This window comes from Balearica regulorum, chromosome 2 (assembly GCF_011004875.1).
Source record: "Balearica regulorum gibbericeps isolate bBalReg1 chromosome 2, bBalReg1.pri, whole genome shotgun sequence".
Taxonomy (NCBI): domain Eukaryota; kingdom Metazoa; phylum Chordata; class Aves; order Gruiformes; family Gruidae; genus Balearica; species Balearica regulorum.
In genome coordinates, this window is record NC_046185.1 from 97547377 (window position 1) to 97608324 (window position 60948).

The following is a 60948-nucleotide window of genomic DNA, read 5'->3' on the forward strand; positions in this document are numbered from 1 at the left end:
TTGAATTGCTTGGCTTGTATGGGTATATGAAGAAAAAAAAAAAGGCCAAGAGCTCAAGACCATGAGCATGCACAGTCTGGGGATGGATTGGAGGGTCATAACATTTATTGCTAGTCCATAGTGAAAAAGAGCCCTGCAAAAAGCGTGCTTGCTGTTAGTGCTGGGTGCTCCTTTCTATGGCAGTGAATATTCTGTGAAACCTCCCCAGCGCCTGCATAGCCTCTGCCTTTGTATAAACACCACAGGGAGTGATAGCGTGTCCTAAAAGACCCACCCAAGTTTAGGTGTGAACAGCTTTAAGGCTAGCTTGCTTCTCAATGCTTCCAATCCACTAGTAGCTGCTACTCTATTGCCTTCTCCTTCACCAGTTCTTGATGTGGTTTTTGCAGCAGCGCTCTTCTGAAGGGCTGTTACCTACCTGCACCCGTCCCTGCTCCCTTCTGCTTCCCCTGGCCTCCTGTAACTCGCTCCCACCGCGAGCATGAGATTAAGTAAAAATATGGGATGTCTTTTTTCATTACTGTAGTCAGCTGAGGTATTTTGATACAAAGCAAAAATCCTCTACGTATGGTGCGTCTCATGTAAACGTATATTAGGATAATGTAAGCTGGAGTAAAGGAATAATTCCTGGCGTGTACCAGTCCTGCAACACACCCAATGCTATCTGAATGCTCTTAATTGGTTTTTAAGATTTTCTCAATTTCAGTTGTCTGCCAGGTCATATTTGTGCTGCGTGTTTGCTGGCACCTATACTGACTAGATGCCTCAATTTCAGTGAGGATAACTTTCTTTCAAATAGCTTTTAATTCCTGCTGGAGGTTTTTCTCTGACTTCCCATTTTTTAATTAAGATGACACTTTTTTTTAATGGTTTGATTTATGTTCTGATATGAAATTACAGCTGCTTTTGCATATCTCTGCTTCTTCCCCCCTCACCCCCAGTTCCAATAGGGCTTGCCTCAAAATATCCGAAATTATTTGTCTTGAACTGCCTGGGACAGTTGCTATTACATATATGATGTTATGCATAAGCTCTGTCAAATATTCCTCTTATCCAAGATTCACTTTTGGTTGCACCTTATTGATTAGATTCTTTAAATGGGCTATGGAAAAGAGAATTTTTCCTTCACGCAGCTTGAGACAGAAATTAAGCAGCCTAAAAAATACTTTTTAAAACAAACAAACAAACGAGATACTCATGCAATTTCAAAACTTTTCAATGATCCAGGATGTATCTTGAAATATACTGATGATTTCATCCTTTGCAGATGACTGTTCATATTGCAAATGCCACCAGAACAAGCGATTAGTATGTTCTGAAAGATGACACGTATTGAACGGGCTCGGCAGTAGAACGATTTTCTTCCTCTAAGCCTTCATCATCTCCCCGGGGCAGTGGTATCATGAGAGAAGGGCTGAAGGGGTAGGGAAGGAGAATATGAAGACATTCTATTGCTATTTTCTGTAGCATCTGTGATTTATGGGTAGAGAGAGTGTTCCCTGTCTCAGTACCAAATAGTATTTGTAAGGTCTTCAGGAGAATTACTGTTATTTTAATCATTCTCTGATCTATTTTCATACGAAAAGCTTTGGATAGATGTTTCATGCCACTGACTTTTGTAAGTAAGCATTCCATGTTTTACTTAAAGAAGCAGTAAAAGCAAACTATACATTAGTAAATGCATTTCACCCATAATTCTTTGCTGCTGCACATGGGTGCATTGATCAAGTGTCAAAAGAAGGGGTCAATTCAATTTTAAATCCTTACTCTCGTGATAGCTGTTCAGGCTCTGATGAAGGGTAAACCATACCATGTGCAATGGCAACGTAAACAAATTGCATGTGGGCAGGCACAATATCAAACACCTCAAAAAATCAGAAAGGTTTGCAAGGTAAGGTGTGTAGGGCCTGGCTTTCTATGGATGTTTTCCATAATATGAAATCCAGGTGAAAAAAGTAATTAATTCTGAAGTAAGAGGGCCCACATACACAGTTAGGTGGGAGTAGTTAACCTAGATTATGTGTAGACAAGTGTTGCTAAAACCAGCCTCTAAAATTGATGTGTTAAAGGTCAGCATGTGGAAGACTGAATTGATGGATCGTACATGGTGCTGACAGAAATATCTAAAGACCCAGATGACTTCCAAGAAGTGTTTGATCACACTAATTACTGGCTAAAGCAGTGACAACAAAGTCCTAAAACTTTTCACCTTTTTATTTTTTTAACCCCGCAATCACAATATTTAAAGAATCCAGTGAAAATGATTAGTAGTTGCTCAGCATCCTACCTACCTGTGCCTGCAGCGTGGTGGCACGTTGCGCACCCCTACTCCCCTCTGCCTGCGTGAAGCAGCACCTTCTATTCCTCCAGAAGTGACTTCTGCCGTCAACAGTAGTGTGCTATGTCGATATCTGGAGAGAAAAAAGCTCAGTGCATCCATTAGGATATGTTTTCTTATGGGCAAATGAACAACTGGTGAGAGAAAACGTCCGGTGGAAAAAGTTGTTGAGTGATGTAGGACGGTGAAAGGAAGCAAACGAGCAGTTGGTGATTTGGAGAGAGAGCAAGAAAGATGTTACAGGTTAGTTCTGGCAGTGAGAAACAAGGTATTTTGAGTTAATTAGCTGGGGGAAAAAAAAAATCAGGCATGTTTTAATTTCCTGAACAATTAGGACAAATAGAAATGTCTTCTGCTTTCTTTGGAAAACATTTTTTAAAGCACATCATGTTAGGAAAAGAATTAAGGATCTGCAATAACAGAAATGGGAAGTCTAATAATCAGCTAATTAAACCTAGACAATAGCTCCAGCCCTCATAAATAAAATGACCATCTGTCTTCTGGTTGGCACTGAATGAAATCAAACCTTTTGCAAAACATGTTTTGAATGAAGGCTAGTTCACTTCCACATAGTGGCCGCTTATTTTCTGGGGAAAAAAAAAAAAAAATAAAGCATCAAGGCGTTGATTTTGTAAGGTGCAAAGGGAAGAGCAAAATTTCAACAGTGAAATTTTTACAGAGTGCCAATGAGCTTTGGGGGAGCAGATCTCCAGTTAGTAGAAATAATCAGAGCTTCATTATTCAGCTTCGTTTTGTAGGTGGCTTTACAGAAGCTGTAGGTTGCCCCTGGGCAGCCTAGCTGCCTAGTCAAATTGTTTCACAAATTGTACAAATGGAGAAATTCTCACCGCTGTGCGGTGAGGCTATGTGGGAGGGAAGCATCGCTTCTGTTCATGATCGAGTGGCTCACCCCCCTTTTTATTCTCGCACCCCACAGCGTCCTCGTGGCAACCTCATTATTACTTGCCTGGAAGTTAATCGTAAGTGTAAGTGCATATTTTTAACTTTGTTGAACGTGATCAGCATTCTGTACTTGCAGGACGGTGGGCTCTATCGCTGTAGAGCAAGCGGACAGAAGGGCGATGCCGTGTCAGACCTTCCAGCCCTGGGCTGCTTCACTCTTCTGTAAATTAAGCATTTTAGGTTAAGGCTTGTCAGAGTGAGTTCCCAGGATAAATATTGTGTTTCACCTTTGAACAATAACAGAACTGGCGCACTACCAGGAAGGGCAGTAGCTGGGGAGCGTAGGAAGGAAAGAATCATATAGGAAATAATTGTGTAGGAGATTTTTAAGTATGAGGAAGTAAAAACTAAGAGTTAGGTCTGTAACAGGTTTCAGCTATAAGCGGTATCTGCATAGAAAACTGATCTCTTTTTTGTTTGCAGGCTTTGTATCACCATTCTAACGTGCTATTGTTGTTTTTCCCAAATGTATCAATCTCTGCTGGTGCATCTGAACTGGAAAATTAAATCTGAGCATCTCTGAATGCTGGGGAAAATCCAGGCTGCAAATCCAAATACAGAATTCATACTCATCTCCAGTGCCCGTGACGCTCCGGGAGACACAATCACCTGGAGACTTGAGCTTTAGTGGAAAACGGTCCGACTGTCCGGGAGTTGTGGGGTGGGCACAGGGTGGAGGAAAGGCGACCCGTGATTCTGGCACAGCTCAGGTACTCGCAAGGACTGCGTTTGCTCGAGTAACAGAAAAAACAAAATGTCCTGAGTTCCCAAACCCTGTAGCGCTCATAACTGTCCTTTGGACGTGTGTGGAAGTAAATGACTCGTATTGCAACTTTTCTTTATTTCTGTGGCTCTGCATTTCTTCAGAAGCACGGATGGGGGGGCAGAGGAGAAGCGGAAAGCTTTGTAAGTAAGTGTATTACCAGTGAAGCGAAGGGCTGATTGTCTTAAATGCACTTCTGAAAACAGAAAGTAAAATTAATGGCAACCTTTGAGGTTTTTCTTCAGGAGACAGGCAGGCAAATTGCGGTTGTTAAATAGCTTTTTAGCACTTTCTCTGATCAGGTTGACGCTTTCTGTATTCTTAATTAGAAGCTGCTGGACTGCTTGAGGATAATTTTCAATCTTTGAAAGATGAGAAGGGCTTGTAACTTGTTCATCTTTATTTAATTTTTGAAATACGGTGGTCTAAACAGTGCCCTCTGAGGTCTGTGAGAGGTTGCCATGCAACTGGAGTTGGAAGCAAAGCACTGCACAAACAGCAGTACTGACAGTCAGGCAAAAAGGTGCCTCAAGGAATGGTGCCAGAAATTGAAGTTATTGTACGGGTCACATATCTGTATTTGATGGTTTTCTGGTCATACGGTGTTACACCCTTGCACAGCAGATCCTTTTCTAGACATTCTCTTGGTAGCTTTCTGCTGTGGATGTGTGTTTCGTACTCGGCCGTGCATAAATTCTGGATGCCTTGGAGAAATAAGGAGGCAGTGCCTCCCTTAGCCTTAACAGCTCCACTAATTCTCAGGGGTCCCTGGGAAAAACGCAGCCTCGAGACAGATAGCTCAGCTGTTGTTTTGGTAGCGTTCTCAGCACTTTCTTTTTTTGGTATACTGCTTTCCTACCTGGAATGGAATAATTTGGGTGCTTTTTTCCAAACTGTTTTTTTCTGCTCTTATGCTCTGCTTTATTTGTTGTTGTTTTGTTTGCTACAACTCAGCTAATCATCTCCAGCTTTAGGCTTTGGCACGAAGGTCTTTATCCCGTTGTCGAAGTGGTGTGTTGTGAGGTGCACTGTGATACTCTGCTAGCGAGAAGCGATCTTTGATGATATCAAAGAGTTTTTACAAAACACCACCACAAAGATCTGTGGTGTTTGCACTGCTATTGGCAGGAATATCTGGAACAAAGAAGCAAATGAGCTCTTGGGTGCTTCAGATCTGAAAGAGCAGCAGCAAACCTCAAGGTTGAAAGCAGGGTGAGGTGGTAAGCCTGATCTGATTTGCAAAAGTGCAGTGTAGTTACTTTCTGAATTCTGGGGCACTCTTGATCTTTCCTTCCTCAGTTCTCACAAGGGCACCGTGAGTTATGCTTCTCCTGTGAAATCTCATGCTGCATCACAAATTCCATACATGTGTGGCAGAATTTCGTCTGTCACCTTAGCCAAGGGTGTTTTGTTTGGTCTCCCATTCCTTCCCCACCTCTCCTGCAGCCTATGGGACCTGGCCGGTCAGCCAGCATCGATAATTAACAGCGAATAACAAATACCTGCTCCAGTCATTTCACGGTCTCTTTGTTTGCGCAGACTAGTCACTGAACAATGGCAAATAATAGAAGAACGAGTATCTTGGACGGTTTATGCTCAATTTATGAGCAGTAATGAAGTGACTACTTATCTATCAAAGTCGTAGAATGCCTAAATGAAAAGGGTAAGAAAGCCAATTTAAAGAAATGGGCGTAATCTTCCTGACTGATGGTTAACGCTACGTTCAGATAAGTAGTTAGTTGTAATATGCAATGGCAATATCAGCTTACTATCTCCTTATTGTGGCACTTTATTTTCAATAGATTGTGGGTGCACAAGCATATTTAATTTTTTAACCTGTTAAAGGTTCTTACCACTACTTTCTGCTGTCATTTACTTAGGGGTTTTGAAAAGGACTAACCCTAAACTGTTCTGTTTTGCTTTCAGGAAACAGCCAGAAGCGACAAAACTGGCCAAATCTTTTCGTTTCCTTGAAAGCGCAGATGTCTAAGGGAGCGCTGCTTTGCAAGGACTTCTGCAACCTTTGTTTTTTGACTCCTCTGGAATGTGACACATTGTTATCGCAGTTGCCCAAGAAGGCTTTAGTTGCAGGTTTATCATATACTCCAGGCTCATGAGCTATTTCCCCGGGGACCACGCTGCATTCTTGATTTGCATGGCGTCTCGCGGCCAGCCAGCACCATTCAATTCCCGTCCTCTTGGCATCCTGTCTTAGAAAATGACCTTCTATTCTCCCTCAGTAACTCCAAGGTGCTATTGAAAAAGTGCCTGCTGTTCAGGAAGACCCGCAGGGGTGTCTGGCAAGAGAAAACAGCACTTGAGTCTAGGAAGTTTCAGTGATGCAAGTGTACGCACACACACAGAGACAGTCATCTCAGGAAAAGCAGAGATGTTTATGTTCCTGCCTTTGAAATGATAAAGAATACAGAAAAATTCCAAATATGTACAGTATGAAACAGGTGTAGAAGAGCCCAGCGGCACACAAAGGGCGACGTGTAAAACCCCAGCTTCCAAAACACGGGCTGAAAGTGCGAATTCATAATTTATTTCCAGCATACAGTTGGACAGATGCCAGGTGGGGGTTTTTTGCGTGCCTTTTTATTTTAGTTTATTAAAGAACACAGTTTCGAGAGGAAGAAAATAAATCATGCCTCTTGAAGAATTCATTGCCAAACTGTCAAGGCGTCTTGCAGTTCTTGAATCATAATGCTGTAGACATTAAGACATTTGTAGGCTTGGCAAGATCCCTATAAAACAACATTTTTAATCCAATATGCACTGAATTGTCTTAATTGAGGACACAAGTAAAGCCATGTTATGCTTTTGGGAACAGGCGCCCGCTATCTCTTTTACATAGAGGAATGACCCTCTCAAAATCACATTCTGCTGATAGGAAAACCTCTTATTCCCTTAACCATCTCAGACAAAATGTCAATTGTAATTTTTTTTAATCCATGAAAATTTTCATAATGGCACAGAAAAATAGTTCCTTCATCTTAAGTTCATTAAACTGTCACTCCAAACTTTATGCATTCCCAGTTGAGAAAGTGGAACAATAAGTTCCCGATTTATTTTGCAGCGGTTCCTTGCAAATCTTACACTTCCCAATTTAGCAAGATGCCTAAATGCATATATTCATCTGCACACATGGCGTTTTCAGTGAGTTAAAGGTGGGGTACATACTTAAATTGCTTGCTGATACGTGTCCATCTCGAGCAATCTTATCAGTTTGATATTTTTAAGAAACACAGTCTAACTCCATTTTAGAAGAGCTGGGATGCCCTGCCTGCATTCAGCTGCAAATACGTATCTCCCCCAAGTGTGGTTCAGGCTTATTAAGGAGTGTTGCACTGTAGCTAACAGTATATGTTGCTTCTTTTTAATTAAAAAAAAAAAAAAAAAAAAAAGGGTAAGTTAACAAACAGTTATTTTTGAAGTGTTTTCCAGAATGTTGAAAAAAACCAGCTAAGAACAGTGCCCTAGGAAACCTTGGCTCGCTACCCAAGCATTTTTCACTCATGTTTCGGTTTCAAAAATAGCTCTTGTTGTTAAGGCTAATCTCAAGACAATAACAAAGTAATGATGATGATAAAAAATCTCAGCCTCCCTGAGAGATTGGGTAGAAGTTCATATCCTGATCTTTCTTCCAAATGTAGCCTTTCCCCATCATAGATTTTAAGGCAATTTGAATGTTATCAGTGACTTAAAAAGTCATATCACTATAGAGCACCAAGCAGAAGTTGCTGGGTTTGTTTTGGTTTGTTTTTTCCCTTAATGTTTTAACACAAGAAAAATCCCACACTGTAAATTTTGTTCTCTTCAGATATTTATCTTCAGCACTGACAAAGCCGATACTAAGAGCCAGAGGCTTACGTCCCCAGGTATGTGCTCTTCTAGTCCTCTCAGGCTCAGCACGTTTTAGGTCTGAATGCCACCTTGATGGTGGCGGGCAGGTTTTGGGGTGGGAAAGACCTTAAAACTACAAAACCTTTCCCTGATTTCCGAATTAGAGGGCATCCTGCTGCTGCTCCGTGTCTAGCTGAGGCCAGGGAGGCCTCCTCCACCTTTCTCAGTAACTCTCGATATTATTCCCAGGTCTTTCTCTTGGGGACGAAACCCCAGCGATGTAGTATGCCTACAGTCTGACGTCGTCATATGCTCCCGTGCTGATTTTTATGTTAATCCTTTGATTTGGTTTAACCACGTAGTTTTACATTGATTATACAATAAGCTCTTCAGGTAGCACCGCCGAATCTAATTGCAATTAACTGTCACCACTTTAGTACTTAATAATGTTTGTTCTGACAATTCCTCAGAACTTGCTATTGAAACAAAGCACTTGTGCTTTCCCTTTATGAAAAATAAAACAATAAAAATGTCAGTAATTCCTTTTCCCTCTCAGGAAATGTTTAATGGATGTGGTTTGAAGTTTGTTGTTGTTTTTTAAATCTCCTATGACATTTTTATGTGCCTGTTGAATAGAAAGCTGTAAACAAAAAACTTAAATATAATGTTGCTGAAAACCTTTGCTAACATTTTTGTATTTTTAAAATTCTTTATTTTTTGAAAACTAAGCAAAAACAGAAATATTTTTTCCCAAAGCTTTTTTGCAGCTAAAAACTTTCCAGCAGACAGCATATAAATATTTATAATGCCACTTGATTTTTTTTTTTTTTTTAAGTACTGTTAACAATAGGAGTTCAATCAGCCCTAATTATTCCTACAGACATTGATTTTTGGAGGGCAGGCATACTCAGTGAAGAGAATATTTGAAATATGCTGCAATTTCTTCCCCAAACAAACTTTTGCTTATCTGGTAGTGATACAAATTTTTGAAATCTTATAAAATATTGCAGAATTGAACTGTTAATCTGAACTTTAAAAAGATTTGAAGTCTTGGAGGTTCATTGCTAACTGGGATAGAAAACCTTGTTGAAATCAATCACCTGGATTATACTGGGAGACTGCTTATGGTAATTAAAAAAAAAAAAAAAAAAGAAACAAGAAACTGCCCAACTGGACTAATACTGGCTCCGTGTATGATATCTTTTCATTCCTGACTAGTTAGATGATGTTTCTTTGCTGAAGCAATTATGCATTCATCTCCCCAGGGACCCATGTCCTCATGGAAGTGTTAACACACATTCCTCTCTAAAAGTTTTTGGGCATGTCCAGCTGAGGTCATGGTAATTAGAGATAGAAAAGACCCTTTGGATCACCATGACTTTCCCCCTGCCAATGCAATTCTGCTTTTTTTAGGAGGTGTATTTACAATTGCTTTAACAAAGCTTTGGGAAAGTGACTCAAGATGAGGCAAATGCTCTTTGTTAAGGAGAATGTTCCACATCAGATCGACAATAAGAATAGGGTTGGGGTTTTTTCTGATGTTTTCTTGTATTTTCCTTTGCTGCAATTATTTTTTCATCTGATAGGCACCTAAGAATCCCCAGTAACAATTCAATTTGGAGCTTGTCTGTCATTAGCAGTTTCCTACTTCATCTTCTTGTGCATTAGCTCACTCCCTGAGTAGACATTTGGTTTTAGAGCTCAGCACATGATGTGGACTTTCTTAGCTTTTTATTACTCTGTTGTTGAGCCATTTTCTTTCCTGGGAACTCTTAAGCTCTCCTGGGCTTAAAGTCAAGTTTGCTACACATGAACGACAGCATCTGAAACAAAGTCAGGCCTGCAAGTAAGGATTTTGGTTTGAGGGAGGTTTGGGTGAGAAATGTTTCTCTGAGTTCTGCTGCTGCTACTTGTTCGTAATACTGTCTTACTGTAATTACAGTTAAACTGTAATTACTGGTCAGCACTACCTCTCCCCAACACCTCTTTTGACTAGATTTAAAAGTTTGATTATGAGCTCACTTAATCTGGGCTTACATCATTGTAATTCCACATGGTAAAACCACAACTCTGTTGAAGGCAATAGCGGTTTTTACATGTTTTCCCTGGAGTTAACTGGTACGAATCAGATGTTGCCATTTCCGTTGTCACCATATGTCCCCTCTCGTATGTGCTAATGTATCTATTTACCAAGACAGGTTTTTCTTTCCCTGCCTTCTGCACTGGGTACTGGATGATGGGAAAGCTTCATGTCCTGTCATGTTTAAATACATACCCTTGCATCTTTTTTTTTTTTTTCTTCCTCTTTAGAAACATACAATTGTTTTCAAAAGCTTCAGGAGGCTGCTTTCTAGTTGTAAGTGGTGTTTAATACATAAACAAAAAGAATTGGGAGATTTGTTTTTTAAAACCCCCGTGTTCGTAGCTGCCTCTGCTTTAGCAGGAGGTTGGGCTGGATGATCTCCTTGGGGTCCTTCCGAGCTGGGTTAACCTGTGACCCTATGAGCCTGTGCTTGAGGTGGCAATGAATAATCTAGATACGTTGCTTGAGGAAATCTTGGTAAAAAATGATTCAGTAGAAATTCATTGTCTGCTTCTCTCTTGTGTAGGTGTGTTTTCACAAAGAGCCACAGGATTTTAGAATTAGGGTTTCTTATAATTCTCAGAATTTATCTCCATGTTTTCTTTGCTCTTTTCTGGTATCAGACACTATATGAGACCGCAGTTTTGTCACTGGCAAGCTAAATTGCCTGCCAAGCCCTGCTTTACAGTCAAACTGTTACTTCTACAGAGACCGTAAAAGCTTAAAAAAAAAAAAAAAAAAAAAAAATCACACAAAACTACAGCAACTTTCAAATAATGTGCAGGCAGCAGGGTGCCTTATAGACATCCATGCTTACGCAGTCACCTTTTGAAATACCAGCAGTTAGACTGCATGAGGCACTATTGCTACTCGTGTGCCAGTTGTTCACTGTTAAGGTGACTCCTAGTTGTATTTCCTACCCGTGAGACACTATGAAGCTGCTTAGCATTCTGAACAAACAACCATGTTTCCTAAAACACATATCCCTTAAAAAAACCCAGCCACACACCCAAACAGCTTGGCACCTTTAGGTGGCATAGAAGATTCATGGCGTAAATAAAAGCTCACTTTCTGTTGCAGGCGAGGGCTGTTCTGCTCTCCGTACCACCACTGCAACCTCACTGCTGGAAGAGTACCGCGAATGTGTATGACGTGCAGGAGATCGTAAGGGAAGAACACAAAGGCAAGTTGTGCAATAAAAAGTAAGTCTACATCACCAGCGCCAGTGTTAAAATATTTCTGTATCCACTATGCAGAGTGCTGATTCTTGTCCCTATACCACTGCGGGGGGGGTGGGGGGGGGGGGGGTGTTAAGCACTTTTTAACATTTCTAATAAGAAATGCTCTTTTGGCTTAATTGAACTCTTTCACACAAAGAGAAAGCAAAGAATTGAAAAGCTGACTCAAAGGCCATGAAGTAATGTTGTGCTTTCTAGATGCCTCTCTGTCCTCGTGTTGGTCTCGCCATATACTTGTAGAAATCGGGAATGCGGAGATGGATTTAGCAGAAGAGGTTGGTTTGTAGGAACTTCCAAATCTCTCTCCATTGTACTCCTTTCCTACTCTGTGCCTGGCATTAAAGAGAGAGGTGGAGAAACGGAATGGCAGAGGCAGAAAGAAAGTGCTGTTCTTGGGAGCCGGGGGAGGGGGGGAACAAAATCAACCAAACAAAAGACCTTTCCAAAATATTCAACTAAGGCTTTAAGTTGTTGTCCCTTTCTTCCAGCAAGCCAGCTAAACAGAAAATTAACAGGAGCTGGTCTCGTAAGGGTCAGCAGCAGCAGGGGCAGAAGGTAGCTGTGATCTTTTATCGTCTGTATTTCAGCTGTAGCGTATCCTTGCGCTAACTAGCCTTGCAATAGCTGGATGCCTCATGTGAGGACAGACAGAACCAGAGTCTGGATTCATTAAATAAATGGTGCTCGTGCAATAACGTACTCTCGTCGCTGTTATTGAGAAGCAAAAGAAGCCTGAAATAGGAGTATCTGCTGTTCTGGCCCTTCTCAGGAGCTCTGTGTTGTGCGAGCCTAATATTGAGTAATTTCTCATGTCTGTCAGATTTAATTACGAGCCTTTTCAGAGCACAGGAATGAAATAGCTGGTGAAAAGTCTCAAGTGCAAAACTAATCTATGCCATTCATTTTTCATTGTGATATGAATTTGATACAGTGACAGACAAATTGTATTAGAAATCAGGCTCAGTGAGTAGCGCACATTTCTTTCCGTTAGTGGCACCAGTTTTAACAAAATGCAAACTGTTCCGAGCTCTAAAAGAAACACAAAAGGTTGCTTAGGACAGGCAAACTAGGTGTCTCACACGGTGTCAAATGAAATATGGTTGATATTTACCACTGTAACGTAGTTTGCAATGTACTTTGTGTCTCCATTAACTGCCTGGTTTAGATACCTACAGCCTTTATTAGTATGACAGTCAGGGAGGGAATTTAAAAGTAGGTATAATAAAAGGCGTATTTACATTTGGTTTCATTAAGAATAAATAATATTTTTTCTTTTCATTTCTGAACTGTTAAAATCCAGGTATAAGTCACTATATGGTTTGATACCTACTGCTCTAAAATGATATTGCTGCTTATTTGCATTTGAGGAGGAAAAATCTTCATCATTACAGGTGAGTAGTCAGAGGAAAACTTGCATTAAATCAAAGCTAATCAATACTGTGCTGAAATATACATTGCCTAGGAAAGCAAAACAGATGCTTGAGAAGAGGGATACTAATTACCATTCTGTTCCTGAAGTTAGTTAGTTCTTGCACAATTTTTTTGAGGAATCCTGAACAAAGTGTGGCCTTCATTTTTTGAGAAAGAACAAAAATTGTCCGTTTGCTCTATCAGATCTGACCTCTGATCTCTTATCAGGGAATTGCCTACATCTTTTTCCGTAATGTTTTGATTTGGGGTTTTTTGGGTGGTTGGGTGTTGTGGGTTTTTTTGGTGTTTTTTTTTTTTTTTTTTTCCCAGATTCCACGAATAGTTGACTCCAAGGATTTGACTTCATTTGTTACAAGATCTAGAAAAGTCTGGTTTTGCCACCGTATTTGAAACCCCTTAATTCTTGAGAAAATGATAAATCCTACCATTTAATTAAACCTAATATGACTTTTTTTTGTGGTGGCATTTATGGAAAAGAAGGTAACTAACCGCTCTGCTACAGGCACAGAGCGTTTCGCCAACAATAGACCTCTGGCCCATGAATAAACCTTGTGTTAAGCACGTTTTGATGGAGGGATCACCACTGGGTTTGAGGATAGCTGCCATCCTTCTCTCTCAAGTTAAAGAGCTCAAAAAGAGCTACTTAAGGCTCCTTCTGTATGGAGAAGCTGTTGAGGAATAAACTAGTGGGGGAAGTCAAAGAACAAAAGCTGGTCTCTGGGCAGAGGCTATTGTCCCAGGAAGACACCAGTACTCTGTGTAGCACCTTTGGGTCGCCTGGTTTGATTCCCTTCCCTTGAGATGCTCAAGAGCTTTAACAACTGCCCTGTGTCGCCAGAATACCTAACCACATGCGTAGCCTTAGCCTGCCGCTAAACTAAGGTCAAATGTGGGCTTACACATCCTTGGCTGTGCAAGCGTGAGGGCTGATTGTGGGATGCGTACCAGGCTGGTTTTATGTACGTACAATAGCTGTGTTGCAAGCCCCTGCTTTCTTCAGCCATGAATCATGGTGGCAGCTTGGTTTAGGTCCACTGTTCCAGTGTCACTGAATTATGAGTAAATCTGATTTTTCATAAATAGAGAACAAAAGGCAGAAATAGAGATTCTAGTCTTTATTTTGCTTCTGAGAAAAGCGTAGGAGTTAAGAGGTCACTGGGCAGAACACAAACAAAAAGAACCCCAGTTGAAGTACTCTTAATGTCATGGGTTTTCAACATGGCATTTAAAGACAGTGAAAAGCAGAGTGGAGTGGCTATGCTTATCAGTAAGCTGAATCTCTAGAAGGCATAATTAAACCGAACGAAGCAAGGCTTAAATACGTAAGACTATCCATATAAGAGTTTCCAGGTATTGAACTAAATCAATTAATAAGCCATTTTAAGCTAACTTGTTGTTAATTTTGAATATCAGCATTCATCGCAGTGATCCAGACATAACTACCTCGTGCTGATTCCGAAGAACCAAAAAATGATGGGCTGAATTTAAAAGTAAAATGGACTTGCTCAATGACATGGTCCAAGATGAGTGAAATGTAAATAAGAAAACAGTCATATGGAGTGATGTATCAGGTCATAATCACTTTATGTAGATTATCAGGCATAACTTTTTTTACCAGTAGAAGATGAAAGTTCTGTTAAATTGTAGGGGCCAATATTTTGACGTAGTTTACACGTGACTATTGACAGTGCAACTAAGAACAGAATTTTTTCCACAACTTCAGTCTTCTGTTTGCACTTTTATTTCAAAATACCCGATTGCGTGCGTGTGTGATGAAGCTGTTTGTTTCTTTAGAGTCTGGATGAGAGTGAAAGGGGAAGAATGTCCAAATCTCTTTTTATGTCTCATTATTATTTTGGCACAGGAAGAACTCTCAATCAATTATGGTGTTTGAATCCACTTGCTAAGGGCAGCCCGGCTTGAGATTGAACTCAATGCAGCACAGCTACAAACAATGTACTTTGTCCATTCCAACGGTGTCTTTTTGCTGTAACATCATTTACTGCCACGTCGTTGCCAAGGCACGCCCGTGTCGCCCCTGTCAAAATGTCAGTTGAGATCGGTACAGCGATAGGATTTAATTCAGCTGTCTACATGATGCAGGGTCCCTGCTCACAACAAAGCAACAATAAACTGCTCCAAGCTGGTAAGCTGGCGGTAAGGCTTGGGAGAAGGGAAGGCAGGAGAGGAAGGTGAGTGTGCGTGAATAAAACAAATAGGGAGCCATAATTGCAACAAATGTGCTTAGCTTGATTACTTGATAACCTCGGTTTTCGGCTCAGTGTGGCCATGTGAACTTTGTGGCCAAAACTTTACTGAAACAATAGATATAGCTATGTAACTTTTTCTAATTAAAACCATAATAATAGCATGTGACTGTATGGGAATGCGTAGTTGAGTGGATGGCCAAAGATAAAGCCCAGCGCAGAGGAAACAGTTTTTGCATGTATTGATCCAAAGCCCAGTAAAGACAAAGGGAATGAAATTAGGGTCTTGTGCGGGGAGCCGGAAGACCTAGTTCCTCTTCTGGTAAGTCTGGAGTGTTCTGGCCAGGCCTTTTAGCTTCGTGTGTTTTAAAAGTAGCTTTTGGTTTATGTGCTTTTCTATTTGAGGATAATCCAGTATGAGACCCCTACGGCCTGGCCATCAAAAGTACCGTCAGGCAACCAATTCCCCTGACTGCTGTTGTGCTGAGCCGGACCGAAAATCCAGTCTAGATGCATTTTCACACGTACCCATCCAGAAGCAGTAGATACCATGAATTACTTGGATCTTGTCTTCTCGAGACTCTTCCCTGCTTGTAAATGTGGTATTAAAGTATTTATCCTATTTTTAGGCTTAATCAATATTTTTAGGGATATTTAGATTTTCTTAGGGGAAAGAGCTTCAATGCAGAGTTACGTTATGCCAGGTCAGCAACTCCAACTGACGGGATCCCACTAACTTCTGGTAGAGCTATGCTGACACCCAGCCAAAGTTCCTACCCAAAGTATCCAGAGATCTGTTCAAACAAAAGATGCTCTTAGGAGGAAGGTCAATCTGCTGAAACAGAATTTCTGAGTATTATCCTCTGATATTCACTCTTGCTTAAAGCTACAAGGAAGCTTGACCAGCAGTCATCCTTGGGGTGGCTACACCCATCAAATCTCAAGGCAAAGACTACCCAGATGTGTTCTTGGGGGATGGAACTAGACCATCATCTGAGATGTCAGAGGCTTAGTGGCAGTGAACTGTTATGAAAATCATCCTATGGAGATTAAAAAAAGGGGGGGGGGGGGGGGGGGGGAGGAAAAAAGAATCAGCTCTCCTGCAAAGAGAGTTTGCAAAAAGATAGTTTCTCACAAGCAGAAACCAAGACCAGTGCTTGCACAGGGGAATGCTGTGCAAAATCAATATGAAGTATGTGTAGAAATAAAATGCGCATGCAAGCATGACAAGCCATTATGGCAGACTGATAGCTGCAGGAAAATGCATTTCAGACTTTGAAAATTTGAAATAACAACAGACTTTTCCTAAAGCACAGGGCATAAATGGCACCTCCTAAATTTCTTTTGCAAACAAGTACAAGCCGAGTGAAGTACTGCATCCTTCATGTTATTTTCTTTCCCCTTTAGCACCTGAGGTGCACAGATCCACTCCCCATCACATGGGTGAGCTGTTGTTCCTCAAAGCCGCGTGCGAGCCAGAAGTCCGGAGCGTAGCAGCACGCTTGCGTCGCTTTGGCAGGGATGGAGCAAACACCCTCCTTCCACCTCCACCTCCCCAACTCCATCCTCTCCTCGCACAGGAATACCCTAATCAGGGAAGTATGCACGGGCTGTTTAGCAGAGGGGTCAAATCCATTTGGATGAAATTCCAGGGCGGCAGGGATGACAATGGCAGGAAGCGAGGTCCTTGAGCTGGCCCGCGCTGCCCGCCCGTAGCAGCACGCTGTCGGCAGCTGTGGCTTGCTGCCGGCTGCCCCGTCCTGCCCGCCCTTGGAAAGCCCTGGCTGCTCCCGACACCACGCAGAACCAAAAGCTCACCGCAAGCGGCGTTAAATGACAGGAACTCCTCTGTTAATTATGAAATTATTCTGTGGTCATGCCGCTTGCACAAACTTAAATCTCCTCTTTAACCCTTTGGGATTTTTAGGTGTTTCGTGAGATGGTATGTCAGCAAGCGGTGAATTCCCTAGTGCCCCTTGCTTCTTTCCCACAGGAAAGCCCTCCAGTAGGAACCCCAGAGTGAGCATGCTTTGCATTACAAACCCGGGCCTCAGACGTTTTCAGTCTGTCTGAGAGAAATCAGGCTTTACTGATTGCTCCTTAAAGCGTATGAGGCAATACACAAATAAGATTCAGCACGCGGGTTTCGTGAGCTTGTTACTGATGTTTGATACATTGGTTTATTTTTCATTCTTTCAACTACCTATTTTTCTGCTTTGTTGAAACTCCCCCTCAGTTAAGGTAGGTGTGCAAAAGGACCAAACCCAGGGCACGAGGCCACGTCCGGCATTCGCTACGGCTATGGCAGTGCTGTAGCCTGGGAGAGGTTTCTCTGACCCTGAGACGAGGAGGAGGAGGGGGAACTGGAGAGCTCGGCCAAGTTAAAAAGAGTGTAAGCACATTTTTTCATTTCTAACATGCCATGCAGTGCTCCAATTGCCTGATAGCAACTGTATGGGAAAATTCCATCTTATCAATTTGTTAAAAAAGTCTTTCTCATCAGGGAATAGGAGACGGCACTCATGCACAGAGAATGTAGGAGTGCTTCGAGTGCTCTGATAATCAGGAAACTCCAAACCCCAGTAGCTAAGCAAAATAAATGAGAAACTCCTAAAAGACGGCACCACCACTAAAAGGAACTGCATTTTTTCTGTCAGCGTAACGTCCAGATCAACCTCATTTCCGTTGTGACTGTTTTGTTTGGGGTTTTTATTTTGTGTTTTCCCAGCTGATGACAACAGCGCACTGGTGGAACGACATCCTGCACCATTTCCTCCAGGTTGTTTCTTTTCCTCCAGCTCTGAAAGAAGTTTGCACCACGTGGACTCAGGTGGTCAGACCTGGACCCACGTGCTTGTTTCTCTAGACGTGTAGATGCCAGCTCCCCCGAGGAGGAAGTCGCTGCAGCTGTACATTCAACAGAACATACTTTTATGATGAGCATATATAGACACGCCGCTAGGGACAGAGCTTGGAGGATGCGTCTGAATGGCACAGGCTTTGCCTACAGACTGTGCTTTACATTGCTAATGGTTTTCTCCCTTATAAGGGATGGTCATATTTAAAGAGAGCATAACTGAGTCTCTCCCACAGTCTGGTCTCGGCTGGCCACTTGGGGTTTGGGGTTTTGGGGGGCTTTTTTCTTTCTTTCTCCCACCCCCGTGTTTCTCTACTAGTCTTCTGTGACCTCCTAACACCGCAGATCATTTATCAAATAGCCAGTAATGGCTAAACAGAGGCCCATTATAGCAGGGATTTGCAACATTTTGTCAGCAATAAATATGCTGTGGTCAGTAAATATGTTGTAATTGGAGAGCATTACATGGAAACATGAGTTTCAGTATTTGCCAGAATTTCAAACTGAAAAAAAAAAAAAAAAAAAGAAAAATTAGCTTTCATCTGAAATAGTCGAGGTGACTTTTCTTAGCCCATTTTAGTTTTCCTGCACCTATGATTCAGGACTTGGGTCAAAGCTCAGCTCTAAAATAAGTATCTAGAACTGAGACTTGGGGTGACTTAAACCACTGATGACTAGAAGTGGAAATATGGAAGAAAACTCAAAAGTCAAACTTTCATACAATGTACAGTGTGCATGTGGACTTGGCCTTTCTTTATTGGTGAGATAAATGTCTTACTGATGGAAGATGAACGATCTTTAATTTACATCAGAAAATGTATGCACAGACAGCAGCAATATGAAGTTCCACTGATTAACCAAGATGCCTCTTCTGTGGCCTGGACTATTGATAGCAGAAAAGGTAAGGTTCACTGGTATTATTTTGAACTACAGGTAGGAAATAAGTTCAGTAACTAAGGAGGCACTTTGGAACAACTCTCCGCCCCCCCCCCCTTTTTTTTTTCCTCCCCTGTATGCCTTTCTGCAGTTTTGAATTCAGTACAGACTGCCCATAAGTCACAGGCTGTGTATATTTAGCTGTGTGTTTGTGATCCCTATGATTTCCAGATATTTCATTTCAAATAACATTTTTCCCCAACCAGTAGGGGTAGCCATCTTATGTTCCCTCACAAACAGTCATTCAAAATTATGTTTGTGTCTTGAGAAACATCACCAGCAAAGTTGTAGTAAAAGTTGAAGAAAGAGGGGGAAAGCTAAGAGAGAAAACTACTGCAACCTTCTGTATCTGTTTCTCTCTTTGCAACTCATTTCCTTTCTAAACTCAGTGCCACATAAAAGCACCAAGTAAGGTGCCAGTGCCCAACTACCCTGCTCAAGAATAATACGCAAGTCTTAATGACTTGCGCGCATAGAGTACTCAAATATTTATTTTATTTTTCACCTACACAGCAACATAAAACCAGCTGCCTAACTTAAACACTTCACTGTCTTTTAATATAAACTCATAATGGTTTTATTCCCTCCCATCCCCTACCACTTTCTTATTCCTACCCCACCCACTTCCAGTGTTACTACATGCTTTTCAAGCTCTTCTGCTCCTTTTTGTTTTATTTGTGCTATGTACCATCCGTAAAGTCATCTCTGGAAATCATAAGTACTTTTGCAAAGACAACAGTGGGAAGGCAGTTGCACATTGTGTTATTTTTGGACGGATCCTACAGGAACAATGACTATTGTTTGGCAGACAGCAACAAGGAGGCTGCTTTAGCGATGTAATGGTTTAGAGCCTGGGGGCTGTTCCTCAGAAAGCTGTGATCCCGTTTAAGGTATGTGTGATTCAAGGTCAAAACTATTTGGCAACATCTGGTTTAAAAAAAAAAAAACAAAAACAGACCCAAACAAAAAAAAAAAATCCACCAAAAAACCACCAACCCCAAACCTGAGGCTATAGATAAAAATAACGTGCTCTCTTAACTTTTCTCTCCTCTAGTACATGAGTCTCACATACGTTCAGCAAAATAACCAACTTTCTATTTATTCTCCCTGTGATTTTGACTTAAGTGTTAAAGCGTTGGTTGGTTGTGAGGTGACGCGGCGCGACAGAGCATGGATTTTCTTTCGGGCTGGGGCTGGTTCGGACTCACAGACGTGCGAGTGAAGTAACGCCTGTGCCAGAAGTGCCCACCCGTACCTGAAGAGCCGAATGCTGGCGCATCTGTGGCAAATTCAGGTGCTCTGTCTTGTGATGAAATATTAATTAACACTGCTTATAATGTTGAAGCGACCCCCGGTTGCAGCATCCCTGAACACCATTAGGTAATGCTGAAATAACCCACAACGGCAGCTTTTCCGCAAATACGTATAACGGCTGTAAGGATCTGCATAGGCGCGGGAGGGGGGACGGGGTGGGGTGGGGGGGACACGACACCTTTCCGGACTGAGACCCGGCCCCTTTTGGTTTTGCCTGGGAACCCCCCACGCCCGTGTCCGCGCCCGCCCGCCCTGCCGCGGGGACGTGGGCCGGCGGCGGTGCCAGCGCGCCCCGCCAGGTGGCGCTGTGGCGCCTCGGGAGCGCCGGGGCCGGGGCTGCCCCCCCCGCTCCCCCCCCCCCCCGCTCCCCCCCCCCCCCCCCGCCCTCTGGCAATTAAACAATAATGTAATTATTGTAATAGTAATCAGAATGTCAGAACCTTCGATGCAGCGAAAGTGTTGAATTTTGGTCCGTTTTTCTGAGGTGCGAGAGCCCGGCGGTAGCGATACCCCACTTTAAAGTGGGTTTGTTCCCTTAGGAAGGCACGCTCCCAAAATCGTCCTCCTCTGTCAGCATCTGGAGAAGCCTGATGGAAACAAATGCCTAAGCGTGGAGCTCCTCTCCCTATATACACCTGCCCTCGTTTCCCGCTCGGGCACGCCGAACCCTGCTGCGGCCGTGCCACGGTGCGCGTAGCTGTCACGTAACCACATAGCTCTGACTCCGGAGCTGAGACTGTTCTCATGATTTTGGGGGTTCCCACCGCTGGCCAAGGTGATTCGTGGGCCCGGACAGGAACAACCCGAGTCCTTGCAAAGCTCCGGGTGAGAGCTCCACCAGCGAGGCCGGGAGGCGTGCTGCCCGCTCGGTTGCCTCTGCCGTGGGAACGGTGACCTCCGAGCCGGTAAGGCAGGCGTCTGGAGACGTCACACCTCTCTGCAATACAGCGTTTGTAAACTGGGGGCCTGAACTCCGCAGACGGACCCTTTCCCCACGTGCATACGTACCGTGCATCGCGCCCGTCCGCTGTGTCAGAGCCAGGGGATGCTGCTACCGGAGCTTTTGATCCTGATGTAGAAGAAAAGCAGCAGATGGAAAAAACGGTGTTTCCAAACACAGGCAGAAGCGGCGGTGTGTTGTAGCAGGGGAACTCTTAGTAGACTAAGTGACAAACCTGTCTTTCACCTGCCAGCTGGCGATGGCATCGTTGCTAGGTGGTTTCACACCACAAACCTGAATGAATGTCTCAAAACGAAAAGCAGGTGCGTGTTGGTGTATGTAGGTTTCTGTCTCTTCTCCTCGAGGAACGTAGCCCTTAGAGCAAAACCAGATTGTCCTACATACTCAAAGGAGGTGGTTCTGCTTGTCTCAGGTGTATAAAAAGGCATTATTTTCTTATACATGTGCTGCTCTCTGGTTACTGAGGGAAATTACCTTCTCAAAGTGAAAGGACCTTGAAGGCTTGCTAAATGTTTTGAGTGTGTTTCATAGCAGGTGACATTGGAAAACCAAGTATTATTATTAAATTTAATAGCTCTGACCTATTATTGGGCTATATCCTAGAGGTTTTACTCAAATGCATGTTTTCAAACACGAATGTGCAGAAGTTAAACTGAAGTGTATTGACTTTAAACACCTTAGGTATTAGGCTTGCTTTTCAGAAATGTTGAACTCCTTGCAGGGTGGGACCTCTAGAGACCTTAAAAAGGCAAAAATTTCACTTTAGGAGCTTTTGACTACTGGTCACAAGGTCTGGCCTATTGTAATCGTATTTGGGTTTTACCTGCCGGTTTTTCCAAATAGTTAGTTCAATCACAAACTTCTTAGCTGTAAGCAGTAACTTTAGTTCAAAGCAGAACTTGATATTGGGGTTATTCCTATGAATCTACATAGCCAACAGCCTCTTCCTCTGAGGTAACCAGATAATCAGTCAGGTTACATATTAACAAAAATTATTATGAACCCATATATGAACACAATGATTTTCTTCCAATATTTACTGAATAACTTGCCTGGGAAATGGGTCTTAGTTTGGCTCTCATGGTTGATTCTAAAGCCTCCTCTTACCAATACCCCTGAGACTCTCTGGTTAATTTTGTGGCACAAAATATTTAATTATGTGCTCTGCCAAGTGAATACAAGGTCTCAAATTGAATTTCAGCCTCCCTGGGCAACTATTTTAGATGCTTTGGTAGAATGTAAATGCATATTTTTGGTATGCCAGATCCCCAGCCCCATATCCATGAAAGTAAATCTTCAGTAGTTCCACCGAAGGCTTGGAACAATCCTAAGTTATGTTTTTGAGGTCAAATTGTGACCCTGAAGCTCTGGCAGAGACCCAAACCAAGAAATCTGTGTGGGAAATTGGGGAGGGAATAAATTAGCACTTGCCTATGCTTTTTTTGTGGGAGTAAACTGTTACAAAGGTGTGAGCTAAGATGAGAGCTCCTGATCGTGGTGGATGTTGCTTTCCAGCTGTTTCTGCTGGAAATAGCTTGCTCTGTGTGTGTATGGGATAGGTCCTTATTTTCTGATGGTGCTCTGTCTCAAATAACAACTTTTACTTCCCCTGACTGTCCACATCCCCCTTACTCCCTTCCAGAGGAAAAAAAAAATCACTTAATCTTGTAAAAAGAAAGTCCAGGGCTAGGTTCTAGTTTGGGATTATTTTTTTTTCTCTGGTGAATTTAAACCTTAATTTTTCTCTCCACCAAACAAAAGTGGCAGGTCTAAATAGTATTAGGTAATTGTGGTTGTCATACTGCACATTGTACTGTGGAAAAAATTAATTATTGTTTTTTTTTTTTCGCCTGAGGGTTTAAGCAGCGGTCCCTCAGTGTGACTGGGAGCGTGTCATTTTCCTCCCGATTGAGACTGTGCGTACCATCGAGCAGCATGAAAGGATTCCTGTGCAGCTGCACTGGGTGAGTGGGCGGGCATCTCATTCAGTAATAACATCTAATTTATACACCCATGAAAATCTACAGCTATAAATAAACAGTTCTGACTGACTTTGCATACTTAACTCGAAATAAAATGAGAGAGAAACAGGGTGGAAAGAGAAATCTAGTGTAAATGTTGTAAAGGACGGATCCTTACGCAGTGTACCTCAGTACAGCCTTTTTAGAAATCACAGGGAAAATGTCGTTTTGTGATCAACGATGTAAGCTCTCTTCCTTACAGGGCTTCAGGCTCACAGGAGCAAAGCAAACCCAAGATCCCAGCAGTCATGTTTGGGAACAGGCGTTCCTGATCCCTTTCCCAAAGCGCATGACTCACATCCAGCCTCTCTGTGCAGGACGTAGCAGAGAAAAGTGCCTTAAAAAGAAAAAAAAAAAACAACCACCCCATCCGCAATTATCCTCGATGCCCTGTAGCCCAGCAGGACAGTCACCGTGCCGGATCCCGCAGGTAATCCTGGCGCGAGCGGGAGCCAGGGGCGAGATCTGCCACCAGCTCCCCGGCTGGACGCGGAAAGAACAGCCCTTCCGTCTCAGGGCCCAGGCTTTGTTCTGAGTTTCTGACATTTAAGCTCTTTGCACTGAACTACCAGTACAAAATAAAATAATAATAAAATTTAAAAAAAGACAGAGAGAAAAATACCTAGCAAACCTGTCCAGGGAGTCTCCTGAACTTTCTCCTCTTTGTAGTTCCCTTTGAGGTTGGTTGGTTGGTTTGGTTTTTTTTTTTTTCTGTCCGCCTCTCTGAAATATTTCCTTTGACCAGCATCTTTCAGCTGAATTCTTTCCATGTTCTTCTTAACTTCAACAGGAAAGGAGGCGTGTGTGTGTGTGTGCGCACGCGTATGTAATTGCTTACATTCCCCTTGCAAAGTTAGCTGGAGCAAATTATCTAGATAAGCTGGGAATCATTGAATGTGCGCATGTCTTTCATTGAGTTAACTTAGTTTACAGTCTAGCCCTGGTATGTTAACTTCCTAGACTAGAATTTTATCAGGTGCTTAGCATGTGAGAACAACCTTATGTATACACGGGTTTTTTTATTTTTATTTTTTTTATTGCTCACAGGCAGCTTACAATGCGTTTCGTTTTCACTAAGCTCCAGCAGCATTCAAAAGATGAAAATAACACCCTGGTGAACTGCGTGCGCAGTAGCTCTAAGCTAGGGGTTTTGGCAATGAAGATGGAGTCAGGCATTTAAGTGCTGCAGCTAGTTTCAAATCCTCATTTAAACGCAACGCTAATAACAGAGATCCTTCTTTTTCACGTTGACCATTAAGGAACGCTTGCGCTACTGTCGGTTTTGCCTGTTTATTGGAGTTTGCAAAGCAGATCTCCAGTGTTTGAGATGTTAACAAGATGTTGAGGCTAATAACAGAAATCAACTATATTGAGCAAGATTAGTAAACATGTGAATGGAGTGTAATTATATGGCAGGCAGCTTTATGTTAAACAGTGCTTTAAATTAACATGCTTTCTGTCAAAGCAATCATGCAGTCAGTATAATTAGGTTACTTTCGCTGCAAGATTAACTGAAACCAAGAAAAAGGAAGAAAGTGTCGCGTTCAGGATTCCTGTTAAAATGGAGGGGAGATATTTTGCATATTAATATTCCAGAATGCTTCTCATTAGAAGAACTTGGCTTCATGCTGAACTTTCTGAGCAGACATTCCTAATTACAGTCCTTGTTAGCCCAATTTGTTATCTATCTAGCTTGGAAGTCACAGCACTGTTAAAATTATCCCTCCTCTTAATTTTTTCCAGACTTGATGAAGGGCAAACCAAACAAGAGCTGGCTTGCATTCACAGGTCTTTTACAGAGTGGTGCCAAGCTCATGAGGGAGTTCATTTACCAGTGACGAGTTTTAACCGTGGACACATCCTCACGTACATTGTGCAAGAGATGAGAAATCTGTGTAAACAGATGAACACAATTTTCTTACTCATAGCAGTTGCAGAGTTATCATGTAGGAGGCAAACATTTCATATTTTCTACCAGTTTTCCGTATGCCTGATGACATAATGGCTTCACCAGAAGCTGCAATGCATTGGAGAAAGGATTTATCACAGCTGCATTTATTTTCCTCTACTTCGTGGCTTCAGCATTCATGGAGAGATTGTTTGGCCAGAGGAGGAGGATTCACTTGCCTTTCCGCCTGTAGTCCAGTACTACTATCGAATCTCCTGTTCAGAGGCAGAGGAGAAGAGATTATTGGGGGTAAAAAAAAAAAAGGCACGACAGAGAAGTCCTCTCACAGATCAAGCACGCTGTCAGGAGGAGGATGTGAACCTGGCTCCAGCCTCCCAACATCCCTGGGGAACCGAACCCATCTGGGTGTGGGAGTAAGCTACGAGTGCGTGGCTTGGAGCAGCTGCTGATGCCAAAGTGCTGCAGAAGTTGAATGAGCCTGGGATGTCCCTAGCAAGTAAGGGATTACTCCACTGCTGAGGAATGATTTGAAATCTACCGCGGTCCACATCCCTTGAAAATAATGGTGCTTTGCTAGTGGCGGGGGGGGGGGGGGGGAAGTATCTGCTGTCAAACAAGCCTAGCTTGGTGGAAAAATATGTGCAAAGCTTTAAAAATAAAGCTCGTCTGAAAAGGCAGCAGATGGTTAATCCTGCAGCTAAGATACCTGGAGCAACCTCATGTGTCTGGCCAGGATGGCAGAGGACCTACCAAAGACCCACAGCTTTCTGAAGTACCAGCTACAGACCAGATGTGCTACCGTTGGACACCAAGTGTGGCAATAACCAAATATATTTGGCTACCCTTTTCTAAAGCACTGTATCAGCCTCTCTCCTTCCCTGTTGATGATCATTTACTCACAGGGAACCTCTTTTAAAGGTGCTTCGCTTGTCCATAGACCTCAGAGGCTCTGAAACACTAATTGTTGCATTTTATTTATCTCCAGCCTGCATAGCATTTGGCAATTGACCTGATGTGGAACAAAATCCTGGTGTTTCTTCCTTTCCAAATGATCTTGTAAGTATTTTGTGCTGATCAAATAAATATTTTAAAGGTGGGGAAGAAAAAATTCCACACAAAAAATAAAAATAAAATTAAAAAATTAGCCTATTAGGTCAGGGACAGCATATTAGCAAGCACCTGTTAATGTCTGGCCTCCAGTGATGAAATCGTAAGCCCTGGGTTGCCAGAGCTTCTGATCCTGTCTCCCTCCAGTGGATCATCAGATAAACTCGTCAGCAAGAGTAGGGCGTGCAACAGATGGTGCAGGTTTCCTTTAAATAGCTAGACTCTTGTTCCTGAGGGGTAATCTGCAGCTTGGGGGGAGTGACAAATATGAAGGATATAAATACGCCATCACAGGTTTGTGGCACAACTAGGATGAATGGATGAGACGGAAGTAAATATTTGTATCTACTTTGCAAACTCTGGGCTGTAAATCCTCTTAAATTTGAGTTCCATTTGTCACTAGCAACATAGTGAAATTGTAGATATAAACATTATTCGTTCACTGAAAGAAATAGATATAACCTGGACTCTTATTCTTTGTTCTTAAAGGCATGATAGAACAAATGAAGATATCTTCTAGAAAGGAGGCTCAGTTCAAGTATCCCTCCCGGACACTGAAGAAGCAAGAGGGCTGTAATAACCAAGGGTGGAACCCGTGTCTGGATCCACAATTACCTGCAGAACATGAGCAGTTTAACACTCGTACAAAAATGGCTGTGCATAAGCCTGTACCAGTACGGTGGCAGAATGACTTTGTACCCCGCACAGATGCCCTTTGCATCCCTTCATGTCCCACTCTGGTTTCTGCAGTCTCAACAGCTGCTCAGGAGGATGAGAGCATCGAGAATGCAATCATATTACAGTATTGCTTCGTACCGCACAGATTCACGCGCTGGCACATAGGCTGGGTGTCCCAGTCGCTGCGTACAGGGCATTAAGGGAGCTTGGTTTCGCAAGCACGTAAATGCAAAGATAAAACCCAGGGAAAACAATCGGTTCCTAAGACATGCTATATGCTTCTGTAAAATGCATTTCATGTGAAAGTACTTAATAAAAAAAGAAGAAAAATGTTAAAGAAGATTGCCTTCTAACTTTAGCTCAGCTGTAGGCGAATATGTTTTAGCAATGTCTTTGCAAGGTACTCAAGAGCTTGTAGAAGATCTGGAGGGGCACATCCATCCATGCCCTGGGCACAAGGAAGTTACGCCACCGTAAGTTTCCTCTTTTTCCTGACAGCAGTGGTTCTTATTCTTGCTGTATTGCCGTATTCCTTGCTTGACAATATCTTTACTGCTGGCTTTGTTCCCCCGGTGTTCCTCAGCCAGCTGCTGGCCAAAGCTTTCACTTCTGGAGCGCAGTGAGCGTCCAGGCATGGGTCTGTTGGAGCTGCTGCTGACAGCCAGCCTCCCTTTCTGCCCCGTGTCTCTCCCAAAGGACAGTCCCACCACCAGCGGGGCGGGGGGGTCAGCGAGCATTTCTCTCGACTTGGCAGAGGCTTTGTGGCTGTAAAATCTCGCGAGTGGTTTGCCCAGTGTCCCTCAGCAGGCGTTTCAATCACTGGTGGAGCAGGTAGCTGCTGCTAGCTATAGCTCCCACCTGCATTTCAAAGTATTGAAATGAAGCAGCTGCTGAATGTTGTTTGGGGCTTTTTTTTTTTTTTTCAGGTCTGCTAGATGGAAGACAAATGAATCTGCTGCATCTTCAAATGCTGGTGCCAGAGAAGAGACCTCAGCTGAAATGTTGCTCTCTCTGATGTGGAGAACTTTGATCTGAAATTCTCCTGAGGATCTGGTTGTCTCACCAGAAGCAGAACCCGAGGGAAAACTGCTTGCCTTTTATTTTTTAAGGATTCCAGTTTGGTCAAAGTAATGTGAGATCAGTTGCCTGCATGATGTTTTCTACCCATTGGGAACGGGAGAAGCTATCACACGGTTCATCTTTGGTGCTCGGACCCTGCAGCCAAATTCTTGGCTGAGGTAAATTTATGTCAGTAAAAGAATCAGCCCATTGTTTCCAATTATCCTCTTTGGAGTTTCTGTATTGCTCAACATTGTCTAGTACTCTAGAAACTCTGGGATTTAAAACAAACAAACAAACAAAAGTCATTACTGGTACTATTTTCTGTGCCTCTCAGGCTGTGCAGCTGGGTTGCCTTAGTTACCACCAATCCAACTGTGCAAGGGGAGGGAGAGGCACATGAGAGATAATACATTTTTAAAACCTCCAATACTGTATGAAACAGTTTGTCTATAAATAGTAAAACAGATTTAGGGTCTGGCATCTTTTGGTTGTTCTGAAAAGGAAAAACAAGGTTATATTATTTGACAGCTTGGGTTATCCAGCTCTCAGAAATGATACTGCATCTTTTTGGTCAAGCACAGGATGTAGCTTTAAAAATTACTTGCTCAGAGCTGAAAGCTGCCATCCATGGACTTTGGAATAATTTGAAGCTAAATGCACCTTTAAGGGTGAAAAAGAGTAAGTTTTTACATAGCCAGTTTTAGAAAAAGTGATAGTGGCCTGAAGGTATAAAGGAACACGGAAGAGAGCCCATATGAAGCATGGTGAGCTGTGGGACAAGCTTCATTTGCAGCCTACAGCCTGCCACGGGATGTAAGCCCAGAAGGAAACCAGGCTTGCCACCCTCGTGGAGCCATTTGTTAAATCACTTCTTGCACCTTCGGATAAACACAACTTATCTGGGCACAAATTCAGCAAGCTTCCTTCCTTCAAGTTGGGAAGGGAAGAAAAAGTAGCAGCTGCCCCGGATCCTTTCCCTTTGGGGCGATGCCTGGTCGCAGCAGCCCAGGCAGGGCTCTGCCTTGGCAGATGCCACCAGCCTCAGGTCTAATTGCTCGGTGGCTAGAGCTGTTATCGGAGAAGGTGCTTCCAGGTGTGCCTACAGGAACCTAGAGAACAATTGCATTACTCTGTAACTCAAACCGTGCCTTTGGGGGATTGAGAAGGAAGCAAAAGAGAGGGCAGAAGTGCCCTTCCGTGTACCCTTTCTTTTGGAGGAGGGAGGAGGTAGGAAGGGTGGAGGGTACAGAGAGATGAAGAAGTCTGTCCTCTACCACCACAGATTGTTTTGCCTTGTATGTGGGGTTTTTTTTTTCCTGCAGGGTTATTTTAACTGCATCATCTCCCTTATTGTGATGAGAAGGTGAGACAGGAAAGGGTAGGATGAAAAAAAAAAAAAAAGTACATGGAGCCATTTTTGCTGTGAGAAGAAAGGTATGTTGGAATTGCGGCTTCATTCGGTTTGCAGCTGTTTTTACTCTGGCAATGCAGAGCCAAAGATTTGTCTCGGTCAGGAACATATTAAGACTCTGGCACACTGTAATTTGGAATAGCTTCCCTCTGGCTGTGTTTCAATGCTTATTGGGATCTTATTATCAATACCAGCTTAAGGAAGTCCTGCCCTTCTCTTGGGTGGACGCAGCTGGGAAATGGATTGGGGAAAATGATCCTAGTTGAAAATAACCCCTGCTTGCAAGAAACGCGTGTGCGGTGAATAGGAAAAAGTGGGGGAGGTGGGCAGGAGCTTATTGAGAAGTTATTGCTGCCAAAGCCCCCGTATTATCGAACCGCAGCCTCAGATACCGCAGAGCGGCCAGCTGTTGGGGTGCAGCGCACAGCTGCTTTTATCGGTGTACAGCAAACCCAGGGAACGCTGCCAGTCCTGGAGGTGAAAAGCTGAGGATGCACGTGAAGTAAGAAGGGTTTGCACAAATATGGGGAACTTGCAACGCAGGGGGAGTGTCCTGTATGTGGGTGAAAACACCGTGTAATTGTTAATGCCGTGATTTTGTGGCTCCTTCGAAAAACATCAAGTGTCCATGGAGAGGCAGACCCACCGCACACAGGGGGCCTCCATGGATTGCAAGAGGATACCAGACATCATTGGAGGATATCGTGTATGCCGTGTTTATATATATTCTTTGAAGTTACATTCATGCCATCACAACTGGGGGTGCTTTTCAGCCTTTCTTCGTGCACAGAAAACAAAGTTGGGTGCTTGCCCCAGTTTCTTAGAAATCACTTGAATTAACATCTCTTTAAATGAGTGTATTTAGTCAGCTGTTCAAAATGCGTCTGATTTTTGCAGTTAATTTGATCTTTGCTTGGCAAGACCTTTTGTCCTATCAATTAACAACTTGGAAATCAAATTATTGTAATTCTGATTATCTCCAACATATGCATCAGGCATACTCTAGGTATGAAATTACCAATACATACTCAGTGATGAAAAAATATGATACCTAGATGAATCAGATATCAGATCTCATATAAAGACCTATATACTGTCTTGTAGTGATGATGCAGTCTTTGATTAGTAATAGTTAACTATTTACATGATGCCTCTTAAACCAGAGCTAGCGCATAAAAGGCTGCAGATCTGTTTTCATTTACCAGCAGTCCTCATCTTGTACCGTGTTTATGCAAGAATAGAATTCAGCCAAAATTTCCAAACATGGACATGTAGAGCAAGCATCTTATTTGCAGAGGTATCAAGTGGTGAAGTTGGTTATTCAGCACATTTGAAAGCCTGTCTGCTGCTTTTAGGTAGCTGAGTACGGATGGTGAGAGACTAGCTACAGACACTCTACTTTGGCTTGACAGGCATGTGAGACTTCACAAAATGGATCAGGCATCAAATGTTCCCTGAGAACAGAGGGAGGTTGTCTTATTTATTTTCAGAGGTGTTTTTGCAGCATTTTCTCTTTCATCAGAAAGCTAGCTTAAGAAATTGCAAATGTTCACACATTTGTCCTAAATAAAATACACACGTTTTCCTGACAGAAACACTTTCATCCTCAAAAACTTAATCTTGAATGAAAGAGAGAGGAAACCAGAAGGGAAAATAATAATAACAATTACAATAATATCCCATGCCAAACCCTCAAAGCTGCTTCATCAGTTCGTTCGTTCTTCTACCTGTTGAATGTGTCCTCCTAAACTATTTTTTTTTTCCTAACTGCCCATTTGTCCAAGGAAGCTGCCTTTCATTTTCTTTAAATCACTATTGATTATACCACTACTGAAGCAGAAGGGAGATGTTCTCAACAGTTTGTAAAACTTTCTGAAGTGGTGTTCCACCGATGGAGCTGCTGCGATGCTTTCACTTGGAAACACTAATGCCTTCCTATACATTTTCAGTGACTAGTACCCTCCCCTAGTCGGACAAACACCACGTGATGCAGATGTAAGAGTTTTAGCCAGAGAGATTTGGCTTCTCTGGACCCTTGCTTGAGAAGGATTTCAAAATCCAGTTGTTATGCTGGTGAGAGGTGCTTTCTCAAGACACATTAGGGAAACCTGGCCCAGCCTTTTATCTGGTAGGGCTGGGATTCTTGCTCTGATTTGTTCTCTGTTTATTAGTAACCACTTAGGACCTGGCAATCTCTATCAGACACCCAAATGCCACCCTCCACCCACCAGTGTACAAGGGCCCCCTCCTCCCTGCCTGCCTAGGCAATCACAATAATTCATTTTAGATAAACTTTTTTGTCTCATATGGATAGAAGTGAAAAACAAAACTTAGACTGACCCCATATCATACGGTTGAGGAACTCCCCGAAGTTGTAGAAAGAGACGATGATGGCAAGGCTACCGGCAAAAAAGGCTACTAGCCCAGCTGGGCTGAACAAAGCGAAGAGAGGATACACCCACTCTCCCGTTACAGAATAAATCCACAGGACCCTAGGCAAGGAGAGAAATGACCTTCGGTTAGGACCGTTCAATTAGAAGAACCACTTCATGATTTCTAACTCCTGAAGGGCCAAGTTATCAAAACAATCTTGATACAGAGGAAATTAGCTCAGCTGTTGACACATCTCCTCGGCATTTGGGCTATTTGCTGTGAAGCACACTTGAGCTGCTGCTAAATTAGATGGTTTTCAGCACAGGTTGAAATGCACGCAATGTTCTGCTGGATTGCTGGTGGCATTGGTTATCAACCGCAGTAGAATAACAGTAAAATATTAAAATGCTCAGAAATAGGGATGTGCACTTGGCTATACTCAGTGAAGCTTATTCAAATAAGCTCTCACATATGCGTTTGCTCTTTAGTTACAAGAGATTTTTTTCAGCCCCTATCCAGTTCTTCAGGTTCTGCGGGGACAGAAAGTGCTGGTCCCCACCGTCCCTGTCCTGCTGCTGTCGACCACTATTTTTGGAGTAGAAAGAAGTTTTCAGGAGGCAAGAGGGCAAGGGGAATTCTCCATCACTTTTTCTCTTGGCCTACAAGAGGGAGGAGAGGAGGAGCAGGTAGGTAGGAAACAGTGGTGTAGCTGCTTTGCTCCTTTGTTCCAGAACCATTTGCAAAGCAGTGTTTGGGAACGGGAAAGAAGAGAAAGGCAGATGATGATGATGATTATGTCAGCTTTATAGGGCTTCTTTTCTCCTACTTAAGCCCTCTCTTTCTGCCTTTTTCTTCTCTCAGAAATGTCTTGTAGTGGCTATCAGTTCACTGGTATTATTTTCATTGTTTACAGCTAGTAAGAGTGGCTGGTAGCAAATACCTGGACTTAATATAAAAATGGTCTTTATATATTAAATGTAGGGGGGGAAAAACCATATTTATGGATAAAATTATATATATTTTCATTAACTACATAAAGAATATTAAAAAAATAGGTCAGGTTTCCAGTGATTGTTATGAGGATGTGCCATGGATGGGCAGCACTTCCCTAAAAAGAACCTTTGGGTCCAAGGAGTCCTAAAAGTTTTAATTCTTCATTAAAAAAGAATGCATCTGAGGGGTTTGCCATACTTTCCACCACAAGTGTTAACATGGGAATGCAATCTTGCTCTCTCTGAAGGCACCCAGCCTGCCACCTTGCACTGAGCCTCAAAGAGAAGTGACAAACAGTCTGCCCCACCAGCCTGAGATTGTGTCATGAAGCTGAGGAATGGGAGAGTGCTAAGAAAAAAAAAAAAAAAAAAAAGAAAAAAAATCAGAAAAGATTATTTTTCATTTCTCTAATTAGAGCAGAAAGGGGTAGGGCATGAAAAAAGGAGAGGGTTTACCGTGCCTGTGAAGAGGCATTCATTAATCCCCGCCTAAGGGGTAGATTGGCCAAATGGGGGCGTTGGTAGTGGAGGTGTTGGGGCTGAGCACAGGAACGTTAAATGTAGAGACTCATTTTCATGATTTAAGATAGGTTCTTTCATCAAACAATTACTTAGCCGTAAAACAGCTGTAGTAGTTTAAAATGACAAAAATTTAAAAAGCCTGCACAAAGGGCCACAGAGAAGCTGAGGAGAAATCCTGAAGGCTGGGTGCTAACAGGAGCCTATGCAAGTGTCAGCAAGCATTCTTCACTGCGTACGGCTACTATTTTTTTTATGTGTCTGGAACAGTAAAACAGAGGACAACTGTCTGTATTTTATACAATGAGGAACTAGACTATCTTGATCCAATTTGGCCAGCTGACGTGCCTGATGTGAAGCACTTCAGCCCATATTTTTGAACCTAAACAAATGACTATGCAGAAGCGCTAAAGTGCTTTCAGCTTTCTGACTTGGTGGGAGCTGTGTGTTGCCAGTTTTTTTTATCTTGGGGCATACTTCCAGATTCCTGAGCTTGCTTAATTTGATCACAGAACAGTTGACAGTTTTTGGTTTTAGGTTTTGGGGGGTTTTTGGTTGTTTTTTTGTTTTGTTTTTTTGGTTTTTTTTAAATTTTTATTTTCCCCCTAGGGATTTCATAAAATGTATCCCACAACTTGCAAATGCATATTGCTCATTTATCATGGGTAATCACCTGCTAAATATACATGCAGGATGCAGGGGCTTATTATTCTGAAGATTTCATTTCATTAGACTTCAATTTTTACCAAGATTTTACCTTGGATATCAGTGAGTGAGTCAGAAGCAGACAATGTCCAGAATTATGGGGAGGATAGTTTGAGGTAAGAGCCAAAGTTGCCAAACTGCTATAGAATAGAGAACAGCAAAGAGATACCAGTGATGTGCTGTCATAGTACAGCTGGATGCAACTGGGGGATTTATCCCGTCCTCTCATTATCTGTCCATTAATGTTAATGGGACCACCGCATTCACTGAAGGGAAAAAAAGGTATATCTCGGGAATTATTAAATGGGAAGATCCAGAAAGGAGGAAAGAACATATTGGCCACATATGAGCTTCCTAAGACTGTGGTTAGTTCAAAATTAAAAGGTTGTGAACTGAAAATTAACATGCAGTGAAAGAAAAATATTTTGATTCCTAACAGAGGTGGAACATGGACATGTTACAAGAAAGCCATCAGTCTCTAGATTTAATTTGGTTTGCGGTTTTTTTGTATTTTAGTTTTGTATACAGAGTGCAACCTATAATGATTTATATTCCCTTGCAAAGGTAGTTTGAACTTTTCTCCAAAACACATGCAAAATTATGAAGATTAAGATTTCTTTTACACTGATCTATTACCACTGAAATGGGAAAGAGCATTCTACTGTTATTTCCTTTTCAATATTTAAAGTTTAAAATGCCAATTCTAAAATTTATATATTCTACACTGTTTTCAGTGTGATGACTCCAGGAGTAAGGCATTACTTAACGCAACCAGGAGATGCAAGATCCATCCTTGCAAGAACTAACAAGCCTAAGGGTTCTCGTAGCCCTGGTGTCCTGCAACTGAAAGCCACCTTTCCTTTTTCAACACGATGGGTGTCCAAAGCTGTAGGAAGCCCCGCTCAGAGGCAGGACCCTCGTGCAAGGCGTCGCCGGCCACTCGGTTTCTCGCTGCCTTGCAGGGACCAGTCAGTTCTCAGCCCATCGACACCGGGGAACGGGAAGCATGGTGATGGCAGTGGCAGTTCAAGGACAGGCTTTTATGAAGGACTTTGTGTTGCTTGTGAAACGTAAGGTGCCCAAATGGGGGTACTAAATCACCAGGTTGCAGCACCGACGGTAAAATGCATGCACGCGTTAAAATGTCAGTGCACGGGCTAAAAAATTTTTCTGTTAGTTGAAAGCTGTTGTCTGTGGTTGCAGGGAACCAAGACAAGGAGGCAAAAAGAAAACAGACAGGAGGTGCCTTGCTGCCTCAGGAGGAGAGAAAGAAACAGTAATGAAATCCTAATATCATTTATCCAGTTATCAGGGCCCTGGGACACGGGACAAGTGCTCTAAGGGACCACCTTCCACTCAGGACCCTGGTGGCACCATGCAACATCAATGTAAAGAAGATATCGTGAGGCCTCGAATGTGGTGATCCTCATCCTTTGATGGAGATCGAGGCCCTGGCATGAGCTGTGTCTCCTGTGGGGTGAAATTGCTCAGGTGACAGGGGCTTTAGGGGAAAGCATGGCACATGTGACTGCCGTAGTCACCCAGAAAGCCATCTGGTCTCAAAGGCAGTAAAAACCAAATGCTGTCAGAAGACAAGCAAAACAAAGCTGGTGTTAAGCAACTGGGTGAACCAGAACATAGAAAACGAATTTAGGAAGCCGTCATTGTAATCCTATTAGGCTCTGGGCTGGATTAGGATAAATGGTTCGTAACTTAGTTACATAATGTAGCAGTGAAGTCCATTGCTTCCACAGCCACTCTGATGGCTTTTCAAGTCACAACAGCGTTTCATCTGTGCAGTTTATTTTCTACTCCAGATTTTCGTTCAGTGGGCTGACACTGTCAGCTCTAGCTGATAGTGAGAACTGGTGGGTAGGAATGGGAAGGATGGGTTCCTTCACAGTCCCAGTTACTTCTCAGAAAGCTTTGCATGAGGACGAGTCCACTGACCAGTTGTTCTGTACCCTCCACCCCAGGGCCCAGGTGTTTCTTGAGCTCTGGAAAGTGTCTGATAATCACAGCATACCCTGAATGTATATGGACCTGCTCCCAAGCTAAGTCTCAACATAAGGCATCCTCAAAGTGGTCTGAAGTGTTGGCAGCTGCCCATAGCTAAGATGGAGTGGGCAGCGTCTCCAGACCCCAGCACGGCAGCTGGGATGCGATGAGCAGGAGCGGATGCAAAGCCAGCTCCAGGGGTGCGTAACACCCACAGGAGGCGGGTGGAGGGCTATGGGAGGAGGGGGGGGGGCCTGGGTGAGGTACAATTCATTCTCTTAGGATCACCCTCCAACTGACTGGAGATCAACTGTGGCACATTGCTGGACACGAAGGCGGTGTCCACTGGTGGAGTGGGAGGTGGTAGTGGGGCAGATGCCTCCTTGCTACCCGTCAGTTTGCACCTGGCTCTGAGTATCATTTTCTGTCTCAAGTTTCTAACCCCAGTCATGTGTCCCTGCCAAATACCAAACTGAGTTTTACTCCTGTTTTGCTCCTGTGACCCTCAGACCTTTGAGGTTTGGTGGTTTTGCAGTGAGCAAGACAGCAAACAGAGGTAAACTTGATGGTACTGGTAGAAATGAAAGGAGAACTCTAGCCCAGCAGAAATAACTCAAAGTACTCCAGAGTTTATGGCAATTTATTTGCCTCTCTATAAGAGGCCCTAGAAGAGCAAGAGATACCATGTGTGGTCTCAGGAGCTGTATCGTGTTTGAAGAAATCTACTCTGCCTCTGTCTGGAAATAGTTTTCATGGGTCTCAGCTGAAGTTTAAATAACTTCTCCCCAGAACAGACTGCTGTCTCCCACGTGCCTGGGAGAGACCTTAATCTAAGTATGGAGTTTGACCTTGTTTTATGAAGTAGATCACTTTAAGAAAATGTTTTAAAATATGTAATTCTTACCAACTGATATACAGAAAAGCGACAAATCCTAATAGGATCAATCCCTTCTTTTTCGCTGGGTAACGGTGCGGCGTGGCAAGGATTTCCAGGACAGCAAATGGCAACACAGCCGTGTGCTGCGGAGAAAAGAGAGCCTGTCACTGACCGGTCACAGTGCTTTGCCTTTGGTCGTTGCTGATCACAAAGCTCAAGAGCCTGCCCACCCATGAGCAAAGGCTTATTTAACAATAAATACGGAATGTAATTGTATACAAATGCATATACTTTTTTTTTTCTTTTTTTTTTTTAATAGTGACAGAGTACCCCTGCAGTAATGAGAACAGAAATTTTCTTGTTAGCATGCTGTAAAAAGTACTGGAATGGAGGCCACCATTCAAATGATCTGCATTGCTTTATAACAGGTGAGCTTTCCTTTTCCTTTTTATAATGCAATAAATTTTTTGGTAATTCTCGTTAGAGTACAAAAGATATTGAATTCTATTGTTATATGTGTTTGAGGATGACAAAAGTCTCCTCTTTGAACTCTTTAAGCAACTGCTGAATTGTCTTCATGTTTTCTTCAGGTTATTATTGTATTTTATATATTGTTATTTACTCCAGTACAAATGTAGTGTGTTGTGCTTCTCTTTGTAAACTGGAAAACATGGTGGTAAACATACAGGGGACCTCAGTTAGCTGCGATTCAGGATGATGAAGGAACTTCAAATAAGCTTAAGCTTAGAGTTAGCTTGCTGGAGTAGCTTTTTTTTTTTCTTTTTTCTTTTTTTTTTTTTTTTTGGTCCAAGAGTTTGAATTGAAACAGCTTCAGTTTCAAGGGCTTTTATGATGACAACTGTCTGGACATGAAGGATTTTCAGCACAGGGCAGGCAGCTTGGTGGCACCGACTGTTTTGTGGTGGGGAGGTGCCTCCAGGAGGGATTCTCATCACCTGTGCACCCGCGGGGAGGTTGGGAGCATGGCAGAACTCCTCCTGGGCTCACAATGCAGGGCTCTTGGGGTGCCAAAGCCTTATCTTGCTGGCTGATTTGTGGCAACTTCAGAAAATAATTTGTTGGGGTGAAATTTCCTCACTAGGACTTTTCTAATATTCCCTGTGCAAGCAAACGGTAGTTTTAAGTTGCAATACCTAGGACAGAAAGCCTAAACAATGCTGGGGAACAACACAGCAAAAGCAGTCAATGAGGTGCAGCGGGAGAAAACCATAGCAACAACTGCAGCTGACAAGTTGGTTAAATGCCTAACAATTAAGCAAATAGACTCACAGGTAAAGGGGGAAGGGGGAAAGAGGGAGAAAGGTAGACTGACTTAAAAAAAAAGAAGAAAAAAAAAGAAAAAATAAGAAAGAAAAAAACCCACTAAACTTCATGATTTTTTTTTCGCCCCTAAAGGCACAACCTGCTGGGTGTATGGTGTAAAGCTTCCTCTTGCCCAAAGGAATTGGTTCTGGTACCTTCAATGCACACATTTTGTCAGAAGCTGTTCTGAGTATCTGGTACGGCAGTACGCATCAAAGTTTTACTGACACGTATTTATAGTATGAGCTGCCCCAAAGACATGTTAAATTCTTTAAATGCACATTGAACTACATCCAACATGCATTAAAACATTCTCTACCTGGTTGTTTAAGAGGCAGACATCCATTTTTGTCTGCCGCTGCCAAGTGACAGCTCACTGGAAGCTACATGTCCTCATTCAGCCCCCCCACCCCCCCAGCGCACCCCCAGGAGTTGCTATTCATACCTGGCTGTTCTACTACCAAAATAACCCTTCCATCTCAGTTATCATTTTTCAGAAGAAGGAGATAGAAAAGATTTATTTGATGTTCCAGTTCCTCTCACTCGTTGGCACTGAGATTTTTCTCTGTTCTGTTTCACAGAGATACTCTTCAGCTCTACAGCCTGCTTGGTTGATATCAGAGGTCTAGTTGTATCAGTACAAGTGATTCCTGGATTAATTTAATGAGGAAAAAAGTGTTCGGTGCACACAGTTTTCATATATAATCCATGTAAATGTTTTCTAGTCAGAAATCTGTGTTAAGCTGCTTTTAGAATACTTTAAAAAAAAAAAAGTTTATTTTTCCATAGATGGTCTATAGTTTGTCTTTGAATAAAAACAAAATGCCTGTGCAAGACAGCAATGATAGTAAACTTGTGCTTTGTCCTCACTATCAGGTTTCAACCTTTCACAGTGGATTTGTCCATTATGCAAAGTGGATATAGGTCCTGGTTTTCATCTGACATCCAATGGGCTACAAAATTCCTTTAGGATACATGAAATGTCCTTGCTAGTCAACTAATTTAAACACTTTTAACAACTATAAGCTGGTTGTTCAAGCTGTATTATTGCTGTGGTGAGGGATTGTGAGGGATTTAGTAGGAGCGACCTGCTGAAATAATTCTTTGTTGAAGTGAACAGTTTTTAGGTGGGGGTTATTGTATATACTTATTTCTTTAGTTTGGGGCTTTTTGTTCTCAGAGTGTTAAATAAATACAAGTCAGCAGTCTGATGCTGCTTTAATAGAAAAAGTGTGTGGCGCACTGGGATGGTATTAACAGGAATATTGTGTATAGGAAAGACATGGAAAGTATCTATTCTGCTCTGCTTGAATAGATGAGGTTTTGGCTGCCAGTCTGTCTCTGATTTAGGACACTCCATTTTGAAAGGTGCAGATAATTTGAAGTATGTCCAGAAAAGGACAGCACAAAGAGCACAAAAGTATGAGCAGGAAAGCAGTCCAAAGGCAGGAATAATTTAGAACAGACTAGACTATTTCAGTTGGAAGGGACCTACAGCAATCATCCAGTCCAACTGCCTGATCACTTCAGGGCTTCCCAAAAGATAAAGCATGGTATTGAGGGTGTTGTCCAAATGCCTCTTAAACACTGACAGGCTTGGGGCATTGACCACCTCTCTAGGAAGCCTCTTCCAGGGCTTGACCATCTTCTCGGTAAAGAAATGTTTCCTCACGTCCAGTCTGAACCTCCCCTGGTGCAGCTTTGAACCATTTCCGTGCATCCTGCCACTGGACCCCAGGGAGAAGAGCTCAGCACCTCCCTCTGCACTTCCCCTCCTCAGGAAGCTGGAGAGAGCAACGAGGCCACCCCTCAGCCTCCTTCTCTCCAAACTAGACAAGCCCAAAGTCCTCAGCCACTCCTCCTTCCAGCCCTGTCACCAGCTTTGTTGCCCTCCTTTGGCACATTTAAGGACCTTCACATCCTTCTTAAATGGTGGGGCCCAGAACTGCACACAGTTCTCCAGGTGAGGCCACACCAAGGCTGAATACAGCGAGACAATCACCTCTTTTGACCAGCTGGTTACGCTGTGTTTGATGCACCCCAGGACGGGGTTTGCCCTCCTGGCTGCCAGGGCACACTGCTGGCTCATACTGAGCTGCTGCTGATCAGCACCCCCACACCCCTTTCTGCAGGGCTGCTCTCCAGTCACTCCTCTCCCAATTTATACTTGTGTCCAGTGTCACTCCATCCCAGGTGCAGAATCTGGCATTTGTTCTTGTTCAATGTCATGCTATTGCTGATTGCCCAATGCTCCCATCTATTTAGATCCCTCTGCAAGGCTTCTTGTCCCTCGAGAGAGTCAACAGCAGCTCCCAGTTTGGTATCATCAGAAAACTTGCTAACAGTGCATTCAACTCCTGCATCCACATCATTGATAATGTGGCCCTAGAACTGAGCTCTGAAGAACACCGCTGGTGACCAGTGACCAGCCAGATGCAGCCCCATTCACTACAACCCTTTGAGCTCTGCCCTTCAGCCAGTTCTTCACACAGCATGCTGTCTACCTGTTCATCCCACAGCTGGACAACTTGTCCAGAAGGATGCTGTGAGGTACAGTATCAAAAACTTTACTAAAATCCAGAAAAACACATCCTCTGCCTTCCCTTCATCCACTAGGCAGGTGGCCTTATCATAGAAGGGTATCAAATTAATTAAACAGGACTTTGCCTTTGTGAACTCATGTTGACTGTGCCTGATGATTGCATTATTCTTTAAAGGCCTTTCAGTACTACCCAGTATGATCTTCTCCATAATTTTGCCAGCTACTGAGGTTAGACTAACCATTCTGTAGTTTCCCGGGTCTTCCTTCAGTCCCTTCTTGTAAATTGGAATAACATTGGCCAGCATTCTGTCAGCAGGGACCTCCCTGGACTCCCAAGACCTTTGGCAGATGATCGAGAGGGGTCCTGCCATAACATCCGCTAGCTCCTTCAGTACTCTGGGATGAATCCCATCAGGCCCCATGGACTTGTGAACATTCAGCTGATACAGCTGGTCCCTTACTATTGCAGTGTCCACAAACGGAAAGTCACTGTTCCCACACTCATGGTCCTTCAACTCAAGGGACTGGGCAGCCCCTGAAAATCATGTGTTGTTGCATCTACAGAGAAAAAGAAAATGAGAGAGGTTTCAAAGGCTTGAGAGGTTGATACGACAATGACTGTAATGGGTGAGTTCTCCCTGTCTATTGTGGGTAGGACCAAGGGCGATTGCCTCAGTTTTCCTCAAGAGAGATTTAGCTTTATACTGGGAAATCTGTTGCAAGGGCAAGTAGGGAAGTGAGCACCTAGGGGAGCTGGGCAAGCCCTTTACAGGAGAAGCTAGGCAAGAAGTTGAGTGATTCTGCCAAGCACTCTCTGGCCGTCTCTGACCCAGCCTCCATTTTCCTCTGACTCAACGAGCTGAACCAGCTACCAAGGGCCGTGAAGACTCCAGAGCTGGTGCAAGTGTATGCGTCCAGAAGCAGAGGATGAAAGCATGGAGAAATGGGGGCTCTCTTCTTCTGATGGAAGCAAGGTATCATGACTAAGACCACCAATGTTTCCACTCGCTTAGCCAACTTCTCTTTCTCAGTTCATACATCTTTGTGCCGCCTAACGGTACATGGATCCTACAGAAAAGGGGGAAGAGGAGAGAAAAGCAGAGCTTTGCATCTCACTTACAATTGCTCATTTGCCTCACGGAAGTGAGCAGCACCGTGCTGGATGATGGCTGGAGGCACCCTGCAGCAGCACTTTAACAACGTGAGGATGGCATGATGCGGTCACAGGGAGCAACAAGATGGGGGTGGTGAGGGGGGGACCACTACTCTAACACATGCGTTGATATTGTGGATGAGTAGGAAACTGGTAGTGGTTCTGAAAGGCAGTTGGGAGCTCTTCTTTTTATTCTGCATTGACTTAGAAAACTCTGATTTGCTTAACTAGTCATTTTTTGGTGGGCTCTTCCTGTTATGGAGGAGTTAGGGAAAATACTCAGGGGACCATAAATCAAAAGAAGCTTGAAAGTCACTGGCAAAGCTGAAAATTTGGCTGTTTTTAGAAAGAACCAAGAGTTTAGTGGAAGGGGTAGGTTTAAATGTCTGCTCTGCCTGACTTGCAGGGGCTTGAAGCCAAGCTTCCCACTCCCTGGAAGAGTGTTTCCACCTCCAAGAACAACGAAAGCATTCAGGAGTGGGGCTATCTGCCTCGTGTTTTGTGAACAGGTTCCTAAAACTGTTGGATCTATCCTGATTTAGAAAAAGAAGAAAAGATTTAAAAGCAAGAAAAAAAAAAACAACCAAATTTGTTGTGGCATAGGAAAGCTGCTTTCCTCTCAAGTCCAGTGATGACACTGGCACATGACTTAAAATGCGTGCTGTGTCTTCTGTACGAATAACTGTATCTTCTAAAAAATATTTTGCTATATATTAATCCAATGTTATTTATTAAAAGATTATTAGCCTTTTCCTAGTTAGAGAGAATCTCTGTATATATTAACTAGACATGCTTTTTGTAGGGCCATTTAAACTTGCCATGAAAATGGCTTCTTGAGACAGATTTCTACAACAGCTCTCAGCTACCTTATACACCCCCAGGCTGAAATTTTTTTGGTTCAGCATTTTTTCCTTTGTAGCTATAAAGCTTCTTTTTTCTTCCCCCCACTTCTTTCTCATGTACACATACACCCCAGGCCAAATAAACACATGGGAAATTTTTCCCTTGCACTTCTCCTATCATCCCAGAATCTGCCAGTGACTTCATGTATTTCTACCATGCCCAGTTTGTCCGTTAATGGTAAAATAATGGTGGAATTTCTACGGAATAACCGAGCATGTTTACAAGAGCAGATGCATATTTATACAGCAGACACCAGAGGAATGTGTGGTGGGCTACGGGGTGCAAAGCCTGCCCTTTGCCTACGACACACAGTTGGCTTGCCAAATGATTTCCCTCTCACAGCTGATAGACATTGACTTTGGCAGCATTGTTAGTGATAGACTGTATGCATCATGGTTAATCATATCTGCTGAAAGGCTTTAAAGACTCCTCATATCCTTCTCAGGAAAAAAAAAAAAAAAAATGTATTTTCTCATTTGAGTTATTTTTACCATAGGTCTCTAGTGCATGGTCATTAAATATACTTTCAACCCTGTTTAGCTGAGCTTTATATCCTTAAACTGACGTATGTCTGAAGAGTGCGGTATTTCTATGGGGCCAAATTCAAATATACAGGTTTGCCTCTTGTTTAAAGAAAACTTAATAATTAAGCTCAGATTGACACTGATCAAAACATTGGCAAAAATTGCTGGAAACAGTGACTCATTTTTTTATTTCAATTAACAGTTTCTCATTTTCACATATAAACAGTGAAACTGTCAAAAATAATTATCACAGAGGGAGGAGGAAACCCTATTTCAATCCAAGGTAAGGAAAATGGGCTAAAACAATAGCTGTATGTACTGATCAGGCTATCAATGAACCGAATTGAATCAGAGAGCTTTTTTTTCCTTTTGGCAGGGATCCTGTTAGTACTTATTTTTATGTTCTTTGAAATATTAATATATTTACTTGTCTAATAAACTCTGTGGAGGAAAGCTTTCAGCTTACAAATTTTGTAAGGACAGAAGTATTTTAAATGCCCTTTTTTAAATTTATTTGTACAGTGGAAAGATAAAAGTTATGGGACTTTCAAAACTATCAGAGACATTTTGTTAACTAATCACACTTATAATCTGAATTGTGATTCCAAACGTTTGATTTAAAAATCTTCTCTGGCTCTTTTTAGCACTTACTACGATTTTTAACTTGGGTTTGGTTTCTTTGCTTTTTTTCCTGACAAACTCAGGTGAATCTGAACTAGTTATAAAATTGCAAAATTCTTTCTGTTGCTTATAAACTCTGGCATCTGAATGGAGGGGGAAGAAAGTTTCTTAAATGTAGGCTGAACTTTATCTGAAACATTGGCATGTTAACTCATCTCCTGTGGAGAAGAATGAAATTATAAAATTCTGCTGCTGCTTTATTTTTTGTTTCCCTCTCTGTGTTGTATGTTTCCCAGGATACATTTCAGGTTCATGAGTTTAAACTGAGATAAATAGTCCTCTCTGGATATTATTTCCACTGTTTGGTAAGACCATATGGAATTTTTACTTCCCATATTTCGAGTAATTTTTCTATTTATTCAATGTTATGTCCTCCTTTTGCTGTTGAGAATATAAGTAAAAGCAAGTTTCCTGGGGCTGAGTAGACAGGGTTGGGTAGAGTTTGTGTTCAGCTGCGGGCTCCAGCCTAGGCTGAGCTTTAAGCCCATGAATAACCTCCCCAGGGTTTCTGAGATCACTCGTACGCCTGACGAGTGCGTCGCAGTTTGACTCGGTCTGACCCTGTTTGACTCCAGAGCGAAGAAAATGATGCCTCAGTTGACCATAGCTGTTTGTTGCTAATTCATCTGCATTTACATACCCTCCGTGTCTGCTTTCCATTAACATGCGAGACTTTAGCGGGGAATTTTTCACAAACAGTTACCGTGGGCCAAACTAAACTCCACTGGGTACAGTTGGACACCATCAAGCGCTTTTGAAAAACTGCCCGTGTTTCTCCTTTCAGACAAATTCCCCGCAGAGCTCGTGTGCTGACAACCACTCGTGGCCGATACTCAAGCTTGTATCTTCTCCGTCGGTACGTGACTGCAAAGAAAAAGTAAAAATCCACTTCGGTGCTGTCTTATGAGGCTCATGAAGCTGGTGTTCATTGGTTGACCCCTGAGGTGTTTATTCAGTTATTCAGCTCTGTGCTGGGAAATCTCTTCTTGTCTATGGAAATTTCCTTGGGTTGGATGCTTTCCTAAACCATTATAGCCTGTGTTATCTAAGCATAATAAAACTAAAAGGTTTCCTGTCACCATAACCTCTATTTAGTTTTACACTCCTCGTAATTTTCTGAATTTCTGTATGCCCTCTCCTTTCTTGGCTTCATTTTGGAACAAATTCCCTCTTATGATTCATTTTGCTATGATACTGCCTTCATTCAAATGCCTCCTTTAAAATTTTCTTTTGTAATCTGTCCTTATACATTTTTCTTCCTCTTTTAACCTCTCTTTGTTTTTCAGGGTGGGAGGGGCTTAAGCATTATTGTTCATTTTATTTCTTTAACTAGTACATTGCCATATTTAGTTAAATAAGTAATTCCCTCTTAGAGTTACTACCTGTCTTTTATATTCTCAGCCACCAGTGCATTTTCAGGGAACCACAGATTTATTTTATGGATGGAGCGGGAGGCACAAGGAGTCCTGTTACTGAGCAGGTGTGGTGACAAATTAGTCAGGAAGCTATTGCTCAGTTTAACTCCAGCAGCACTCCTCTCTGAGCTGTCAGCTGCTCTCTGTTTCTGCTCTTCCCGGGTCCGTTCATGCTCATCTGAAAAGCAACATTTTATTTTTGCTTGTTTTTTCTGAGACATATAGGTAGTTTGGGAGCGTTATTGTGAAAAATGGATGGAACTTCAGACCAATTGTATGATCAAAGGTAAAAGAGCTTCAGAGATAACATTTCCTGCAAGCACGCATGCATTTTTTGGAAATAAGGCCCTGGCTGAATATCCTATTGCTTACTAGCAAATGTTTTGTCTCCGTGTCAATGCCAGAATTTTAATTGCATTTCTCCCTGACATTAGATACCTAGTCTAAGAAATTGATGTTGCACTGCAGCTGGAAGCTGACATGAGACTGAAGTGACACGTCCTTCGCTGTGGAATATTTGTCTCCAGCTGTTCCTTCATGGGGTAGGTTACGGAGACTGCACCTGTGCACGCTGGGGTAGCAGCAGCCCGGGAGGATTCCCTGCCACAACATTTGTCTGTGAAACACATACTTTTTCCCTGAGGAAATGGGCTTATGTCAACAAAAATGGAAACTTGAAAAAAAAAAAAAAAAAGGTAGTGCTGCGAAAAGCTAAGCATCTTTGCTCCTAAATGTGTGGGGTGATTAATTTCACGTGCCATATCCCTCACACACACATTCTTCTTCTTTGCCAAAAGCTGAATATAATTGGAAGCCTATGAATGTCCATAGCTGCCAAACAGCTTAAAATTGAGACACTGTGAAATACAAACAAATTTAAATGTTTCTCTCTTGTGTAATTATGCAAGAATTATGAAGTATTAAATACCAAATGCAAGGAGAATCGTTTGAGATGGTCAAAGATGAACCTGAGATGGTTCTTGTGTACACAGGTGGAGCAGGAGTCCAGTTAGAGTGGCCTGGACCAGCAGGTTCTGCTCCAGTCATTGATTTTGCACCCCCTTGGTTGGTTAGTGTTGCAGCAGCTTCCTAAAATAGCTGTAGGAAGATATAATCCTTCACATAGATGTCCTCGCATAAGTGTAAGAGTAATTTGTATTCTTATAACTTGTTTTCTTTTCCAGGTGGAAGTAAATCATGCTGATCAAAAAATAACATTTCTGTTGATGTAGTTGTGTCCAGACTAGAGAGGTAATGGTTTAGCTAGGTGGGTATAACACAAGCAGCTTGTAGTTATCAAGAAGCTCCAAGATGAGAGGGGACATGGTGAGTCTTGCTGCCATTCTCATTGTCAGGGTATGGTGGCTTGCTTCAGTTTACATGATCTTCAGAACATGCACAGTTCATAACTGTGTGTCAGTAAAATGCCTAGGATGCTAAAATGATTATTTTTGTCAAGGTGAGAGGGTAACATGGCTACAGAATAAATTGGGAAAAGAAATGGCTAAACTAAACTTAGCACAACCTGAAAATAAAGAAAATTGTGCTTTTTACAAGAAAATTTACATTTTAGAAGAACTGTTCCTTACAGACCGAGATCATGAACCTCCTTTACAAAAAGGCAATTGTACCATTACAATTTTTGTAGGCATCTGGCCAATGTTGACGTGTTTCTTTTCTTTTGTAATAGATTAAAACGTTTTTGACTGATCACTTCTGACTACCATTGCCCCTTTTTGTTTAGCATTCAATTCTGTCAGGCCCTTCAAAATGTACTATTCCCCTATACTGCCATTAAGTTGAATAATAGATGCGTATGATTTAATCCAAGCTGTCCCCAGCAGTTAGTCGCCTTCTGGAGAGTATCCAGATGTTGCTTGAAAAGAGATGACTGGGAAAGAAATAAACAATTTCACATGATGAATTGGCCAGTGTATCTTTTGTCTCAGCCATCTTCCACTTCAAAAATCTTATTCAAATACAATAGTTGTGCTTGAGACATAAGTAGTTTGTTTGGTTTTTTTCATCCATGAAGCTCAAAGCTTTGTATAGGGATGGTAAAACACAATTATCTCAAACAAATAGAAGTGGAGGCTGCTGAGGCACAGCCCTTGGGTTAAACTCAGTAGAAAAGCAAAGAGAGAAGCCCAGGTAGTCTGGACTATTTGGCCTCCTTCAAATATTAGCAAGATTCCTTTCTGCATTAGCTATTCTTTCTTCAAAACAGAAAATGTTTCAGCTCAGAGTGCAAAAACATGCCTAAAATGTAATGCTCTCTGCATAGCTCTGGGCTACCAGGTGGGCAATGACACTTTCCTACTGTAAGAGCAGTAAATGTGAGAAAAATAAATGGCTAGTTCATTTTTGCAAGAAAGGTGCTGCAGCATCACTGCAAACTCAAGGAGCTTGGTATTCCTGAAGTGTTTTTGCATGATCTTTTTTTTAGGTTCACTCTTCAGTTACATAACATATGCTTTCCCTATTTACAGCGTTAAAATAGACTGAGATTAAAGAAAAAAAAATACTCCCACTGCAAATGATATGGCACTGACGTATACTACTGATACACTGATGTCTTTTTTCCACCAACGCCAGTGAGATGCTGCCTCAATCTGCCATGAAATGTCTGTAATCTCAGGGCCATAAAGTATAGCAATGTGCAAGGAAATGAACCCAAAGAAAAAGCGTCTGCTTGGCAATCAGAACTTGGACATAGTCCCTTAAAGTGTCAGTAGCTCCCTGGATCTTCCTAGTGTTCCCAGTGGATATTTTGGGTTGGAAGAAAGAAATGCCCCAGCTAAGCCTGAAGGCACCTGTTGGAAGGTGTCCCAAAATGTGGGGATTGCCAATAGCGGGGATCAGTCTACTCTGGTGGCAGATGTTTTACGCTCGGTAGTGACTGGAAGGAAAATTTCCCACCCAGGAACTGTCAGATGCAAGATGTCTGCAACGTATTAAGAGCTTTAGAAATAAAATACTAGGTTGTGATAGAGGTTTGCTTTATGTGAAGTTTCTCTCTCGTCAAAATAATTTTGAGGAAGAATTGTTTTCCTTTTTTAACACCTGTTTTTGACATTTCTGAAGTGGAAAAGCTTTTTGTTGTTGTCAGAACTACTCTGTTATGAAATGTAGATGTAGGTAAGGTAAGAAAGAAGTTATAACGAATACGTTTGAGGGATTCCTGCAAAGAGTTCTTGCACATGAAATAAAAATGTGCATTCTAGCACCTCTCAACCTTCCCATGTCATAAACAAATGTGGAAATGGAAAGGGCAAATTCTCAGCTGTGCACCGGGATTAAAACAAGCAGCAGAGCCCATCTCCTCTCAGCTCCACCCTGTGCCCTCCCCGTCCCCAGCACCTCCACTACCGTGAAGAATTTGAACTTCACCCAGTCGCCCGTACCACATCCCGGACCTGAAACCGGTGTGATGCTGAGGACATGAGGAATCTTTCCTTTTGGTAGATGATGGTTTTGAGAGAGAGTGGTGCCCGTTTGTGACCATAGGGAGGTTTGGACTGCCATGTAAGGGCCCCGGTGGAGATGGATTGGTGGGCAGAGAGCAGGTGATAAGGTTAAAAGTGCAGGATGGCTGCAGTTTATCACTCGGATATCAGTAAGGCGGACGTGCCTCTGTGCGTTTGGATTCCCGGCACACGTATCTGAACACGCAGATCTAAATCAAGTGGCTGCTCAAAACTTTTAACAAGTGTCTTCAGCCAGAAGCCCCGAAGCCTTGTGCATTCACCTTAAACTGCTGCAGCGGGTTGCAAAGCGTTGCACTTAAGAAATGAAGTCTGGAGAGAAATGAGTCTTCTGTGCGATTATTTCATACTTTCTGGCTTCTCTGATTCAGTCTAGCGCTGAACCTCTCCCTTCTCTCCCCCTTCCCACCAGCCCCACGAGGCCTCCATGACCTTACAATCCACCCACGGTTTCCATGTTACTGTCAGCCTCCTTACATTTGACTGATGAGAAATATGTGATTCTTCAACACATCATAAAAACGACCAGAGCAAATGAAGGAGAAATCTGGAAAGTATTTATAGAAAATCTGTAAACAATCATTGCAATTCAGCTATTCAAAGCTGTGCACACATTAGCTTATTAGCTGCTGAGCTATCAGATGTTCTTTGGTTCTTTCACCTTTCTGAAGAATTAAGAACTGCTTTGTTATACTCCCAGCCATTTAGTATTTCACAGACTTTTGTTTGCAGAAACAATTTCTTTGAGCTACAATAACTGAGAAAAGATTTTTTTTTTTCCTCCCTATGACTACACATCATTTCATTGACTTCAGAGGTCTGACAAGCACTGATTCACTGACGTTCGTCGTGTGCTAAAAGGCTTCTCGAGGTGACTTCAAGCACACGGATCTGTTTGCTGTGTGCAGCTCAACATCACATTCAGGTAAGTAGGAAAGAGGAGGTGAGAAAGAAGCAGCTGTGAAACTCTTCTGGAAAGCGACACAACGCAATGGTGGGACACACATTGTGAAGTCTCCCTTCTCTGCCAGAGGTCGGAGTGTTTCTTACTCACCATAGCGTGATTTAACCAGAGCGGGATGACTCCATCAAGGCTTTTGGGGTAAACCAGCTCTCGGTTGTAGGTATACAGTGTCCAAAAGGATATAGACACAAACTGGAACAAAAATACAAAATTAAATAAATTTCAAAAATGAAAGACAAACATAATTGATGCGATTTGGCTAGTGCTTTCGTTTCTGAGAAGGCAAAACATCTCCTACATGAAAAATGGTGACATTGCCAAATAAACTCATGTATCTCATATGTTACAACATAAAGAAAGGTATTTACTCTGAGGTGCTGTGTTCTGTGTTGATACTGTGAGAAAAAACTCCTTTATAAACTGCCAACACTGATATTTTCTGTGGAATACTAGATTAGCTTTAAACTTCTTTTCTATTATTTTTTTTATTATTATTATTTTCCCATTGCAGATGGGATCTTTTGACGGTCCAGAAGTTCTCCTCGAGGGACTGGCTGTCAAGTCACAGCATTTGTTCTGCTCACTAACAAAGTAAAAACAGTTCTCGGTAAGACAGTTCACCTAAAACTCACCCTTATCTTCACAATTCGTAAGCCTAATTCCTACAGCGCAGGTGCAAGCTGCACTGCGGGCACCCATTTTTGTCCCAACAGAGGAGGATTTACAGGGGGAGAACTTGACTGGAGGAGATGAACCTCGGTGTCGCTTACTGACACCTGGAAGCTGATTTGCATGTTTTTGGCCTGGCTTTGTATTTGAGCATACTTCGTGCCTGGGGTTGGAAATCGGGGGGGTGAGGTGCTGGAAGAAAGAGACTGCCCTGTGCCTCTGTCCTGCGGGCATGGTGAGGATGCCGGGGCTGGGATATGACAGCAGCATCGTGAATGCGGTTGCACAGGGAAGATAAATTAGCCAGTCTCTCTGCCTCCATCCCTGGCAGGACTTTTTTTGGTGAGCTAGCTGGCTGAGCTGCTTGTGGACCAGATGTAAGCAGTGCTTCTCAGACCCTTGAGATTCAGAGGTGGCTGCAGTCTTTGCTCACACAAAGTTACATGTATAAGCAACCTGTTGGTTCCTGTCCAACCCACAGCACCTGATAAACAGCATTTTGATAAACACCATTGTCTGTGAGGGAGTAGATCTGTGGTGAATCTGATGTTGGCTATGACTACAATTATTGTCCTGTGACTCTGTTTCTCTCCAGTGCTTATTTAAAGCCACGCTGGAGTCAGAGAAGGAGATGTAAGATTTTCCTGCCTCTTAGGTACCCTCTCGTGTCCTCCTGGCCCATGCTGCCCTTTAGAGAAATGCCCTAAACTTATTAATCCGCAGCTATTTGGACCATGAGATTAACAGAGAGGTTACACCTCATTCACCCTTTGGGGTCAATCCGTGTCTGCTCGGGGACAGCAATCCTGAAGTTTGTGCAAGAGGCTTTGCTTTCAACCATGACAGGGTCAGCACTGTTTCTTCTTCTAAATGGTCCAAATCTATTTTCAAATGGTAAATGAAAGCCTACAGTTCTTATCTGTTTTATACATCTGCATGTTACGCTATACACCCCTAATCATTTATGCAAACATTATTTTTACATACAGAGGTTACTTACTGTGGACACTGGGAAAGCCAGGACACTGAAAAGAAGGTCTCTGCTGGAAATTACGCACTTAGCACATCGCAGTTTCTTAATTAGTCTCAACACATCAGCCAGGAAGGACACCCCATAGAAGACAGCCTGCAAAACCTAAAGTAATTACACCTAATGAGGGAAACTCATCCAGCTTTAATTAGCACGTTCCTCAATGAACTGTGTTCTTGCTCTTCAGGGAGCTGTTTTGTTCGTGAGCTGCAAGCCGGCGTGAGGGAAATAGCTGTTGGCTAAATCTTTTTTACTAACTTAAACCGATCAAATAAAGTTGTTCGGGAGATAACTTTAACAGTTTAATAGACTAAACAAGAGATGTGTGGTGTGATTCAGATGGGAGGGGTGGGAGGAGGTGTTGAAAGCCAGCTCCTTCACACTTTGTATGTTAATTGTTGTATTCAATGTGCCTGAGCAGGAGAGAACAAAATATGCCAGGAAATGTTTCCTGTAAAGCAATTGCTAAATAGTTTCTCCGATCATTTAGTCAACACAGACTCTTCTCACCAAGGACTGGCGGTGCAGTCGATCTCAGTGTCAAGTAGCTCCAAATACTCTAAAATGAGAATTAGGTGCCCAAGTTACCAAAACCAGAACCTCTTTTGCTGAACTCCGATTCAGGAAAGGATTTTGAGTGTGTAAAAGCAGAGATCCAGACTTCAGTAACTAAAACCGAGTAAGTTAAACTATTTATGACTAATGAATTTTGGAGTTGGAGTGTGGGGGTGTTTTGTTTGGTTTTTGCTTTCTTTCAATCATTCACAAGTAATGAAGGTGGGGTTGTTTGGGGAAAGTGCTAGGAGGATTTTGTAAAGAATTAGATAAGGGCACTGTGACAAATCAGAATTGTGCAAATTGTGTAAGAAATTGTCAGAATATTGTGGTTTAAGCCAATACTGCTTTTCTGATTGTTTTCTCTCCTAATCCTACACAGCGGATCATGCTGGAGCAGATTTGTCAGACACACAAAAAGCAAATCCTAACAGAAAAATACTTCTCCCACTACCTTCCACTCGGCACTGAGTCTAGTTCAGTTGCATTAACTTATGGGGTGCCCTCTTCTTTTTAAGGCTAAGTTGTCCCAGAGTGATGTAATATGAGAAGTTCAGCCTACTGCAATCGCTGGAGCAACTAGGGACGCTTAAATGGAAAGAAGCAGTGTTACAGCTCTCAGGATGAGATCCTTTTGCCATGATCTTACTCTGAATCAGATATTTATTTAGAGCAAAGTGTCTGAAGTTGTGGCCGGTTACTTCATCAGTTTCTGAAGGAGCCGAGAAGGGTGGTGCTTGGGAGGGGACAGAATTAGTGCAATGCTTTTCCACCAGAAATTCATCTATTATCAAAATATCTGAGGGAAGGAGGGGACTATGATTTCACCATGCCTGTTGTCAAACACGGGTTTCTGCAAGCTTTAGTTTGCAGAGACCGAGTATTCCTGAGGAGCAAAATGACCGCAGTTTGCACGACCAAAGTATCCTTGTAGTTATCCGCAACCATCCCCATCCATTTTGTGGCTTCCCAGCAAAGGGAAAAGATGCATCCTTCCTTCCCTACCCTTTCCCCAGCCCAGACGGTTGCCGCAGTAGGCTGCAGCCAGGTGCCACTGGTGGAGTGTCCCCCGTCCCTGCGCAGAGCCGCAGCGGTGGAGGTACGGCGGTGCTGGCGCAGGCTGGGCGACTGGCCCGGGGTCACTCAGGACGAGGTATCGGAGGTCGTGCACCACCCGGTTCAGCTGCAAAGCCCCGTGTTTCCCCTCAAGAGCGTGGGGTGAACAGCCACGTTTTTACATGAAGAAACCCAAGCAGCTTCATCAGAACCCACATATGGTTTTGTTCAATTCTGAGGCACCCAAACAAGCTCTTTTAAATGTGTTTTTCTCTCTCTCTCTCTCCATTATCACAATTAGCCTCTGTAACTGCAGGCACAATTTCAGTCAGTAGGGATTGAGCCCTCCGAGTCACGGATCTAGTTGAGAAGAGTCCGTAACGAGGCGCAGCGTGGTTAGACCCAAGCACGTGTTCAGCCCCAAGGTCTGTGCCAGTCCTTGGCCTCACCAGGACACCAAAACCAAGTCTTGTTAGGGCTAAGAAAAGCCTGGTAATAAACAGAAGCTCTTGTTACACCCTGTAAAGTCAGCAATAACTTTCTGTAAAAAGCATGAAAAATGAACACGAGGGTGGTGACAGTCTGGTGACACATGGTGACTAATTGCCAATAAAGCAATTAGGGAGAGGCCTGGTTCCCAGAGGATGGGACTATTATTATCTTGTTCATGGTCAGCCTTACATTAATCATGGGACAGGGATAGGCTGCTTCTTTCCCCCCACACCCCTTCAAAATTAACTAAAACAAACATTTCTGAAAAGAAACAGTCCCAAAACAGCCACATTCCTGGTTTGGTAAATATTCTGTCATATGCAGGGGAGGACAAAGTTATCTTCTGTAGGGGAAAATGCTTATCTGAACGTGTAACCTGACCCATTTCTCTGGCTGAACATGGAGATGAACAACTCCCCAAGAAGTCTGAACTCTGTCTCAGGAGCTTGTGTTTGTGCTGCTCATAGCTCTGCCCTTGTCCATTGCGGTGGGTTCAAAAGGGTTTCAGTCAGTTTGCGATCACCCTGTATTTTCAGTAGCAATGGAAGAATATACAAGTAATTTTCAAGCCAGGAAACTGAACCTAGCTAGAACTGTTCCTAGTATTTCAGTAACGGTCAGTCTATCAGGGAGCACCGCTGGTAGACTTGAGTCAGAGCTCCAAACCCGCACTCTTCCAGGCTTATTCCTGTAAGAAAGGTGCATCCAAACCTCGCAGCCCTTCACTAATGGGAAAATGTTAACATTTAAAAAAAAAAAAAGACATGAAAACATCAAATTATTCCAGATGTCCTGTGAATTTCCCAAACAGCAGTGCTGGCGCTCACAAATGCATTGCAGCCGCCCGTGGAATATAAATCCACTTGCTGTAAATAAAGAGGATCCCCTGAAGTATTCCCACACGAACAGAAGGAAGACTGGAAGCATTCAGAAAGCTAATGATTAACCCAAAGAGGACAATGTGGATATAATTATCCCTGTCGGAGAGATGCTGCTTTCCTCTCTAGACCCCACAGAGCTCCATGGTGCTGGGTTCTGTAGAAATGCTTAATTTGGCCAGATTGATTTTCCAAACTGAGAGTCAGAGTGACAAAGACAAACCTTAATTTTTATCTGCTGTAGTGATCAAAGGGGTGTTTCTGTTTAACTAACCTGACATGATTTACTTTCACGTATAAGATCTAGCCATATGTGTATATTGAAATCTCTACCCAGTACAAATAAATCGGGCTCCAAGCTCTGCCCTTAAGGGGGGATAAATCCAATATTCTGAGTAGTCTATTAGACATAACAGTCAATGGTTAGTGTAGACACGCATCCGTTCACATGATAACAACCTGGAAAATATGTATACTAAATACTGGGTCTATTTTTAAATAAATAAAAAACAGCTTTCAGGAGAATTGAAAATATTTCAATTATGAGAGACAAAAGCGTAAGGAATAAAATGGGGCAGGATTGCAATTAATAGTTTTTAAAGATGCAGTGTGATTGTTGTGCAGTGACTTATAGATTTACAGCAGTGAGCAGATCTTTATGAACTTGGATACTTCAGGCAGCGAATGATTCAGCTTGTACTGTTTTGTGCAACAGACGAATGAATACAAAACTGTTTTTATCTGTTGTTTCTGCCTGTTCAATAATTGGTCAATGAACTCCTTTGATACAAACCCCACTTATCTTTTTTTTCTTCTTCTTCTTTTCTCTACAAAAATATTTCCTTTCTGAATCCTGATTGCTATGATCATTAACTAGATAAATGAATCTGAAGTAACGTCAGAGCTGTAGCTCTCTTGGGAGAACCGCGTGACTAGTGGGGAATTGAATGAAGTGCTAAGAGAGGGACATATCTAGAAGAAATTCCTTCAGCATCCCTCCAGCAGAGCTAGGAGTCAAGCTGCATTTCCATTCCCTGGAAAATGTCACGTTTCCCAGTATTTCCATTTCAGATCAGAGCACGGCAGCTTTCCGAAGAAGGAAATTTTTGAAAGAGCTAAGAGGAATCTTTTGGGGAAAATTTCCAAGCGATTCAGCCAGCCGCTGCCAGAGGGGAGGCAGTCGCAGCCGGGCAGGAGTCAGGCAGAAGAGCTGGAGATGGGCCCTGCGTGCCTGGCTCCGGGGGAAGCCTCCACGGCACGGCCCAGCCCTGCCCAGCGCCGCAGCCCCGCTGAACCAGCACAGCCCAGCGGGAACCTTTTGCCCGCTCTTCTTCCCGGGACTGTATCTCCCGGCATCCTGAGGAACTTCCTAGGACTACGTCCAAAAGCACAGAAGTGTAACGCGTTGGGCGTGCACCTGATGGATGCCCCCCTGGTTGGCAGCCACCTCTTGCTCCTTGATGGCCCTCAGCAGCAACAGGGAGCGGTTTAACGCCAAACCATGGGACAACTGTTCTACGTCCTGTGGAGCCCCTCAGGTTGCTGCACGCCCCCCTGGGCCATATTGTCTTCTCACCCTCTTCCTACCTCACAGAGTGGCTCAGAAAACCTTTGCCACCCAGAGATAGCCACAAACACCGTCCAGATCAATGCGAGAAGGGGGGGTGAGGGCATTTCTCTCCCCAGGGCCCCTTTTCCCACTTTGGCAATCCTCTCTTGGAAAAAACCCACATGTCTGTAGAAGAAGGACTAGCGGCCATGAAGGAGTAATTTTGCACACCCTGCCCCATTGCCACATTTTCTGCGTGAGAGAGAGGCAACATCTTCAGCCCGAACCATCTCCCCATTGGCTGACAGCTCTGTTTTGGCTTTGGGATCGGATCAATAAGCGGTTAAAAGATGGGAGACAAAGGACTGGAGAAATGGAGCGAGGGCCCCTGCTCACAGAGATTTAATGAGACCTGAGCTGTTCAGCAGATCCGTAAATGAGCTGGGGAAGGGAGTGAACACTGAGGTGGTAAAGCTTTGTAAATCTTTTTTTTTTTCTTTTTTTTTCCTTTTCTTTTCTTTTTTTTTTTTTTTCCCTGTCAAAGCAAAGCCTGACTGCAAAATTGCCAAAGAATCTCAGGATACTGAGTGTCTGAGAGATCAAATAGCAAGTGAAAAATCTGTGTTGGTAAATACAATGCAATGCATTTTGGAAAAAAAAGCAACTTCAATTATATATTTTTCAACAGCGGGTTCTAAATTAACTATCACCATCCAGGAAAGAAATGTTTGACTTGCTGTGGATAGCTCGCTCAAACTGCTGGCTCCTTGCTCACCAGTAATCAAAAAGGACAAATAGAGAGTTAAGAATTGTTAAGAAGAAATAAACAACATACAAGGGAACACCTTTCAGCCACTGCATAAATCCATGCTGTGCTCATAGCTCGACCACTGCAGCCTGCCCTACTTACCCCTTCCTGAAACTAGAAAAAACTACCGCAAAGGGCGACAAGGATGTTTTAATGAAAGAAGCAGCCCTTTGTGAAGAGAGATGAAAAAGGCTCGGACTTCCAGCTTGCAGAAAAGAATAACCGAGGGGAAAAATCTGGTAGAGGTTTCTAATGAGTGGCAAAGAAAAAGCGAACAGGGATGGACAATTAAATTATAACACAGAAGTAAAGGGGCATCCAATTCAGTTGTAGGAAGCAGGTTTACACCAACAAAATGAACTGCTCTTTCACACAAGGCACGCTTGTGTTGTGACACTCGTTGCCACAGGGTAGGGAAGGTATCAGAAGTATAAACAGGCATGGTTTTCCTTTAGATAGGTGAAGGGAAGATTTTGAATGGGTATTAGCTACCTTGGCTTGGATTCATTTGCTGTCTGGGTAAACAGGTATGCCATTGTGAAGGTAGAGCCGTGGAAAGTCGATTTTACACTTACACACGCTCTTGTCTTGTGCAGCCTTTTCCTGATCATCCACTGCTGGTCACTGAGGGAAGCTGGAGGCTAATTTCAACGAGCATTTCTGCATTCCAAAATATTGTGAGATGGGTTACTTGCTTTCTCCTCTTGATGTCATGTTTTAGAGCTGTGTCATATACTGGGTGATTTATCTCATAACAGTGCTAGGGGATGGAGATGCTGTTTTGACTGAGGGTATCGTTGGTACTTTAATGGGGCCAGCTTTACCCAAAAACTAAAGGAGAGGGCACACAGGGAGCGACATGGCTGGTGGTGTTTTAGTCTTGTGCCGTATGTCCCAGCAGGACAAACTGACTATCCTTAAGGTTGTTGAACCCTGACCATTTGATTGTTAGCGTTTCAGAAAAAAATATTTTTTAAAAACGTCACAAAAAGCCCAGTTGTACCAATACAAAGATAACATAGCAACAAACCACACATATGCCATCCTAAATACAGCAATATATGGGCCCTCATCCTTCCACAGCCCTCTTGGTCACTGAGAAGGGTGCTGTGTCTCCCTGAAGCCCAGGCTGTCGTAGCCACCTTATGGGCCATTCACTGCCTCTTGGTTGCAAATATTTCACAAAATCACAGAATGGTTGAGGTTGGAATGGACCCACATTTCCCAACTCCCTGCCCCCCCCCCCCCCCCGGGGTCTCCCAAGGCCCCACTTGGAGCTGGAGAGCCTTTAGGCTTTCATTGAACTCTACTGCAGAGTATCCCTTCTGAAGAGTAAAAGTAGAGATAAACGTACCCCGGGCCAGACCTCCCACCGGTATTTAACTCTGATGGTCATACCAAATGGATGAAAGGCTACGACGGTCCTTGTGGTCACCCTTCAGACTAGCGAGGGTCCCCAAAACATGTCCCTTGTAGGAATCCTCTCCACACTCCGTCCTTCCACCCCACTGCTACCACCACCGCGAGTCACTGATGAACCACTTGGACTGTGAACAAGCCTTCTCCCCCAGGGTATCTACCTCATGTGCTCTCATTTTGTTTTCTACCTTGTGAAACGTTGGCCTGTTAGGAGAACCAGAACACATTATGGTCTACATGTTTCTGTGTACTTTTAGGAAATGCAGCAAGTGGTTGATAGCACTGTTAAAAAGCATGTAATAGTGTTAAAAGCATCTCTCTCCGCAGGCTGGAACTTCTTTCCCTCGTGCTCTAAACTGATTTTCAAACTAAGCATGTGCTCTGAACGGCTAAATTGGCACCGTGCTATGCGTTGTTTTACCTTTTCTGTAATTTACAGGACATAAAAGCCTATTAGAAAACTGAAGTCACACTCCAAGAGCATTGTATATTGAATTAAGGATTAGATAACACGCATCAAACTTGAAGGTCCCCTGACTGGACATACCCTACCTTTCTGTCCGTCTCCTCACTGATAGCTTGTCTCTTTTTCAAAGAGGCAGCTAGCTTCAGAGTACTTTTTGAAAGCCAAGCAGCTTGCCAGCTGATACTCTTTCTGCATAAAACCTGCGAATGCATTTCACAGCACAAGCATGGGTCCCTACTTGGTTTTCTTGGGGGTACAAACCATTGAAGAAAGCAGTTTAACAGCAGCAAATATACCAGCTGCATATGTCTTGAGGCACAGATGGCAGACAAACAAACAGACGTATTGGTATCACTGTACAACACGATTTGCTTACCAGATTGAGGACTGTCAAATATTTCCACTGCCCACCATAAAGGAACACTTCAGATGGCCGCTCTTCTGTTCTTACGTGCGTGATTGAATAGGCGACGAAAAAATACCAGACAAAAGCAAGGCAATGGTACGTTGTGAGAGTAGAGATTTCCATGCTTTAGCTAACAGCAAGCAATAATCAGTCCAAAAGCAGCTTTGCTCTTAAGGTCCTCGGTCGCTGTGCATGGGTAACGGCAGGGCAGGAGGATTTACTTTGGAGCAGACTCGGGACACATTGCCGCTTTGCTCCCGTCGAAAGGAATATTCACAAGGCTGTGAACTTTGCTTCTATTTGTTTCCCTTTTCGCTGTACAGATAGGCTGGAGGGGGACGACGACAAGAATAGGCTTATTCCCCGGATTTAAATGCCTTGCTCAAGATTAGTGAAGATTAGTTGCAGAGTTACATAAGTTTTTGGAGATTTTTTTGCAAAAGTAGGGGGAGCTTTGCTGCTGATTTTGTGTAACAGGCTGTCACGCTTTGGGTAGCGAGTGAAAACAAGCAGTATTTTCCTCACTTGTAGCTATGGGTGCAGCCATGTCTCCAGCTCAGCTTGGGAAGCCTCTGCGACTGTTTTAATCTTGTGCCAAAGGAAGAAGTGGGAAACCTAACGGTCTGTGAAAGAAAAATGAGTTGATTTGTTGATAGGCTATGGAGGTGGCAAGGAAGCTGAGAGGATTTGTAGGCAAAGGTCCTTGGGGTTGAAAATCACTGCAAGCGTTGACATTTTTTTGTGGGAAAAGGCTCTGCCGCCTTTACGCCGCTCCACGCAGCTGGGATCCTTCACAACCCTGCACGGCAGGTCGGCCAAAACCCGAGTCGCTTTGAAGCTCTGGCAGGGACGGACGCACGGGGCAAAGGCCTTGGATGACAAAAACTAAGCACTGAGCTGGACGTCTCGCCTACCTGCTTCTTTACTCGCTGCCGTTCACCTTCAGACAGCCCCTGGTCCCTGCTGTCGCGTTATCACGCCATTGGGGCTGGGGTACAGGAGAGAAGAGCTGATACTCGTGCGATGATCCTAAAATGAAGCAATCCAAAAAGTTCCCATGGATATGTTCATTTTTCCCTCTCCTCCCGCCTCGCCAAGCAGCCCTAATTAGCACTGGATATACACACGGCATTTCCTATTTGGGCCAGAGCCCACGTAACTGCAGTACTGTCAGCAGTAATCGCCACCTGAGTGTTTCACGGGTGCCTTGGTGGGGAGCGAGGAGCAGGGAGCGGGTACTGTGCCCCAGCCCGCACCCGGACCTTCCCCACGCAGGATGGGGAGCGAGGGTGCTCTTCTCACCCCTGCGGAGGCTGTCCCCAGGGGTAAGCTGGGCTTCGGCCAAGCAGACAGCATTTTTTTTTTTTTTCCCCTACAGGCAACATTGAGCAATCTGCTATGTTTTGGTTTGTTTGGGGTTTTCTCTTGCATTTTTTCCCCCCCCTGATACCGGACGTAAGGCTCCACGTGGGATGATTTTCGATGACCTCAGACAGCAGTGTGCATGCGTGTTGGGAAATGGCCCTTGCACTGAGACACTTCAATATCCTCCTGCGTTTCACTGACTTCTCCCCTAATTTAGATTACCAGATTCCAGATTCCCCAGGCATTCCAGCCATCGCAATCCCAATGAAATATTTCTGCCTCGCTTAGGAAAAATAAAGATGTAGATCCTTTCGTGGTTGTTTGAGGTTGGAGGAAAAAAAACCCTTGCCAGGAAAAAAAAAAAAAAAAAGGAAAAAAAAAGATGGGAATTTTTTTTTGGACTCTTAACAATGTCACTGGTCTTTTCCTAGAAAATCCACCAGAAAAGAGTTTTCAATTGCCTTTACAGACTTTTTGAGGAGGGACAGTGCTGTCATGAGCTGCTTCCTCTGCTCCAGCTTGTTAAGACTCATCCCTGTGACAAAAGGCAGGAACAGAAGAGGACCATGGCATGGAAGGGCCCTTTTTATTAGTGATTTGCATATCAAAGGCACCAAGCAGTTAGCACTTAACAAGTTATCTTCACACCATTCTTTCTGAGGTCCTGCTATAGTAC

The 60948-nt window shown here is 43.1% G+C and overlaps 1 protein-coding gene and 2 long non-coding RNA genes across 5 annotated transcripts; 2 read left to right on the forward strand and 1 right to left on the reverse strand.

Moving 5' to 3' along the window:
• Positions 1-3281: 3281 nt before the first annotated feature.
• Positions 3282-18695, forward strand: LOC142600455 (uncharacterized). The gene is made up of 6 exons (XR_012833944.1): positions 3282-4011; positions 5991-6639; positions 7888-7945; positions 11074-11195; positions 12532-12622; positions 14527-18695. It is a non-coding gene; the product is annotated as an uncharacterized LOC142600455 (long non-coding RNA).
• Positions 18696-22783: 4088 nt separating this feature from the next.
• LOC142600454 (uncharacterized) lies at positions 22784-46917 on the forward strand. Of its 2 annotated transcripts, none has more exons than XR_012833943.1 (6): positions 22784-22901; positions 25041-25923; positions 26464-27125; positions 27579-27890; positions 29037-29148; positions 44500-46917. It is a non-coding gene; the product is annotated as an uncharacterized LOC142600454 (long non-coding RNA). The 2 variants fall into 2 exon arrangements; XR_012833942.1 differs by lacking the exon at positions 22784-22901 and adding an exon at positions 23357-23388 and having other exon boundaries at positions 24702-25923.
• ADTRP (androgen dependent TFPI regulating protein) lies at positions 24988-60188 on the reverse strand. 2 transcript variants are annotated; one of them, XM_010300572.2, is made up of 7 exons: positions 60095-60188; positions 58878-59936; positions 51249-51383; positions 49670-49771; positions 36617-36732; positions 31466-31617; positions 24988-25121 (listed from the first exon to the last, which is right to left on the reverse strand). In XM_010300572.2, exons 2-7 carry the CDS (start codon positions 59028-59030, stop codon positions 25078-25080), a joined length of 702 nt encoding a protein of 233 aa, XP_010298874.2. In that variant the 5' UTR covers positions 59031-59936; positions 60095-60188; the 3' UTR covers positions 24988-25077. The 2 variants fall into 2 exon arrangements, with proteins under 2 accessions (XP_010298874.2, XP_075601136.1); XM_075745021.1 differs by lacking the exon at positions 51249-51383 and having other exon boundaries at positions 58878-60108.
• Positions 60189-60948: the final 760 nt, after the last annotated feature.

Excerpts from the sequence above, each read along its gene's own strand:
- ADTRP (XM_010300572.2), bottom strand. The coding sequence starts at position 59,030 with ATGGAAATCTCTACTCTCACAACGTACCATTGCCTTGCTTTTGTCTGG. Across the intron at positions 49,772-51,248 it reads TGGCTTTCCCAGTGTCCACA|TTTGTGTCTATATCCTTTTG; the intron begins GTAAGTAACCTC and ends TTTTTGTTCCAG. Across the intron at positions 25,122-31,465 it reads CCTCAACCGTATGATATGGG|GAGATTCGATAGTAGTACTG; the intron begins GTCAGTCTAAGT and ends GCCTCTGAACAG.